This window comes from Rosa chinensis, chromosome 7 (genome assembly GCF_002994745.2).
Source record: "Rosa chinensis cultivar Old Blush chromosome 7, RchiOBHm-V2, whole genome shotgun sequence".
NCBI lineage: Eukaryota > Viridiplantae > Streptophyta > Magnoliopsida > Rosales > Rosaceae > Rosa > Rosa chinensis.
In genome coordinates this window covers 27627010-27699098 of record NC_037094.1, presented here as the reverse complement: position 1 = coordinate 27699098, position 72089 = coordinate 27627010, and the positions used below count along the sequence as shown (strand labels likewise).

Below are 72089 nucleotides of genomic sequence, written 5' to 3'. Positions count from 1 at the left end.
ATATATATATACAACTTACCATGAACAGTAATTTTCACATTTTCGCTTATAACTTTTGCATACGAGCTCCGATTTTTACGTACCACATATGCACGCGCTTGGTTTAACGTCCTCTACAACTTCCATGAAGAACATTTTCTCAAATTTTGACCCGAACAAAAAGTCAACTTTTAGGGCCACTAAAAGTATCGAAACAGAATAAAAAGTGAAAGTAATTGTCGTTTACCGTCCAAATGACTAGTAAACAGGTGAATTTAGGTTCGGGACGTTACACACCAATCGTCGAGACAGTCTCTGCTAAGCGCAACTCCGCTAGCGGAACTTTTCCCTTTTTCATCTTGCAAGTGAGTCTCCGCTAAGAGCAACTCCGCTAGCGGAACTTCTCCCTTTTCATCTTGCAAGTGATAATCCCCGCTACGCACAACTCCTCTAGTGGAACTTCTCCCTTTTCATCTTACAAGTGAGAATCTCCGCCACGCGCAACTCTGCTAGCGGAACTTCTCCCTTTTTCATCTTGCAAGTGAGAGTCTCCGTTAAGAGCAACTCTGCTAGCGGAACTTCTCCCTTTTTCATCTTGCAAGTGAGAGTCTCCGTTAAGAGCAACTCTGCTAGCGGAACTTCTCTCTTTTTCATCTTGCAAGCGAGTCCCCGCTACGCGCAACTCCGCTAGAGGAACTTCTCCGCCGAATACAATATCACGCACGGATCTTAAAACCAAGTCCCCGTGACACTTCTAAACCGCTCCCCATCAACGGCGGGATTTCCGCCAACGGCGCTTCCAGAGGCAACGCTTCACTCTGACGACGACCGCCACGCAGCAATGCAGTCAAGCAATGTTTCCCCTGGAACAAGTAAGGGGACATGTCGGCAGTCTTCGACGGCCCTGATCAGGCCCGTTGACCCCCGACACTAGGGTATCAAAGATTGGGCTTGCTACCCAACACCCTCTGCTTAGCGTAGCTTCCCCTCAACAAATAATATACCGACCAAACAGAGGTCTATCTTCGCCGGGGAGTGGGAGACTCCCTTGGGGTCTAGCAGGGGCCCACCCGAAAGGATATAAAGCGTTTGCTCAATAAGTCCATGGTTGACAACGCACTGACACTAATTATGCTCTCTCAAGTCTAGCGGAAGTAACGCTTCAAACCGCCAGGCAACTCCCCAACCAAGATTGCCCTCCTTGACTGGGGACTTGGGGGACTTGTACTTACATGAGCATTTGCAAGCATAATTAGCTATGAATGAGCCACGCTCATGTTAACACCAGTGGTACCAACTACCGCCAACGATATGACCTCCAAAATCACCACCAAGTAGGCTACCGCCTAAGCCCCGGCTCGCCCCCAGATCACTGTGACGCGCCGCGTCAAAGCAGCATCAGAAGCTCCACAAACTGGGAACTGATGCATATCAGTCCCACATCGAAAACAAGAAAAAGGTCAACCTCTTCCTCACCTATAAAATGTTCTCTCCTCTCTCGTCATTAATTTCGCATTCACTACTTAACTACTATTATTCTGTCAACATAAATACATTGACTAAATTAGGCATCGGAGAAGAGAAGACCGCCCAGTGCGGTCTCCCTCTGACGCAGCTTTGTATTTCACTTGACAGGTAGCGGAAGTTCTGAGAACACTGCAAGTAGCAGTTCGCATATAGGACCCGCGTTAACAAAGACTTGGGTTACCACTCAAATCTTAAACATTAACAGGACTTTAGCAACATTTACCCCCATTTATTACTCAGCCATACAATTAGAATGTGGCGCCAAAGTTGAAGAAAAAGGAGGTTGACCAAACTATATATCAGTTTAGTACCTAAGGTTTTTGGCCCGACAGAACATAAGTACATGTAATGGCTAATATTCAACCTGCCACAAATGACAAACTAAAATGCATATAACCTGAAACAGAGCTTGCGTTTCCATAGAGTTAAAGGCAAATACAACATACAAAATACATCTGTTTGATGCATTAAACCCAACAAAACCATTGTTTAGCAAACATTGTCTAGCAAGCTATACCAAAAACTATATTTTGATCTAAAACCCTATTCAGATTCATTGTCTGTTGATGGAGGGGAATTTGTTGGTCTAGGTTTTCTGTGAGCAAGCTCTTTGAACCTTCTGTGTGTGAAACCAGGTATGGAGGAGCTTCCTGAAGCTGTAGTAGTCTGTGATTGCTAGCTTGGCACATAAGCTTGCTGGGAGTCTTGCACATTCTGAGAAACTTGTGGCTCCAAATGCTAAGTTTCGTTGTGCTACTACTGGACATGTTCAACTTCCTGAGGATTCTACTACTGTACTCCCTCATTTTCCTGCTACTGCACATTCTCACCTTACTGCAATTCCAAAAACACATAAGGGACCCAACACATAATTTAACTTTCCCAATCATATCACCTGTGAACCTACAAAATGATATGCAGAACCATACCTGATTCCTCATGTTACAGGTCCTCCTATTGTGGCCCTTCTTCTTACATATTCCACAAGTGACCTATGAGTAATAGACTTTAGGTAGCTTCTCTGTTCCAGGTGGTGGGGCTACTTCTCCTTTTAAACCAGTTGCAGTAAGTATAACAAAGGCAGATATATAGCCTCATTTCACAACAAAAATAAGGATTAAAGTCGCAACAAAATAGAATTAAAATTAGCTAAGAGGAAGGATGACTCACCAGGCTCTTTAGTCCTTGACATTTTGGGCATCCCAGGTTACCTCCTATAAAGAGGAGGTGCAATTGGCCTTTATGTATCTTGTCCCACTCAGCCACTCAAGCTATTGGGAACATAATGGGATAATATGCCTTCATGTAGGTGTCCTTGGTGAAGTATTCATGCACAAAATCATCAGGCCTAAACCCTTTATAGTGAATTGCAACTACTGCATGCTCACATGGTACCCCAAAAATGTCCCATCTCTTACATGTGTAGGTCCTTGCTTCCAATAACACTATATGTGTAGCCACCACACCACTTGCACATGCTACACCTCTGCCTTGAATCTTAAAGATGTTATTACTTGAACTGATAGCTTTGTAATCATGGCTAATCATTGCATTCTTCTTGAGCCGTTTTCAATTCTTGGCCAACATTACACCTCCAATTAGGGGGCAGATTGTCTTCTATTAGCTAACCTCACCATTGTGGCAGCTCTGAAGTCTTCCAAACAACTAAGTATGGGCTTCTTCCTAGCTGGTAGGATACTTTTGTTAAAACTCTCAGAATGGTTGTTTAATAGAATATCACAATTGAATTTAGGATCAAAGTGTGACTTTGACCAATGCTGTGCAGGTCTGTCCATGCACCATTGCCAACTAGATAGTGATCTTTTCTTCATGTCCTCCAAAGCATCCTAATTTGATGCTTAAATACAACTTACGCGCAATAAGGGCACAGTCATCAAAGAAATATGAAATATTTAAACCCAAAATCATCATACCACGGGAATTGAAAAGCTAACTCCAATCCTTGGTTATCCTGATTACTAGGTCACTAAAAATTTAACAAATAAAACCTAAAAAATAGCACCAAGCCATTTACATGTTGGTCTTGGAACAACCAAGCCAAAAATGGGTCAAGAGAACCATAAATGAATGCAGAAACTCACAACCAAGTGGTATTGACAATGAAAGTGGTTTTTGAAATTTGATTTTGATTGCAAAAATAAAATTGACAATTGAAAATTAAAATTGCAACTAAAAATAAAGATAATAGAAACTAATTAAGAAATGGAAATTAGGTCACTAGAGTATCCGGCCTTCTAGCCAAATTCAATGCACAAATATGTTCCGACAATGGTCATTCAATTCATGATGGCATTAAGAACTGTACCCAAGGCTTTTCAAGGCTCATGGGTCATTAGATTCCTTAAAGAGTATTCCTACTCCTGATCAAGGGTCGTAGAAATTCAATTGAGACAATCTAGATGAGCCTTGTTAGGGCCTCTAGTTGCACCAAAAGGTGAAGAGTTCTAGAATCAAGGCTTCCAAGCTAGCTAATACGACAATCAAAATTGGTATTGTAACTAATCATGTTCTAAACAAGTGTCATAGCCATAAATTAGAGAAGTGATTAGGTCCCCTAATTTGTTCTAGACATGCTCATCTACATATTCAAGAGTTAATCAAGCTCCTAATCATGCATCTAAGCCAAATATTATATAATAGAACATATGTCAAACACGAAATGGAAAACCATTAAATCAAAACATATTTATTACATTAAATTCATGCTAGGGCTTAAACCCTAGTTTCTTAAATAGACTACTCACAACCCATCGACAAATCAACAAAAATATACATCAATTAAAGAGGTAAAGGTCAAGAGGAGTAAGAAGTAACAAGAACAAGTCACAAATTGCTATGGAGTGATTATGACAAGCCTTGATTTATGGCTTCCAACTTTACCCAATCTCAAAACTTGAAGCCCTTTGATGCTCTTTGAAATCCCTTGAAAGATTGATGAAAATTTGATAGTGGAAATGTGAGGAAAAGAAAAATGGTAAATAGAAAATAGGAGGGGTGGCTGGTCTTCATGAGAAGAAGAATGGGGGTGTGCAGCTACTGTTCATGTTAAGGGAGAAGGATCAAATGAATATATATGTGGTCTCGGTGTCTGGCTGGTTGTCAAGGGAGAAGTGGATGATGAATAGATGGCTGTGATTAAAGGGAAAAATATGATGGCGTATGGCTAGGATTGAATGGAGAGAAGAGCACGTGATGGCTGCTAGCTTTCAATTAATAGCAAACTACATATACCCTCTTGATAGGATTTCAAAACACAAAAAACTCCACAACATTTGGTTTTGAACATTTAAGGACAAAAGTTTACACTTAAGGACAATATGCTCTCCACTTGCCACATGTCATGAGTTAATTTACTTTTTTATCCTTAACTATTTATTTTGACTTGTAATCCCTTTATAAGGATTAAATTTTACAAATAAGGACAATCTGCTCTCCACTTGTCACATGTCATGAGTTAATTTACTTTTTTATTCTTAACTACTCATTTTGACTTCTAATCCCTTTATATTACTTTTTTTTTTTTCCGATAATAATCCTTTTATGTTACTTTTTTTTTCCCTGAGAATAATCCGTTTATATTACTTTTCCCCCCCTTAACTACTCCTTTTGACTTCTAATCTCTTTATTACTTTTTTTCCTTTTTTTTTCCGAGAATAATCCATTTATGTTACTTTTTTTTTCCGAGAATAATCTTTTTATATTACTTTTTTTTTTTCAGAGAATAATTCATTTATGTTACTTCTCAAAAGAAAAAAAAATAAAAATAAAAAATATATTTCTTCTACACGTTGCTAAGAGAAAGAATCTCAGACCTCACTCTCCTACTACTCTCATCTTATCTCCTAATCCTACTATTGCACTCGTCCAATCCTGCTATTGCACTCATACTCGTCAAGTTCTGCTACTGCACTTGTACTCGTGTCCAGTTCTGCTACTGCACTCATCATCGTCCAATCCTGCTATTGTACTCGCTGCACTCATACTCGTCCAGTTCTACTACTGCACTCGTCATCGCCTAATCCTGCTACTGCACCCGTCCAATCTGCTACTGCACTAGTTGCACTCATAATCGTCCAATTCTGCTACTGCACTTGTACTCGTGTTCTGCTACTGCCCTTGTCATCACCTAATCCTGCTACTGCACTCGTCCAATCCCGCTACTGCACTCGCTGCACTCATACTCGTCCAGTTCTGCTACTGCACTTGTACTCTTGTCCTGCTACTGCACTCGTCATCGCTTAATCTTGCTACTACACTCGTCCAATCCTGCTACTGTACTCGCTGCAATCATACTCGTCCAGTTATGCTATTGCACTTGTACTCTTATCCTGCTACTACACTCGTCATCTCTTGATCATGCTACTACACTCGTCCAATCTTGCTACTGCACTCGCTGCACTCATATTCGTCCAGTTCTGCTACTGCACTTTTTCCTACGTGCCGGAGCTTTTCTTCTTATTGGTTTTGTTCGATTATTTCTTGTGTCATCACCCTTTTGCACCTCCACACAGTAGCCAATTTGAACCATAAACAATAAATATCATATCATTAACATAAACCCTAAACTATAAAGTAGCAGCTTCATTTGCAATAGCAGTAGCAGTAGCAGTAGCAAGAGCAGTAGCAGGATTCTTTTTCTTCTTTATTGCTGACGTGTCCTTGGTTCAGTAGTAGCTTCATTTGCAATAACATGAGCAGTAGGAGCAGTAGCAGTAGCAATATCAGTAGCAAGAGTAGGAGCATGCAGTAGCAATTAGATATATCAATCCATGAATGAAATTAAAAATATAGAAAATCACATTATTCCCACAGCAAGATTACCAAACCAGTAGCAAGATCACCATTTTGCACCTATACACAATAGCAGAAAGTTTATCAGAGCATCTTGTCCATAGAAAATTGCATTAGGCACTGCATGTGGTATCCAAGAGCTGAATAATAGTTTTTAGTTTGCCAAATGAAGTAGCAATGGGGTATTGGGTGCAAACATGCACAATGTTGCATAAAAACATATAAAACTCGGTTCACCAAATAATAGCTAGTTACCTTAGTTGCAGAACCGAATCAACAAGAGAAAGGCTACCACAAAACCAGATATCTCAGAGCAATATGAATCTAAGCATTGACTAGAGCACTAGCCACAATATTTTTAGAAAAACGAAGTTGATAAATACCAAAACACACACACACACATATGCGAAATTGAAAACACGGAGATGTATGAAATGTGGAAAGAAGATAATATGAGTACCCATGTCATTCTCTTCACTGATCATGGATTGCTTGAATATAGACTGATAGTTATTAGGCAATTTCAACATAACACTCTCTTCAAGATGCTTCTCCAAATCAACAAGACACTTGTTACCACAGAGACACCAAACCATAATGAATGTTAAGCATGAGCTTTTGCCAAAAGAATACAAACTAATAAAGTAGCTACAGTCCTCACGTTTTTGCAAATGCCTTCTCCTGTTTGGAGAGACGGTTGTAGAGTTCAGCAGTAGCTAAGATGTGAAAGATGTATTTCTCAATCTGCAAAAGAAAGTTACTTGAAAATAAATAACAAGAAACATCTAAACCTGTAGAAGATGTTTTCCGTGGCATTTATGCAATTACTAGTTTACTACTGCTTATACAATTACATCACACTATCACAGCTAGGATTCTCTAGGCCACTTCATTTTTATCAAATGATATCAAGCATGGGGTGAGTGCTATTATTTCTCTAATACCAAGAAATACGCACAAAAGTGAAGAATTGCTTTCAAATGCAATAAGAAACACATGAAAACACAAGAAGAGAGCAGGTAGCCCACCTTCTGCAGCTGAATTTGAATATAAGATCTCAATAAGAACTGAGACTTGTCCAAATCCATCTAATAGAGTGATACAATAAGTGGATCAATACCAGATTAAGCATCTTGCTCCACATTTTCTTCCTGTAAATTATATACACCCAATTGGGGTCAAACAATTACACAACCACAAAGAGTACCCAAAATTCATGTACTTTGTAAGAATTGAAATCACCCAAAATCCAATTCAACCTAATTCAGATCCATAACAAAAAAGAACTGAAATTCACACCAATTTATCATTAAACTACCAAAAATGTGTCACAGCAATTCACCCAGAACCAAATCAAGAAATATAAAACCACTCAAATTGTAGAGCTCTCCAATTGCGAAACTTAGAAGAAGAAGAACAAGGGATGAGTGTGTGATATGGGCGATTTCCGCTTCTTGGCCATCAACTCAGAGTGCGATTCCGACAGGCAGCGAGAGGAAGACGGTGTGGATGAAGAATAGGGAGGTCCTCAGGGCCTTAAGGAGCGGGATGATGCGGTTGCTCACTCCCAAGGTCAGTTGCTCCATCTCCGACATTGACATGGCCGCGGAAATCGACGGTGGAGAGAGGAAGCGAGGCACGGCGGTGAAATGCAAAATGGAGTTCGAAGAATCTAAGCGAAACGACAGCAGAAGATAGGAGTTAGTGGCAATGCCTGTAAATTGTGATGAAACTCGAGCATTTTGGTCATTTTTCATTAAATTTGGGAGTCAAGCTTGCATCATTTGACTTTTGGGTTTGGACTCATGTTCTTATTTGTATAAATCTTTTTGAAAGTGGATTTTCTGTGTTTACATCTTTGGTCATGTGCTACTATGTAATTTTCTATTCAATTAATGGTTTAATTAAGAAAATAGCTGCCATGTGTGAAGGCTGGATTGGCACCAATCAATTAAACACAATTGCATGTGCACGTTTGCATTAACTAACCAAAGGTTAGGTTAATTAAGCCATGCAGTTCTAACACCATTTCTATTATCATCATTTCTTTTCTTTTTTGGCATTGACCATAATTGACCACGTCGAGAATTTGTTATTTTGTCGAAACTCCAATTTTCTCCACTTTTGCACCATTTTACCTTGTTTCTGCAATTCCACTTATTTACTATAAAATAAATAAAAATGAATTAATTAAATAATATATAATTGATTTGGAGATTAGCTTAATTCTAGTGTTTAGTATGTAATTACGCGCATAAAAATGCAAGTAATCACATCCCTGAATTGATTCCTTGTACGTACAGCTTCTAGCAATAGCCCACAGTTTCTGTTTCTGTTCCAATCCTACAAAAAGGAATACAAACAAACTGTTACAAACAATTAGGATCAATCACAAACAGGTCAGCAAAGTAATGAGAGAGAGATTGCAAACCTTGATGTCCATCTGATTTGAAGTTATTGTGAACATGTCTCATACAATGCATGTGTGTAGCATCTAGAAATAACTCCTTTATAACTTGCTCAAGCCCCTTTTGCTTGTCACTCATGAATGTGTAATGAGTGCTGCGATGTATATCCAAATCAACTTTCACGAATTCCAAAAACCATGTCCAGTTCTCCCTTGATTCTGCTTCCACAATTACCCATGCAATTGGATAAATCCCATTATTCCCATTAATCCCCACAACTGAAAGCAACTGCTTTTATGAATTGATTTCAAATGACACCCATCTAACCCTATATAGAGTCTGCACCCCTTCTTCCAACCCTTCTTCAATGCAACCATACATATGTAGAATCTGTCCATCCAGTTCAGTGTGAATCCACACTAGAGTTTCCTGGATTCCTCTTCTTCAGCTCATGAGCATAGCTCTCTAACAAATTGTACTGATCTGCGTGGCTCCCTTGTGCAAGCTTAAGTGCTTTCACCCTTGCTCTGTAACATATATGATAATCTACCTCCATTTCAAAATCCCTATTGTTTGCATTCTGCATCCCTTCTCTTGACTAATTAGGATCACTCATAAAAAAATCTTGGTACTCTTCGGCAATAAAAGGTGCATGCATATGATATACTTTTTTTTTTCAAAAACAGCACACTTGTGCTCTTGCCTTAGAGTCCTAATGAAAATGGTGGGATTATCCAAGTCAATAGTAGAGGCATAGATCCTCCAAGGGCAACCAAGAGATGTCTTGCACCTTGCCAGCACCTGTGTCAAAGTAGAATGGAAACAATACAATCATATTAAGTGGAATTAATGTAACTTCAACACAATCAAAATTTTAAGGTATAACAAGAAAATTACCTTATGTCTTGTGTTTGTTAGAAGCCTAATCTCCTTTCTTGTTTGAACCGCATGCTTCCTAATTGCACTCTTAAACACCTTGAAGTTTAAAAACTCCATTCCCAACTCAAAATTAGGTCTCTTCATGTTCTCCTTAGGCCTGAACTCCATTCATTCACTATATCTTCTCCTGCACTTAACAGGGAACTTCCTTCTGTCTTCATCCTCCTCACTTGAGGATCCATTAAGACTATATAACTCATCAAAATAAGTCTTAGCTTCTTCAAATATATCCCCCTCGAACCCCCATCTCATCATACTCATTTACTCTACTACTATCACCATTTATTTTCTGCTGAAATTGCACATCATCATCTTCACTGCGCAGGTCATAATCTGAATCGAGAATGCCATCAAAGTTTGGGTCATTAGAATCTATTATGCTATCAGAGGATACCTCCCAATCAGGAACAGATTACTGCCTTGAACTCTCACCTCCAGACCTTGAACCACATCTCCTTGGCACTTCTTTCCTTTTTGTGCCCTTATTCTTCCTTGTACCTAGAATGTCCCCTTCTTGAACCTTTTGCTTGCCCTTGTCCTTTGCTGTTTTTTAAACTCTTTAGGTCTCAGCTTCTGTCATGGATGGTTCCCGCATATTAACATTAGGTCCTTCTCCAGACCCTTCTTCCCTCTGTCCGACATCCTCTTCCTCAAGCCTATGTGCTTCCTCTTATGGAGGCCAAGTCTGTTGTCAAACCTCCTCTTCCTGAGCCATATGTCCATCATCAGAGTCATCTAAATCCAAAAAAACAGGCCCTTAACCATCACTCATGTCCTCAGTCCCCAAAGACCCTTCATCCTCCTCATCATCTCCTGCATTGGGCCCTTCATCTACATCTTCAATCTACCAGCTTATGAACATAAGATGGTTCAGATTTTCTTCAAACACTTCAAGCTCCCTCACAGAAAGAATCCTTCTTGGACTTGTACAAACTACGTACAAGTCCAGATACTTGACCTAGGAGATACATGATGACACATCTCCACTGCCTCTTGATCAGTAGCTATAGGCAGATACCCTGTCCCCTCTTCACTTCTAGGAATTTTAAACCAGAACATTATTAGGGGCTGTTGGTACCCCAAATCATAAGCCCAATAATGTATCCCTGTCAAGGACACCCTGTCCGGTATATTCCATCAACAAAGCACAACTCCCTCCCCCTTCCCCCCTTTGTAAACCCAATTCAATCCTCTCTCACTATGAAATCTACCTCCATGATGAATCCTCATAGTGAAAAGGCTAGGATTTGCAATTGTAAAATCGATCAATATGTTATTTTTGGTAATTTTTAGGGTGCATCCAAAGTACTACATATAATTAATGTCATCTTGTTCATAGAGTTACACAATGCACGCACATAACCCATGCACCAGCAACAACAATCATTTCATAGTTAAAAAGGTCACCAAACAAACCCTAAACCCAGCCCTCTTCATTTATGTCTAGAACCCCTAAACCCTAAAATTAAGGACCCTCACCAACCAGCCCCAAATCGGTCACCATTTTTCAGCTAATTCATTTAACCTCCCCAACCACCCTAAACCCAACATCAGTGAGACAACCTTAATTAAAAATTGCAGACGGAGACAAAAATTCCAAAAGAAAATAAAACACATCAAACATCCAAAACACCTAAACCCTAGACAAACCAATATAAAGACATAAATAAGGGCATAAACAATGCAAAATAGGGAATCCCAGCACATTCGACAAAAATGGAATCACTTTTTCGAGAGGGGGACCATTGATTTTACTTGCGTATCGTGGTGGCTCCCCATGGATTTGAAAATATCTCCACAATCTTACTACCATATATGGCTTTATTTGTTTGGATACAGAGAATCGAATCTCTGTACAAAAGTTAGGGGAAAAAATAGTAGAGATTCCTTACGGAGAGAGAGGGAGAGAGAGAGAGAGAGAGAGAGAGAGAGAGAGAGAGAGAGAGTTTTCACTTTCCGTTTCGAGATATAAGAAAGAGAGCAGTTCAGAATGAGGGAAAAAATGGGGAAACGAGATTAGGTTAAACTCCCACAGTGGAATAGAAGATAGTACCCTTCCTAGTTTGAATTTTGAATAGCTTCGTAATGGAGGTAACGCCATATATACCAATCCTCGGTCGGGCCAAGAACCTTAGGTACCATATTGATATTTTTCAAACATGAGGTATCAAAAGTTATAAGGAGACAAACGTCAGGCACTGTACGAACCATTTTCCCTTAATAACGGGGCAAGGGTTACCCTTCATCTCTCAAGATATGCAACAGCTTAAACCAGTGTCCCACCATAACTAGCCCAAAATCATCATCCATAGCCAATGAGGAGAAGACCTATTGGCACGTCTATCCAACAGACCTTCATAGGCTTCAACAAGCTCATAGAGGCATCACATCCAACACACATCAGGCATTGTCTAACACCACCAATTGAATCAGCATGCATAAAGAAGACAAATACCCTTAGGCCATGTTTATTTCACAATACTTTTATGCCTCACCTTAATTTCTATAAAACTCCAAGACTACTATAACCTGGCTTATGCTATAATAATACATGATCCATGTTTGGTATTCAGCGTAGGACTAAAGTGCAGAATAATCATAATAGTGATATCTCATATTTGATGGTGTACTACTAATAGCATCTCAACCCATGAGTTCATGATTTTTTTCACCAAAATTCTAGTACTAACCATCAAATGGGATCCTCAATTACAAGAAATATATGGTTAAGTGCCTCAATTACAAGAATCCTCTGTCTACAAGAAATTGTAGCACAACAGACTTCCTAAGCAACAATACAACCAAAGAATTATTCAAAGAGGACTCTATATTATCAAAACCCGAACATTTGCACCCCTATCTCTCTCTCTGTTCATCTATGATCTTATGGCTATGGCACTTAGACCCACCGATAGTGCTCTCCAAACCACAACGGAAAGGCCCAAAAAGCCAGCCAAAGTTGACTTGAGAATAAGAATGTATTTGAGAGAATGATGAGATAATTTTATTCTTCTCACAAGGAGGTATTTATATACTAGGGTTACATATACTAACTAGGTAAGTGCTAATTACAATTAAAGGGATAATTACATTCCTAATTGCATACAATAAGTACATTCCTAATAGAATAAGAATATTCTAAATAGGATACATTGACTCACGCTAACACTCCCCCTCAAGTTGGAGCATACAGGTCACGGATGCCCAACTTGTCAAGTGAGTCATGGAACACGTTGGTGGAAACTCCTTTAGTCAACACATCTGCTAATTGCTCTTCAGTTGGAACAAATGGAAAGTCAATCAACTTCACGTCTAGCTTCTCCTTAATAAAGTGCCTATCAACTTCCACATGCTTGGTACGATCATGTTGTACCGGATTCTGTGATATATCGATTGCTGCCTTATTGTCACAGTATAACTTCATGGCTTGCTTAGGTTTGAACCCTAAGTCACGCAATAAATTACGCAGCCATAGTAGCTCACAAACTCCATGAGCCATCCCTCTATACTCTGCTTCAGCACTAGACCTTGCTACCACCTTTTGCTTCTTACTTCTCCAAGTAACCAAGTTTCCTCCTACAAATGTAAAGTACCCTGAAGTAGATCTCCGGTCAGTAACACAACCAGCCCAATCTGCATCAGTAAAGCCACTCACCTCCAGGTGATTATGTTTAGAAAACATCAGACCTTTCCCTGGTGCAGTCTTTAAGTATCTTAAAATTCTCACAACGGCATCCATATGAGCTTCACTTGGATTGTGCATGAACTGACTCACTACACTGACTGCATATGCTACATCTGGTCTGGTATGAGACAAGTAAATTAATCTTCCAACCAATCTTTGATATCTAGCCCTATCTGTAGAAATTTGATCAGGATACTCTGCCAACTTGTGATTTTGCTCAATAGGTGTGTCAATCGGTCTGCAATCTAACAAACCTGTTTCAGTCAGAAGGTCCAGAACATACTTCCGTTGGCATAAGAAGATTCCACTTCTCCCCCTTGCTACCTCAATGCCCAGAAAATACTTTAGGTCTCCAAGATCTTTCATCTCAAACTCAGAAGCCAATTGGTGTTGCAGTCTTCCAATCTCATCACCATCATCACCTGTAATCACCATATCATCCACATAGATTATCAACACAGTTATCTTACCCTTCTGACGCTTGAGAAAAAGAGTGTGATCTGAGTTGCTTTGTTTATAACCAAAGCGGCGCATTGATTGAGTAAACCTCCCAAACCATGAACGAGGTGATTGCTTCAAACCATACAAGGACTTTTTCAATCTGCAAACCACATCAATATTTGCAGTAGTTTCATATCCAGGAGGAAGGCTCATGTAAACTTCTTAAGCTAAATCCCCATGAAGGAATGCATTCTTCACATCAAACTGCCGAAGTGGCCAATCTAGGTTTGCAGCCAAAGATAATAGCACCCTGATGGTATTGATCTTTGCTACAGGGGCAAACGTCTCATCATAGTCCACACCATAAGTCTGTGTGAACCCCTTGGCCACCAATCTTTCCTTGTATCTATTAATTGAACCATCTGCATTGTGTTTCACTGTATAAATCCATCTACACCCCACTGTCTTCTTTCCACTTGGAAGTGGTACTAACTCCCATGTATTATTCTTCTGCAATGCTTCCATCTCTTCTTCCATTGCCTTAGACCACTTGGGATCTCTCAAAGCATCCTGCACTTTGTTAGGAACAGATACAGAAGATATCTGGTGCACAAAAGATTCATATGACTTAGATAACCTATGAGTTGACACATAGTTGGCAACAGGATACTTTGACTTGGCACTAATGGTAGGTTCATATCTTTTTGAAGGTTTACCACGATTGACTCGATTAGGCAAAGTGTATTTGGTTGGTTCAGACTCTTCATCTTGATTAACAACATTAAAAGGATTAGACACATGTTCAGGGTTTACCTCAGAATGATCTTCAAAACCTTGGGAACCTTGGTCGGAGTGGGGTAATGGAGGAAGGGGAGTTGCTGTAGAAACCTCTTCATTCGATTGATCAAAAGGAACGTTAACTCGTTCTTCAGGAACGACAGGAATGCTTGACCGTTCTTCAGGAGGTACAGGAACGACTTCAGGAACGAAAGGAACGCTCGACCGTTCTTCAGGAATGATAGGAACGATCGACCGTTCTTCAGGAATGATAGGAACGATCGAACGTTCTTCAGGAATGCTCGACCGAACGGTCGAACGTTCTTCAGGAATGAGAGGAACGCTTAACTGTTCTTCAGGAACGACCGACCGTTCTTCATAAACATTTGGAACGACCGATCGTTCTTCAACTTTTGCATCCCGTTCTTCATCTTTTTCATCATCTTGGCTTCCACTGACCATCTCTTCAAAATAGCTAAACTTCTCCCCCTGAAGAGAAGTGTCGGTGGGAGAAAAATAGCAGGCATCCTCGAAGAAAGTAACATCCATAGTAACATAAAACTTTTTTGTGGGAGGATGAAAACACTTATACCCTTTTTGATGAGTCCCATACCCGACAAAGACACATTTTAAGGCACGAGCCTCCAACTTAGATCGTTGGTTCTTAGGAACATGAACAAAGGCTACACACCCAAAGACTCTAGCAGGTAGATTATGAAAAGAAGGAAGGGAGACATGTGTGGAGAGTATCTCAAATGGGATTTGGCCCTGAAGGACACTAGAAGGCATACGATTGATAAGATGAGAAGCAGTTAGAACAGCTTCTCGCCACAAGTACTTGGGCATATGGGCACTAAAGAGGATGGAGCGGGCAACATCCAGGAGATGACGGTTTTTACGCTCAGACACTCCATTTTGCTCAGGTGTTTGTGGGCAAGTTGTTTGGTGGACAATGCCTTGTGCCTGGAGATAATCTTGAAACTCATGACTCATGTACTCCCCCCCATTATCTGAACGAAAGACCTTAATTTGACCATTATATTGAGTTTGAATCATGGCTTGAAAGGCTTGGAAAGCTGAGAAGACAGCAGATTTAGACTTAAGTAAAACCACCCAGGAAACTCGAGTACAATCATCAATAAATAAAACAAACCAACACATGCCAGTAGGAGTAAGATCACGGGAAGGTCCCCAAACATCTGAATGAATCAACTCAAAAGGGGTAGTACTTTTATTGGAAATACTTAAAGGATAACTGACACGATGGCTCTTGGCCAAGACACAAGTTTCACATCTAAGAGAAGAATCATTAATGCCCAAAAACAAAGAAGGCATAGACTTTTTCATGTTACTAAATGAAGGATGTCCTAAGCGACGATGCCATAACCACAGCTCACTCAACTGCTCAGAACTCGAAATCAAAGCGACTGGGGCCATCTTCCTTGGTTTCTCCCCTGCATACATCTGGTCCAGATGGAACAACCTCCCCCTCAGATCTCCCCGACCAATAGTCTCCCTGGTAAGAAGATCCTGAAACACAACATACATAGGAAAAAAGGTCACAGAGCACTTAGCTTCAGCATTTAATTGTGGTACAGATATCAAGTGGTGAGATAAAGCAGGAACATATAAGACATTATGGAGCTCTAATGTAGTTGTAAGTCTAATTGAACCAGTTCCTAACACAGGAAAGGCTTCACCATTTGCATTGGTAACTTTAGACACAGGTGGTGGTGACAAGTGGGTAAAATAGGATTTATCATAAGTCATATGGTCCGATGCCCCAGAATCAATTATCCAGGTATCTTCCCCAACAAAATCAGAAATATGTAAAGCAACACCAATCTTACCACGTCCAACCATGGATACAGAAGGATTACTAGCAGCAGTTGTGTGATCTCGCCCCTCCACACCATAGTAATCAGGATTTTGGACTAAATGAGCACGTCCTTGATGATTAGGTGCTGGTTTTCCCCAAGATGCAGGATATCCCTTTAGCTTGTGACATTTAGCTTTAATGTGCCCTAACTGTTTGCAGTAGTTGCAGAAAGGACTATTGCCAGTAGGTGATGTAAAGCTAGATTGAGGACGCAACTGTTGAGTATGTGGTGGCACATATTTAGGTGGTGTAGGATTAGACTGAACTGTGAGACTAGACAATTCAGAATGAATTGCCTTAGCACTCTCTAGTTGAGCCTCATCCTTGCGAATATAAGCAAAGGCTCCATCAAGGGAAGGAGGAGTAGCAAGCCTTAACAACTCACCTTTGGCACTAGCATGCTTGGAATCAAGTCCATTCAGAAATATATGCACCCGCAACAAATCTTTCTCCTCATTGTGCAGCTTGATATCATCAGCATTCTTCATCTTATTGGGGCGCCTCTGATCAATCTCCAACCAGATGTTCTTCAAAGCAGCAAAATAAAGGGATACACGTTGTCCATTCTGAGTCATCTTGAATGCCTTGGTGTGGAGTTCATGAATCTGATCAAAGTCAGAATCATTGAGATACAACTCTTTCAAAGTCTTCCATATCTCAGCAGCTGTCTCACATCCAATGATCAATTGAACTACCTCATCGGTCATTGATTTGTAGAGGATGGACATCACAGACCCATTTGAGTTCTCCCACTTTCCGAACCCTAGGTCCTTCTCATCTGGTACTTCAATTGTGCCATTCACATATCCCATCTTGTCAAGCCCACACAGATGGGCAGTCATCATCTTCCTCCAAGTACGGTAATTGGTGCCATTCAACTTAGCACCACCAAAACCCCCAGAGGAGTCTTGATTCAGAGATACCTCCACCTTTTGAACAGCGACATCATCATCCTTGCCTGACCCTTGTCCTCCCATTGCAGTAACAGAGCACAGCGGAATAAAAAGATAAAATTGGGTAGGCCGAAAAAACGAACAGTAGAGGCTTGAAGGAAAAAAAAAAACCTAAAACCCAAATTCTAGGTTTAAAGGTTTGAATACTCTCAATCACAAGAACACAGACAAATAAATCCCGATTACTGGATAGAAGAAAATTTAAGAGAAATTAAATTGAGAGAATTGAGAGCAATGAGAGAACAAAGAGACAAAGTCCAATACGGATCTTTGCTCTGATACCAACTTGAGAATAAGAATGTATTTGAGAGAATGATGAGATAATTTTATTCTTCTCACAAGGAGGTATTTATATACTAGGGTTACATATACTAACTAGGTAAGTGCTAATTACAATTAAAGGGATAATTACATTCCTAATTGCATACAATAAGTACATTCCTAATAGAATAAGAATATTCTAAATAGGATACATTGACTCACGCTAACAAGTTGATCTTCCAATTCAAAAGCCAACCGATTTGTTGCTAAACGATCAAAACAAGGCTCCACTTCCAACAACCGCTGAAGCCACCATTGACTACATCTCTTCTGAGAATCTCAAACCAATTTCAGATGCGAATTCCAAGATTTAAAGCTTGATTGAAAGAGTGGACTCAAAGGATTGGAAAAGGTCGGTGAGTCATGAAATTGAAGGGGAGAGTGAACAATAATCAATGCGAGAGAGTGAGAGATTGAACATAAAAAAGAGCAGTGTCATTCACTGAAGCAAAAGAAATGATTGAGAGAGAATGATGAGACTGAAGTAAAGAACGACTAAGTATGAGATTTCAGGGTTGCATAAGACTTACTTCCATAGTCTGTTGATTTTTGGCATCGCTATGTTAGAAGGTGTGGGGTAGTTTTAGGGACTGCATAGTCTCGTTTAATAGAATCCTTACTGATGCCAAACATGAGATAACTCATCTAATATTAGATAAGGATGTCCAGTCTCATCCTATCCTACGTAAACAAACACACTCTTAGAGCATCTCCAATGATATATGTAAATCCTATGTGATCTAATTGACAGAAGCTCTTTTTTAATAGAAGGTAAAGCTGACATGTAAAAGGCGTATGAGTCTTCATCTGCCAAATTTGGTAGAGGCTCAAAACTGTCAAAATCTTTTATTTACATCAAGTTGGGACTATATAATTTAAACAATTCATTACATTCAAAAAGCTAACAACAAATAAGATTAAAAATATATTATAGTTTACATTTGTCAAAAAGGTACACCTGAGATATCTCTTTCTCTATTCTTTCTGTGAGAACCCTACTGGTGGCTTCGACCTTCTCTACCTTTCTCTGTTCTCGTCTGGTGGCTCCCATACCTCGCTAGGCCTTTGGCCTCATCGGAGTGCAATGAGTGCAGCCGGATGAGGAGTTTTTCAAGGGAGCTCAGTGGCTCCTGCCAGAAGGCTTTTGGGCATGGATAGAAGGGGTGGCCAAACCGAGGGCGTCTGGCCATGCAGGTGGTGGTAAGTGGCACGGTGGTGCAATTCGCTCAAGGCGACCCCATAGAGAGGTGCAGTTGGCCAGTCAAGTGATCCGGTTTCTTCTTCCTCTGGTTTCGAGTATTTGAGGGTGTTGCCTAGGCTGCTGGTTGAGCTGCGTTTTGTGGAGTGGATACGAGGTGGATTCGACGGTGGTGGGGACTTCACAGCCTTGCTGGGCTTCGGGTTGATGCCACAGTGGGTGTGTGGTGTGGATGCTTCGACGATGGGGTTTGTCATGAACCTGTGTTGGGTCTGGGCTTGAGCTAGGCTTGCTCTTTTGTGTTGGGCCTTAGGCTGGATATATTTTTGGGCTTTAGGGTTTTTTATTTTATTTTTATTTTTTTAAGGAATTAGTTCTTTCCAATAACTCTCTAATTTTGTTTAGGGAAGGTAGTAGGCTCAAGCCCAATATATGTGTGTTTTAGTTTACCAGCTATGGGTTCTGTTTACACCAAGTTAATGAGTTTTCTAAAGTGCCACAATTTACTGCATTGACAAAGGAAGATTCAATGTAGTTTTCTTCGTATACGTTGAATTGTCATAGTTGTGTAAGCTTTGGAATAACTGAGCAACAATGTACTAGTGGATGGTACCCGTTTTCCTTTACCTGCTTGACCACTAATGTAGGGTACAAACATATGAAGATTATTTGTAAGTGTCGTTCTGGTTTTATGATTAAATGAAATCTCTATTACTCTGTCAAAAAAAAAAATTTAAAAGATAAGAAATATTAATATAATAATATAGTTTTCGATACATCGGTTGTAACAAAAATTTTGACAAAATTTCAAATTGCTACCACATCAACAATATATCAATATAACAATATTTGAGTTTAACATATCCACTAGAGATGCTATTAGATCCCTGTATATGAAATTCCCTCACCCGAGCAACCCACCAACCTGCATCAATCTCGAAAAGAGGGAGTAGTCTTATTCTTCAGCAACAACTCCTTTGTGTCCCTCACTGTTACATTCGTCACCACTACCTCTGCCTAGACATTCACCAATTAGTTGATATAGACCCACCACCATGTCCAAGTACCACCAAACAACAAGAAGCCTACCACCCAAAGAATCAGACACCACAAAACAAAAATGGACTAGATAGAGTACCACCACAAAAACTTGAACCTCGAGGTCTCCACCATTGGCGAAGCATCCGTGACTTCCACCGCGTCGTTATCACAACTTAATGGTCTTCTCAAATCATGACATCAGGTCTGAAAAATTGAAGGCCCAAATGCAACCTCAATGCGTGCAATCAACTATCAACCTGTAGCTGTAGATGTCCTTCATGAGACCGCTGCTTAGACCATCTTGTCGTTGGATCGATGATCCAAACAAACATGAAACAAGAAAGGCTCCGCCGTTAGAGACAGAGAACCCATCTAGAGCCTAAACAACCTAATAAAGCAAGGTTTTGTCAGATGTGCGTTGTAAACAAGTTTGATGAGAACGTACAACCCTAATAACATCGCAAATTTGAGGACAAACTATGGAAGACCCACAAGGTACTGGATATAGACCTCAATCGAAGTCAAATTGCCTATTGCATGTTTGGAGGAAGAAATATTTAGCTACAAGTTTAGTGAAGGCGTCAATTTTATGAAACCTAATAAGAACACAATTAAATTAAATAAAACAAAAATAATACAAGATGCAATGAGAAAAAAAAAATCTAATAAGAACACGTACAATTGAATGAAAGAACAGATCTAGTGCATCGCAACCGGTGTAGAAGGAGGCAAGATGATGCTATGGCGACTATTCCTTTTCAAGCAAAGATATGGAAGTGGCGGCAGTAGGTTTCTAAAGATGGAGACGTTTTTCTCTTGGTGGCTGCTAGCAATTTTTCTAGGGTTTTTTTAATTTCAATTGTGGGCTCCCAACTTATTCACTTAGAGACTTTTGTTATCTGAGCTTACGTGTCTTATTTGCTGAGCCTATGTGCCTCTATTTTCTAGGGTCTTTTGTACCTCTTGTATTATGGTGAATCTCTTAGGTCATCTAATACAAACTTTACTTTTCGACCAGAAAAGAAAAATGCATCCAATGAAGCAAAGGACGTGTAATCCGTGCTATGTAAGCACATCACCAGCTCAGAGCCTCAGATAATATGTAGTTTCATTACTATTTTTGTTTGAAAAAATAAGGCATTTCCAATTTTTCTTTTCCACTTTCAAATAAAAATTGACCCTAACAAAATTACCGAAATTATCCTCTCTATTTTGCGCCTCCTTTTCTCATCCCCACCTCACTGGCTCGTCTCATTCAATTTTCTAGGCAGCAGTAGCAGCGCGGGTTAGAAACTTGAAACAAAAAACTTACTGATTCCCTAACAGGTATTCTTTATGATTCTGTTCTGATTTTTCTTTATTCTTGTGGTTTGTTTTCAGTTCATGCATTGCTTCATGCTTCATTGGCTTAGTTTTCTGCTGTCAATCAAAGTGAAATTGAAGCTCATAGATTATCAAAATGCATTTGAACTGTATTCAAGTCTCCATATTGAAGTGTTTTTCTGACTATTAAGATTAACGAGATGATAAAGAAAGAACCTTTACGATGAATATGGCTATTCTTGTTTACTGATTATAGCGATAAAGATGGAACCTTTTCGAAGCTCAAGCATTGCATTTTATTTGGACTTAATTGGGTTTCAGTTTATATGAGAACTGAACCAATAGGCATGCCAAATAATAGAAAAGTAAGGTCCTTTAGGAACCACAAAACATGCAGAGTTTCTGTATTCAAATAAGCTTAAAAACATGTGAAAGGGGAAAATTTGAACTGTATGCTTGATAGTATTGTAGCTTGATATATACCAACTAGTTTTTGGACTCATCCTGCTCGAATATTCATACCCAATAATACTTAAACCTCTTTGCTCTTTGCCTCAGCGACCAGAAGAAATAAGAAGATGAGCAATCCAGCTCATGCTCTTCATGAAGAAGAAGATGACCAAGGCGAGGTTTTTCTCGATGAAGCAGACATTGTCGGTGAAATTGCAGTCGACGAAGAAGGTCCTCTCTCTCTCTCTCTCTCTCTCTCTCTCTCTCTCTCTCTCTCTCTCTCTCTCTCTCTCTCTCTCTCTTCTGTGTGTATATAACTATATATTAATAATTATTATTCATAGAATGTAAGATATGTATTCCAACTTATTGGTCAACTATTGTTGGTTGCAGATCTTCCTGATGCAGACGATGAAGTTGGTATTTTGCTAAACTAGATCCCACAATCTAATAATTTGTTACTTAAGATATTTATTCTTTGTTTCCCTTGTGAATGACTTTGACTGATTGTTGTGATTATTGATGTTTTATGGTGGTTTCAGATGAGCTTGATGATTCCATACACATATTTACTGGTCATAGCGGTAAGAGTTCATTTCATATATTTTTGATGAATTTCATCTGTTTGCTGCATTACATTGTGTGCACTCACACATTGAAGTTCTAATACTCAATAGCGACTTCACTAAAACTAAATCAAATGTGAATTATATTCGAGAGAATGTGATTTCCCAAGGTGAAATTCTGATGGTGATTATTTTATACCTAATTCATGTGAATGTTATACTGATGTGTTCCATTGCTCTTTAAGTGTTGCAAGTATAGATAATGAAGGGAACAAACCACTCTACTGGAAATGCCTTAACGACCTCTAAACAAGCTTCTATAGACATCCTACAATCTCTGATTGTATCCTAAGGGTCTGTTTGGAAGTGCTGATGCGTAGAAGTATAGTGTTTCCCCTTTAGCATAGACTGCCTGACTTAAGAATTATCCAAATCAAATTAGTGTCCACAAACGATGGAAAGAAACTAACATTAGGCTCAGTCCTTGAGCTATTTCCAACTTAATATTTTTACCCTCCATGGCGTTGTCTTGTCAATTTTAATAACAGCTATGGTCCTTTGGAATAAAGATTTCCCTTACATTTGTTTGATTTTATTTTGTGCTTGTGGCATAACTGTAGTTACTGGAGGGGTACAGCATTAGCATAAATATTCACTGATTTTGTAGTATTCCATATGTATAAAATTAGAGGAATTTCGATAATTTCATTAAGTTAATGGTTAGAGGCATCATTGATTCCACATACAAGAGCAACACTTCTGTTGTTCTGTAGTGCCGCTGATTTTGAAATGATATCTCAATGCAGCTTCATTTCCCCCTTTGACAGTTAATTTCTTTTTTTAGGTTAGAGTGTAACAAGTATTTTATCTGTCCTATGCACATGATTGGTTTACTGAGTTACATTTTGGAAATGGAAACAGAGTGATATGTCTTGGATTACTTAAAATTTAGGTTTTAAAGTGTCTTCCTTTTTCTGGACAGACGAACTATATGCCGTTATATGCAGCCCGACAGATACTACTTTGGTTGCAACAGGGGGTAAAGATGACAGAGGGTTTCTTTGGAAGATTGGACACGGAGATTGGGCTTTTGAGCTTCAAGGTAGGTCAATGAGAGAACAGATACAAAGTTTACGTACTTAATTCTCCATGGTTTATTGGCTTTGCTTCTGTGCTTTGAACACAATACTTTTGTGCTTTAGTTTCAGTAGTAAACTCTGCACTGTTAGATCTTATCTTCATTTTTCTTCAGTTTAACTGGTTCTAAGCTGGTCTGCAGGTCATAAGGATTCTGTTTCTAGCTTAGCATTTAGTACTGATGGACAGTTGCTAGCATCTGGAAGCTTGGATGGAATCATCCAAATTTGGGATATAGCATCAGGAAATCTAAAATCTACTTTAGAAGGTCCTGGTGGGGGAATTGAGGTAAAACCTTTCATAAAGTTTTTATGTCTTACTGCTATTATACTGCAATTTATGAAAAGTTTAATACTGAGTATATGTTGTAGTGGATCAAGTGGCATCCTAGAGGTCATGTGGTTTTGGCTGGTTCAGAAGACTCTGCAGTTTGGATGTGGAATGCTGACAATGGTTCCTATCTTAATTTATTTTCTGGTCATGGTGGTAGGGTGAGTTGTGGTGACTTTACCCCTGATGGTAAGCAACTACTTTTCAACTTGATGCTTTCCCTCTTCTTTTTACAAACTGTTATTGTGCATCCATTTTTTACAAACTTATTTGAAAAACTATTACTCTTTCTTTCTCACAATCATTTAAATATAAATATTTTTTTGTTTCTGTTGCTGATGTTAAGGAAAAACAATCTGCACTGGTTCTGCTGATACAACTTTGAGAATATGGAATCCAAAAAGTGGCGAGAGCATTCATGTGGTACAAGGTACGTGCTCAATATTTCATATAATTTTCTATATTGTTCATCCTTAAAGTTACCAAGTTATGCAGATAATCCAAATCATGAATTACTATAATTTTCTATATTGTTCATCCTTAAGTAGTCAATTTTGGAGCCAAAAGTTATGCAGATACTCCAAATCATGAATTACTTTTCTCTGATATGTGTGGCAATTTTCTTTAGTTTGGAAAGCTTTTGTAAACAAGTGATGGTGTACTTGTTTGTCTTTCGTTTGGCTATATTTAACACGTCTTGTCCTCTAGGTCACCCATACCATACTACAGGATTGACATGTTTGACAATAAGTTCTGATTCAACTTTAGCTGTTACTGGTTCTGAAGATGGTTCTGTCTATATTGTAAACATAACAACTGGAAAGGTATGATTTATTTTCCATTCAGTATATCTGGAACCCTTAATTAGTTGTTATTTCCCCCTTTTTTTTTTAGAATTAGCAGGCCTTTAATATAATCTTTGTTTTTGTTTTTGTTTTTAGGTTGTTAGTTCCCTGGTTTCACATTTAGATTCAGTTGAATGTATCTGGCTTACACCAAGGTACAGTCATCTGTTGCTCCCTCTCTCTCTCTCTCTCTCTCTCTCTCTCTCTCTCTCTCTCACTGAGAGAGAGAGAGAGAGAGAGACTGAACTATCAAAACTACGTGGACATTTTACTTTATCTACAATTGTTTGTTGGCTTTGTCAACCACAACTAGGAGGGCATGATTTCAACAACCAATGCATGACCCTCCGGTTTCAATTACACCGGATAGCAAGTTTGAAAGATAATAATGATAATGTTTGACCTAAGTTCTCTCTGATTCTATCTGCAACTTTTTCACTCTATTAACAAATTATTGGTCATCTGTCAAACAAATGCACTTAATCCCTTTTGATGGTTTGACCATGACTATTCGATCTCAAGATGTAACTGGAATTGGTGATTCATGCTATGGTTGTGTTTGTGCACAGACGGAAGTGTATTCATGGGTTAATTATATAATATCTGAAGAGCATGATTAAGTTTGATGAAATATATAAATAAAATTATGAGATAATGCAAGAGGGATTTTGGCAAAGATATTAAGAGCAACAATTTGGAATTATAGTTTCCCATCTTCCTCCTATATGAGAAATCCTGTTTGAGGTAATTACATGTGGTTTCTAAATCTAGGCAATGTGATTCTTAATTCTTGCAATGTGACTCTTAATTTGTGTAGTATTCTGCTAGAATGCTATTATTATCATGCCTTAAATTGTGTGTGGCAGCTCTCCTTGGGCTGCAACTGGAGGTATGGATAAGAAGCTTATAATTTGGGACTTGCAGCATTCATTGCCCCGTTGTACCTGCGAACATGAGGTCTGTTTGAGTTTTATCCTGCAGAAGATAGATATATTCCTCGTTTTACGAATTTTAGTAGATGATTCATTGGGTCACCATACTAATGGATATAAATCTCTGTAATGGTCTGATGAAGAATTCTTACCTATGGACAGGATGGAGTGACATGTTTGACATGGCTGGGCACATCCAGGTATCTAGCAACAGGCTGTATGGATGGGAAGGTTCGGTTATGGGATAGTCTCTCTGGTGATTGCGTAAGAACCTTGAATGGGCACAATGAGCCCATTCAGTCTCTCTCTGTATCTGCCAACCAAGAGTTCCTTGTTTCAGTATCTACTGATGGAACTGCCCGAGTTTTTGAGTTACATGAGTAAGCATAAATAGCATTCATACATTTGTAACAAGAATGGTCTTAGGGCTATATACTCGTACTAATTGCATGTGAGCAATTTGGGATCGAACAGAATACATATGTTTTAACAAACAGCATTTGCAATATGAAATTGTTGTTTTCTTTGTCGAGATTATTTTTCTTGTGGAGCAGAGTAAGTTAGCCAGTTGTACAATCTTTGTCCTATTTTTTTGTTGATAAATTTGTTTAGGCACATGATTGAAAGAAACACTATCATCATGAAGAGTGCAGGCGATCTGTAGAAACTATCAGATAGAGGGAACTAGGCAACTGGCTATTCTGTAAATCTCAAACCAAGACTGCAGGCATCACAGTTATTTTTACTATGGCAGACAAAAAAAAAAATCAATAATACATGTGCGCTTACCCTAGGTTTCAAATTCCAGATTTATGGATTTATAGACAATGTTTGTATCCGGATTTATCCCAAGATGTCCTTGTGTCTATTGCCAATCTGATGGTTTTATTGGATGACTTCATTGCTTTTGGCCTAGTTTGTAAAGCATGGAGATTGGCCGCGGCCAAGGAAAACTTTACTGGTGGCTGGATTGACACATCAAGTTCCATTGTTGCTTTTATATCCCAGAGACAACAATATTGCAGCCAATAGCATCGGTGAGTTTTACAACCTGAGGAAACGTAAGATTCGCTCGCTTAGTCTAGCAGAAGCTAAAAGAAGCGACGTGCATTCTTCTTCTCTAGGATGGCTAATTACTGTATCTGAAGATTTTTGAAGTTAGTCTGTTGCATCCTTTACATCATCATCCCATAGTTAAGCTGCCAAATTTCATGATGTATAAACATTATGGAGACAAGGACTATCTCATTATAGAAAACCGTGTCACTTTGAACAAGTTTGCCTTATCATCGAGCCCTTCTTCGACATCGGATTATGTAGTCAAGGCTGTTTACAATTGGGACAGATTGACATTTTGTAGACCGGTAGATGAATGGACCATGGTAGAAGAAACAAATGAGAATTATACGTTCTACTGTGATATAGCTTATTATAAGGGAGTAAGGGACATGCAATTCTACATTGTGGATAACTGCGGACGTGTCTTGGTTTGTCACATTGAAGACACTGAACAAGCAAGGATAAGGGTGATTATTGGTCAATCGGTTCCTTTGAAACTTGGACGTCATGTTGGGATTACTTTCTGGTGGAATCGAGAGGGGGTCTTATTGGCAGTTCAACATGTTTACACATTCAAGGACAGCTTCCAGGCTATTGAGTTTAGGGTTTTTGAGGTTCCATTTAGTAATGGAAATTGGTCGGACTCGGAGGTAACAAACTTGGGGAGCAGAATATTGTTCTTAGGTCCAAGTTCTTCATTCTCTATTGAAGCCTCCACCGACTCTAGTTGCGAGAAGAATTGCATAATACTACACAAACAATACTATTCAATCTTTCCGCAGAAAAATTGTTAGGGACTTTGGTATTTTTACTATGGCAGACAAAATAATCAGTACATACATGGGCGAATACTCAATTTATCAAAGTCCACATTTATGAATTCAACCTAGTTTTTAAATGTGAAAGTTGGATCCATCTCCTTTCTTCTTTTTCTACTCTATGGAGAATGTTTGTATCTCAATCTGCAATTCCAATTATTGATGATAGGAGACATTAGTACACAAGGATTGTTTTTTAAATTGCTTACTCGCTTGTTTCTTAAAGAGAATATATGTTAGTGTTGTTCTAATCTTGTTTCAATCTTGTATAGACTTGTTGTGTGCAAGAACTTTTCAATTTCAAAAGAAAAAAGAAATACAACTTACAAGAAGGATCGTAATCACTCAAATCAATGTAATAGCTATCTCAGACCAAATTCTTTGATCTCTTTTTCTTCTTCATGATTCCACTTCAATTTTCTTCTAGAGTGGAATTACTATATGCCTGGCTCTTGCAGGCCTAGTTAGAAACAATCTCCCACCTGAAAATGATCTCTTCATTGCAACATGCCTCAGAGTCTCTTTTCTGCGGCCATGAGTTCCAACTCCTCCAGCTACTGATTGTTTTGAAGGACCAGCAATCTCATCTGACTCTAACTGTGAGCACCCTTGCACATGTTCTTCATCTTCTTCATCATTCATGCGGAGAATATCGGCAACTAAAATGAGATTATTCTGACATAAATAGTCCATGGAGACTGACCTTCTGACTGTTTGATCAAATGTATCATCACTTTCAATCTCTATTATGGTATCCCTCTCTTCTGAATTACCCAAATCACTAAAAGCGCGTACTGGTGTCTTTGGAATGACATCTCCATGCAATATCTCCACATTTCGAGGATGACCTGTCTCTGAAACTTGTGCCCCCATGATTACATTTTCATCTTCATTGCTACTACTTGGAGGAGTTTCAGTCACAACAGGAGGCAATTGATGTGTTGGAGCATTCGTCGAAACCACGCTAGCACGACATAGAGGGCAATTCGAGTGAGACTTGAGCCATGTATCAATACATGGAAGATGAAAAGCATGGTTGCACTTGGGCAACAGCCTCAGGCTCTCATCTTCTTCAAACTCACTCAGACAGACAGCGCAATCCGTCCCTTCAACAAAGTGATCTCCATTCTTGTACTTATAAACTCCCAATGACTTTATCACACCTTCATCCAAACCGACAGTCACAACATACCACGGTTCATGGATAGAAGGATTTTGGGTACCATCCAGCTCCTCATTCTGGCCATAGTCTTCTCTGCTTGTTGATCTTCTTCGGTCCTCGTTACTGCAGTACTTGGACATTATGGAGTAGTAGCTCACAAGAAGAAAGGCACTCACCAAAATGCCAATGATTGCAATAACAAGAGGAGAGAAATTTGGAGATGAAGATGAATTGTCCTGAGGAAACTCAAAGGAAGGAGGGGGTGGTATTACGATGTAGCACCATTGTGGACAGTACAAACTACAAAAGCCTTGAGAACAGTCTCTGCTGTTCATATATGGTATCCAAGTTTTTGAACTACTACTACTGCCTATAGACCCCATCACTAATCTGAAATCATATACACAGCTTTTCTTACCTTGCTCACATTCGTAATATCATCCTTTATTTCTTCCCTCTAATCCACTTTCCAAATAGCAAAATGCAACTGCGGACACTAGAGGAATCTAATAAGCAAACTCAGAGGCCCCCAGAAATAAGGTAATGAGTTTGATATTAGAAAACAAACAATAGTTTACCTGAATACACTCTAAGACTCTGAGTATTGTAGATTCTCTGGGGTTGTAAAAGCATGAACAGCAAGTAGAAGCAGAACAATTGCCGCAATATAAATTCTTTCAAAAAGACAAAATGGGTTGAGAGGCCAAAGAAGCTTAGATGGAAAGCAAAACAAAGGTTTCAAGATGTGTGTTTCTTTTTCTTTCTTTACTTGCTCATTTTTTTTTTTTTCCTTCTTTAAGTCTATCTTTTTCTGGAGATAATGTTTTGTTGACTAACTTGGTGATGTTGGTTGGGAATTCATTAAAGTTATGGATGCTTTTAATATTGTACAATACACTTGCAGTTGCAAGTGAGCAAATTGCATGGTGCTAGACCCGTTTACATTAAATTGGTTAAAGATACCTTGAACAAATCTAAAAGGAGGAGCTGTCAAGATAGGTGTACCAAACTCACAAGTCCATTTTTACAAGGGATCTGAAGAATTATTCTTCTAAATCAGTCTGCATCAACAAGCTAATATTTCCCAAGTCTTGCGCGGAAGCTTGTAATAAGGGCAAGGTTAAAAGGGCAACCCTACTCGCCATAGTTATGTAGCAAATCACATGATATAAAGCGATCACGGCCTCCATGTTAGGCCAGAACATGTGTAATAGTCATCTTGGGGTCAATGTATATGCTTTATACCACAAAGCAAACCTCAGGAAACATGGCATTCCCCTTTTTTATTTTACTTATATATAAAGAAAAGAAAGGGAGAGAATATATGTTAGGACTTGGGAACAAACAATATGGCATTATTAAAAGGAAAATGCAATGCACCGTTTTGTCACCCAAATGCACAAAAGTGAGAATGTGGGTCTCAAAACCCAGGATTTGGATTCCTTTTGAGATGAGCATATATTCTCCAAGAGTGTAGGGCCAGTAATCTCTTCCCAACAACATAAAAGCTGAAGCACTACATCTTGAAAAAGGATTGTAATTTAACAATATCTCATTCTCTTGATAAGGAATCCCAGTCCCATTATGAGAACAAAGAATGATTTTCCAATTCCTGGAAAACCCACCAGAATGTTTCTGCAACCAATACCTTTAGACTATTGGTCAAGTAAAGGTGAAGTTACAGACTAAAGGATATGCCATTGAAGTAAAAGGTCGCTTCAGAAAACTAAGAACCAAGAGTTATATCAAACACACTTCTCCCCAACTCTGGACCACCTTTTGTTTTCCTCTTAAAGATCATTAGTCTTAAAGTGAAGGAGTCAAAAACCAAAATCACTAAAGAAAGTACTTCAGACAATCAAGAAGCTCTCTTCTCTCACAACTACAATGAAGTAAGAGCTAAGAAAATGTGTGTCTACCATACAACTCCCTTTAAACTTTGGACCATCGTTTCATTCCTTTTGATTTTTCCAGCTCAAAGTCACAAGCCACTTCCAGATCCTTCTTAGCCTGCAAAATGATTCTAACGTGATACTTGGTTTTTACTTTACATTACAATATTCAACTTTTGTCATTTGATCTCTGTCATTTCCTCATGCAATTTTCCCACCATTTCCTAGCAATGAAGATACACATACAATATTACAATACATTTAGACTATTGGTCAAGTAAAGGTGTAGTCCAAAATTAAAAGGTGGCTTCAGATATTTAAGAAGCTTTCTTCTGGAGACAAGTCTTAAGAACTAAGAGTTCTCCGTATCAAGCAATTCCTTAAACTTTGGACCACTTTTTGTTTTTGTTTTTTTTTTTTTTAAAAAAAACTGAAAATTGTCCAAGTGAAGATGGAGTGGAAAACTAGCATATATGGAGAAGAGAACACCAACTTAATGTCATTGTGCATCTGTTTATGTAGCAGATACATGTGTTGCAAGTGCATGTGTATATAGCTTGCTATAACTGGGGAGTCATAATTCATTAGGAAAGAAAGAGAGATAGATAGAAAACAAAAAAACCGCAGTCATCTGATATCTCACCTCCAAGAAAATGCAAATGGCACAAGCATTGTATATATAAAAACAAAAACAAAAAACATGGTGTTTTTCCCTTCTTTCAGTTTAGACCCCTGAATCCCTGGCTTTTTTAAGAGAGAATCACGTCACAGTTTACAAGCCATCAGTTCCTTTCACCTTTTCCCAAGTATGAAACAGGAAACATTGGTTCTTGATCCTAACACCACTTGATAATTTCATGAACAAAAGAAGAAACACCTAAGTTACTCACACCAAGAGACAGAACAGGAATATAGCAGTTGCAACCATACAGTTACTGACAGTGGCTTGCTGATACATGCAAGTCACTGTGGTTCAGCAAAACCTGCTATATACTAGTGTACTACAAGCCTACAAGTTCCTCCATTATCATCTTCTAAGTGAATAAATTAACATAATTAACTTATTCAGGATACAATATTTGAAGAAATGAGTTATTATGCAATAACAAGTAAATACAATCCAATGGGGAGAGAAGATGAAGAAACAAAATGAGGATAAGACTGGCAGAATGTTCTTTAACATTAATCTATCAGTAATTGAGCTTTCCAGGCTTTAAAAGTTTTTGCCTTAGAGGAAGTTCCCCAAATCAATTGGTTTACTGTACTCACCTTTTTGTAACATGGACATTTTTACTCAGATATATAAAATTTCTCCATCTTCTAGTAGACACTGCAAAACAAATTAACATCCAGGATCAATTGCAAAAGAGGTGTGAACAACTACCTTTAAGCAGATGATCAAGTTTCTTATGTATACAATAAGCAATCATAAATACATGGTTGGAAGTTTCCTTAGCCAAGTACTTTATGATTACCAGCAGGAAGCGTGAAAAATATTAGCAGGAGAACTAATATGCTTAATACAGAACTGCTTTCATTTTCGTAGTTCCTACTATAAAATTCAGGGGAAGAGGGAAGCAGAGGATAAAGAATGCAGAACATATTTTGATCAAAAGCATAATACTTACCCGTAATGCTATAAAAGAAGTTCCCATGACTAAGAAAATCCATAAATCTGTATATCTTACACAACCCAGTAGCATCTATGTCAAGATTTTTAGCAAGACAGGAAACAACTATTGTAGCAGAATAGCAAAAAAAACTAAACAAGATGCTAAATGCAAGATGTACAAACAATAGAACACATTCCGTCTCTACATGGGTGGCTGAGGTCAAAATTTCTGCTTCGCCCAAAGATTCCACTGATACTCGTAAAGATATGGATCAAGATGATCAAAGAATGTGTACGTGGACTTATGATTCTTCAGGCTGACTCTCCAATTTCTCTTCCTCCTCCTTTCCATTTTGGTTGGAGTCAACGTTTTCCTCTTGGCTTGTAGATTCACCTACATTTTTCTCACTAAATTTCAGATTCACTGGCCGCCCCATCAATTCCTGCCAAAACAGAAGTGTTATGTGTGACTTGGAAAATGAAATTTAGAGTTAAGAATTCCATGGTTAACTAGAATGTTAACAAATCATAAGCTTTGAACTTTCAACGAAAGTATATGAAGAAAGAGATGTCTTTCTCCATCATACTTGATATATAAAAGTATTTTATTCATTGCACTGGGTTATTATAAACTTAGATTGTTACTTGTTTCAAATACATATGATCTACATCTTGTACTTATGTCAAAATCAGTCCCTTCACTGAAACCCTCACACTGTTAACGCATTTCTTCTCGATTCAAAATGATATGCTAGTAACGAAATGCAGTATCATATGTAGTATCAATACAACTTTGGAGTTCATATTCATCATGTACGACAATGATGTAGTTCTTCAATAGTTTTGGGTTAAGGTGTGAGTATGTGTTCATACTCTCTCTCTCACTCTCTCACTCTTCCTCTAAAATAAACTCATCCTGTCTTTTTCTGGTTCTTCCAACAAATGCAGACTTGTGGCAAAATCTAAATCCCTTTTCTTATACACCATTTAGGTGTGGACAAATGCTGCAACCTAATTCAATATCCACCTAGGACTTTGCAGTTTCATTCATGCATGGAACACTGCTGGATGCATATATAGAATGAAAAAGTTGGGAACCTGATGCCAATGATGAAATCCCCTTCAACTGTATCTAGAAAATATCAAAATCCCCACTCCTTGAACAGTGTAAAATTGCTTAAAAAGTGATAAAAATCTCTCCTAGGATAACTGCATAATCCAGAGGCAGTATGTGTACAGTAAAAATGTCTAGGATACAGCTGATCATAGAAAACTAGTTTATATCACTTTAGATATCAAGAGAACAAAAATCCATTTGACCTGATGATTTCAATAAGTAATCAAGCATTTTCCAAACTTGAGCAGAGTAATAGAACAAAATAAAGAGAAAGACTCATGAAGTTGAGTTTTCTTACGTGCCCATTCAAAGCAGAAATTGCCTCCTCTGCCTCCTCCTTTGTAGCAAAAGAAACAAATCCATATCCACCAGACTTCCCTGAAGGCCCATCAAAGACGACACGGGCTGAAACTGGAGTTTTAAAATTTAAAGAGACAAAGTCTCTGAGATGGCTTGATCTTGCTTTCCATGCCAAATTGGAAACATAAAGTTTATAGCGAGTCTCTTGAACTTGAGGGGTCGAAGGACGTGGAGATGGTTTCTTAAATTGCTTTGCAAACTCTACCTTGATAGTTCTACCTGATAGCTCCTGAATCAAATAACTTTGAAGTGAAAATGTGTATCCTAAACACAACAAAAGCTATAATAGGAAACAAACCAATGAATGCAAATAGCTATAGCCAACACACAACAAAAGCGATAATATCGTGGTAAGAACCTATTTCAAATCTGCAAGAAAGCAAGAAAAAATAAAAGTTGGTGGAAATTCCCAACACAACCAGCCTCCCTACGACAGTAGAATAGGAATTAACTTATTTCAATCTTAATGATCATTTCCCTCTCTACACGACCAGATATCTGCAAATATCTTCTGAAGATACTTCAATACAAGCTTATTCATTAGAAAACTGACGTTCATAACAAACAATAAACTTCTTTGATTTGACCAGGGAATATAAACTTGCAGTTATTGCAAACCACTTCAACCTCATGAATAGATAATTACCATTCTACTTTTTGCACCTTAATAAAGAACATGATATCTCTTTTTTTTTTTTTTTTTATATATATCACCAATCTCATATACTCACATCCTATGTATCTTTCATACTGCTACTGAAGACAACACATAAAACGTTCGAAAACCGCAAAGTGAACAAACTTCTCAAACCCCATTTGAATAGAGAAGTCCCAATACCAAAATAGCCTTACCTGAGAGTCAAATTTATCAATGACAGCCTGAGCTTCTTCCCCAGAAGCCATTGTGACAAATGCAAAGCCTCTGTTCCTCCCATCTTGTTGCTTTATAATCTAAACAATCCAACACACAAACTCAATATCCAAACTCAGACGAACACCCAAAAAAGAAAATGACAAACCCAAAAGAGAACACTAACCTCAACGTCTTTAACATCCCCACATTCTCCAAACAGGTTCTTGATATCGACCACAGTGAGGGACCAAGGCAAGTTCACCACGTACAGCTTTCTCTTGAGGTTTTGCTGGTTTTCGGTTTTCTCTTCCACTGAGTCTTGTCCCAACTGTTCTTCCCCGGCTGTAATCTCCTGCACCGCGGAGCACAGAAGCTCGAAAGAGAGGTTTCTTGTGGGGATAAGTGGGGGAGGAGAGAACAGGAAGTTGTGAGAAATGGGAGGGACGATATTGGGAATACGAAGGTTTAAGGGTTTAGGAAAGGAGAGGGGTTTAGAGGAACAAGGAGAGTAGAGTGAGGGGAGAGACAGCGCAGCTTCAAATGCCGCCATTGTTTTCCGATGTTCAGTCTGAGTGGATAAGAGGGGTGGTCCGGGTGGATAATTTATATATTTGGTTTTTTTTTTTTTTTTCACTTCAAATTTTTTATTTGAAATTTTTTTAAAGCCACTGATAATTAAGGTAATCAACGTTTCGAAACTATCACATCAGTACATAAATTTTTAAACCCGACCCAGTTTTCATACATGCCGTTAACTTCTCCATTACAAGTATGCCACGTGGCATATTAATAAGGGAAATCCGTCTCTTCAAGTTTGATGATAAAAAATAATAATAAACTGGTATTTTACACTAGCAATTGCTATGGACACCCAAGACTTCTCTCTACACGCAGTTCTCTCTCTCTCTCTCTCTAACCCTTAAAGCACTCAAGCAGACCTCTAGTTTTGCCAACACCGGAGCTCGCATACCAGATCTTTTGGATGACAACGACCGTGACTGTCCAATAGGCACAGGTTCACTATATAAATAGACGGCAAGGCCTCTTCATTCTCACCACAAACAAACAAACTCAATTATCTGAATTCCCTCTATCTCTCTCGATCTCGCGTTTCTAGGATTTAGAAGAAGATCCATCGATGGCCCGTACGAAGCAGATTGCTCGGAAGTCCACCGACTGCAAGGCTCCAAGGAAACAACTGGTGACGAAGGCTGCCCGGAAGTCGGCTCCAACCACCGGAGGAGTGAAGAAGCCACACAGGTACCGCCCTGGGACGGTGGCTCTCTGTGAAATCCGAAAGTACTAGAAGAGCACAGAGCTACTGACAAGGAAGCTCTCTCTCGACAGCAGTTAGCTCTGGCGGTCCAAGTGAGCTCCAGAGAAAGGTATATGGTTACAGGTAGGGGTTGGTTACGGAGGGAGGGAGGGAGAGAGAGGGAGATACGAAAATCCTAAATTACCTTATGTATTTTTAGACAATCAAATTAATATAACATTCAAATAAATTCTTTTTTTATTTATTTAGAATTTCCTTATATACCTTTATAATTATATAATTTACCTAAACATAATTAATTTCTATACATGTCCATCATTTAATACAAAAGTAAATTCAAAACAATCTGATTTGGAATTTCCTTAAACTAAATTTATTGAATATTTTGGTATAGTTATTACTAATTAAGATCCAAGATCAACTCCTTTTAATTAGATTTAATCGATATGTATGTATATATATATATATATTATTTATTTGAGAATCAAAGTCTTTTCTAGAACTATCTATATAGCAAAACAAATAAAAATAAAATAAAAACTATGATCTAACAGAAAATCTTTATAATTGTCTACTTGGTCGGTCCCTCTAAGAATCATTTTCTGGTTTTGTTAATGAAAGTCAATGAAAGTACACGTAGGCAGCTCCCTTATAAAATTATTCGTGGTTGAATTGATAGAGATAAAAAAATTAACAAATTGTTGAAAATACAAAAATATAATTGTTCAAGGATGCTTTGGTACAATTAAGGAGATGTACTTAGCTTCTTAAGTAGGGGAAATGCTCATTTACCCAATTTTAGCTTAAAATTTGCCCACTTGCTCCACTAACTGTTTTTTAACCCCATTTACCCAAAACACTCTAAGGGATTATTTCCCCTTTACCCAATTAATTCTTTTTTTATTCTTTTTATTTATTTCTGAGACTTTTTTGCCCTCTCCTTCTTTCTCACTTAGAGGGGGAAGTCATCCTCCACCTTGCCGGACTTCGGTGACTAGTGGGCGGCTGCAGACTCCGGTGACCGGAATCCGGTGATTGGTGACCGGATTCCGGCGTCTGAATTTATTGCCCCCTAATAATACCCAGTAACCATATTATTGCCCCCCAGTAATTATATTATTGCCTCCCAAATTCATATTATTTCCGTCCAGTGAATTGTATAAACTCCTAAAACCAAAATAAATACACTATAGGTCACAATTGATCATATTATTGCCCCCCAGTAATATCTAGTAACCATATTATTGCCCCCCAGTAATCATATTATTGCCTCCCAAATTCATATTATTTCCGTCCAGTGAATTGTATAAACTCCCAAAACCAAAATGAATACATTATAGGTCACAATTGATCATATTATTGCCCCCCAGTAATCATATTATTGCCTCCCAATACTCATATTATTGCCCCAATAATCATATTATTACCCTCCAATAATCATATTATTGCCCTCAAGTGAACCAAAATGAATACACTACAGACACAATTGATCAATTTATATGTTCAATTGTAAACGTTCACTTTTTTTTTCTTTTTTTTCCTTCCCCATTCTCGGAGCTCTTCCCATCGAGATCAGGAAAAAAAAAAAAAAAAAAAAACCAGCGAAATCAGAAAAAAAAAAAAAAAAAAAACCAACAAAATCAGAAAAAAAAAAAAAAAACAAAAGAATTTTTCTCCGGCCACCCAAAGTTCCCCTGTGGACACCCATGCTTCTCTAGCCCGATTCCGACCGGACCGCCTTCATCTTCTCTAGGTCCTCTTCTCTAGTCGCTCACCTGCAGGCCATCTCCGCCTTCGTCTTCCCCATGTCCTCTTCTCCAGTCGCTCACCTGCAGCCCATCTCCGACCGGTCTCAGTTTGGTGAGGTTCCGGCACCGCAGCGGGATGGGAGCTTTAGATCGGTGATCCATGATTGAGGATGGTCGGCACCAAATCAGTGATCGGCACCAGAACGGTGTTCGGTGATTGGCAGAGGTCGACGAAGGCTTGGGATGTGCTAGTCGGCGCCGGGATCGAGGTCGACGAAGAAGGTGTTGAAGGCGTGGTCGCCACTGCCGGCTGCGGAGAGAGAGAGAGAGAGAGAGAGAGAGAGAGGATTGAGATCTGTGAGTTTTAGTTTGATTAATAGGGGTAAAATTGTCAGTAGATGTTGAATTGGGTAAATGAGGTTAGAAAACTCTTAGTGGAGTAAGTGGGCAATTTTTAAGTTGAAATTGGGTAAGTGGTCACAGCCCCTTTTAAGTATTCAAAAAAGTGAATTGAAGGTTTAATGAGTAGGAGAGGTTCATATATCAAATTTTTGAAGGTCCAACTAGAACCATCCACCTTTGTATTATATCAAAAATCAAATGATACCTGGCCACAAAAATTCATGTTCACTAGTGAGGCAGTGACTAAATGAACATCTTTGATGGAAAAGACACAAAAATACATTTTCTGATTGTTTTCCTAGCGCCCCCAAACATTAATTTTCTAAACTATTGAAATTTTTTATTTTCCTATACTCATAAAAACAATAAAGGAGCTTATTTCTTGGAAACCAGACCCAAGTGTAATAAATTCTACTCTTGGAAATTGGAATCCCAAAATAATGGAATGCTAGACTACTTCTTAAGAAGTATGTTTGCATTCATACGTTTTTAGAGTTATTTTAGGGTCGAACATTCCTTTCTATCCCAATTGAGGAGAGCTAATGTTTTTCAATGCAAGTTTAGAAAGGTTTTAATCCGTTTTATGTATAAAGAATGAACTGTTTCTTAAAATTGGTTTGTGGACTTTTCTTAAATGAAGTTTTTATTTTTTATTTCATGCTGATTAAATTATACATGTTATAAAGCTCATGCATACATGAAACCCCAGCAAATTTTTGTGAGTCATATTTGTATAAACGTACATTGTTTATTAATCATACTTGTTATACAAGTTTTCAATGAAAATATCTTTCATACTGTATCCCTTGATTGCTAGAGAGTATTGGGCATAAAAAACTATCTTGATAATCCCTTATGAGTTGTTCCTTGTTTAGATATTAAAAAATTTTGATTTTTTTTTTTGAAAGAAAGGAAATTTAATTACTGAATACGAGTAAGATCGTACATAAGGGCATCCAGGATCAAATCTGGAGCGTTGACAAACCATTCAAGTTGTACATCAGACTCAAAACTAAGACCAGCCAATCTATGAGCTATGACATTAGCCTGCCTAGAAGCAAAAATAATACACATCAGTATTACCATCGAGTAAGCCTTTAATATCAGCCACCAAGGCTCGTAGAGAAGATAAGTCACAACTCAATGAGTTAACAGCTTGTACAGCCATCAAACAATCACTTTCTACCACAACATTGGTAACATCCATGGCCTGCAGTAGTTCTATTCTAGTCTTCAAAGCCAATAGTTCCACATGTAGAGGAGAACTAACAAGTTCATCCGACGAGAGAAGGCAGCAAGAAACTGACCTTGAGCATTGCGAAGAACACCACCTGTACCTCCAAATGGAACATTGGGTAAAAACGCACCATCCACGTTTAGCTTCAAGGTCTCCTCCGTAGGAGTTTGCCAACGCTTGCTGACTTTCTTATTACCAGATGTGGAAGTGTTGATCGGTGTATTGGCCTGTAGGTACTCCTCATACCAAGCCATAGATGATGCCACCAACCCCTGACTGGTTCGAGATCAGTTTCTCCAAAACTTCTCATTCCGGTTTGTCCAAAGGGACCATAACAAAATCAACAGTTTATCAAAAGAGCTAGTCGAGAGAGTGAGAGCTATGTCCATAAGCCATTCTTTCCAAGACAACAAAGAAGGTAGAAAAGAGAACGGGGGAGCACCCAAGATATCTTTGGCAATACTACAATCTCGAAGTAAATGTTCTAGAGTTTCCACATATTCAGAACAAACACAACAGTTCAACTTACCAGAATAACCCTTTGAAGTCAAGGTGGCTCGAGTAGGTAGCAAGTTATGAGCAGCTCTCCAACCAAATATGTCCACTTTATTAGGGACATTGGCTTTCCATAAAGCTTTCCAAAGCGGTGCGAATGGATCACCAGTAGAAGTGGAAGCAAAGACATTACTAGTAGAGATGTCTCGAGCAATGGTATAGGTTGATTTCACCGAGAAAAAACCACGATTATCAAGCTTCCAAGCAGTTCTATCACCTCCCACACGTCTACTTAGAGGAATAGATAAAACCTGAGAAACCACCTCAGGAGCAAAGCAAGCATGTACAGTAGGGATGTCCCAGGTACCATCCTGTTCTTTAATCAAATCAGAGACCAGCTCAAAAACTGTGTCAACCGGTTTTGCGATAGAATGAGATGGTACATTTGGGATCCAATCATCCTCCCAAATCCTCACATACCTACCATTACCAATTCTCCAAAATAAACCAACTTGTAACACCGATCTAGCTTCCATAATGCTTCTCCAAGAATAGGATGGTCTGTCACCCATGTTAGTAGTAAGAAAAGAACCCCACGGCTGATACACAGCTTTGAAAACCTAGCAACCAATGAATCCGGGTTTGAAAGTAGCCTCCAACCTTGTTTGGCTAGCATGGCCAAATTATGAGCATGAAGATGCTTAAAATCCATGCCACTAGCCTCTTTAGGGACACACATCCTTTCCCAGGAACGCCAATGTATCATTTTCTTCTCATTTATACTTCCCCAAAAAAATTGAGAACACAATTGTTGAAGGTCATCATAGAGAGACTTGGGTAGTAAGTAACAGTTCATAACTTAATTAGGTAAAGTTTGGGCCACAACTTTTATCAATAGCTCCTTACCGCCTGCACTGAGAATCTTAGATCGCCAGCTGATTAATTTCTTGGTAAGTTGTTCTTTTAGGTAATTGAAAATAGCTTTCTTGTTATGGCCTACATGAATGGGAAGTCCCAAATACAAACCGTGCTCCTTAACGCAAGTCACACCAAGGATGGAACAGAGGTGATTTCTAGTCTTTAAGTTGAAATTACCACTAAAAACAACGCTGGACTTTTGCAAATTGATCCTTTGTCCAGAGGCCCGAGCATAGAAGGATAGCATATTCTTGAAAGCCTGACAGTCTCTTACAGATGCTTCCCCGAAAAGAAAGCTGTCTTCTACAAAAAGTAAGTGGTGTATGGCCGAATCAGTTGGTGACATCAATAAGCCTCTAATAGTACCATTCTGTATGGATGCAGAAATCAGTGAGGAAAGGCCTTCAGCACAAAGGATAAAAAGGTAAGGTGACAAGGGGTCACCTTGCCTAATGTCTCGTGTTGGCAAAATAAATCCAATTGGGGTGCCATTCATAAGAATAGAATAGCTAGTAGATTTTATAGTAGCCATGACAATATTCGCCCAGCTTCTACAAAAACCAAGTTTGAGGAGAACTGCTTCCACATACTGCCATTCAAGTCTATCATAGGCTTTAGAGATATCCAACTTCAAAGAGAAGAAGCCATCCTAGTGTCTTCTAAGCTTCTTCATAAAGTGTGCTACCTCTGTAGCCACTAAGGTATTATTTGAGATTAGTCTCCCAGGAACAAAAGCGCTTTTTAGTGGAGAGACAATCTGAGGGAGAATACTTTTTAACCTATTAGCCAAGACCTTGGAGGCAATCTTATAAACAACATTGCATAACACAATAGGTCTTAAATCAGAAGGTGACTTTGGCTCTTTAACTTTCGGGATAAGAGCCAAGTGAGTAAAGTTAGACTCCTGTGAAACCTGACCTGTAAGAAGCACATTCCTAACAGCCATACAAACATCATGTCCAACAACATCCCAGAACTTCTAAAAAAACAAGGAGACATACCATCAGGTTCGAGAGATTTTAAAGGATGCATTTGAAACAAGGCCTTCTTGATTTCAGAATCTGTATAAGGAGCTAAGAGATCATTATTCATTGCTTCGGTAACTTTGGGTTGCAATGAGTCTAAGATGAGACCCAAGGAACCATTATCAACATGCTCCGATCGAAAGATGTTCTCATAGTAGTTGACGAGAATGTCAGCCACCTCATTAGGTTGAGAGGTCCACTGCCCAATATCATTAACCAAGCCCTTCACTATGTTCCTGCATCGCCTATTGGACGCTCTTCTATGGAAGAAAGAGGTAGTACAATCTCCTTCTCGTAGCCATTGAATGCAGGATTGTTGACGCCAATAGGTCTCATTGAGGGATAGTAATTCATTCAAGCGAAGCTGTAGGGCCTTTTGTTCATCAATGTGAGTGTCCTTATATTCCTTCCTCATGAGATCCACCAATTTTCCTTGAATGAGCTTCATCTCAGTTTGGCGCTGTTGAAACACACCAATATGCCATCGTTGTAAGAGATCACCAGTATGTTTGATCTTTCTACCAACCTGCCCCATAAGATCACCGGTTACTGGAATCATCCATCCTTGTTCGATCACATTAATGCAATCAATATGCTGCAACCACATCTCTTCGAATTGGAACCGCCTTGGAGCCCTAGAAAAGGGTACTTGTTCTGGGTTCACTTCAATGAGGAGAGGGTAGCGATCTGATCTACTCAGAGGCAGCGTGACAACTCTGGAAAATGGATATAACTCCCACCAATTAACATTCTGACAAGCCCGATCAAGTCTCTCTTTAGTGAATCGATTAGACCAGGTATATTTAGAACCGACAAACCCCATGTTGATCAAATCACAATCCACCAAAGCTTGACGAAAGTGGTTCATCTGAGCAACATTCCTGGACCACCAGACTTGTCTGCAAGGCAGAAGATTTCATTAAAGTCCCTGGCTACTATCCATGGCATGTTAACCTGGGTCGCTAGGGTCACTACAGGAAAACTAGGCTTTTACTGCGCAAAATTTATGAAATTTACGGCGCACAAAAAAGCATGCCATAATTGATATACATTTACAGCGCGCAATTGATGCATGCCATGAATGTATATACATTTACGGTGCATTTGATGCGTGCCGTAAAAGTCATGCCTGATTGGTTTTTTACAACCCACATCTCTTACACGCCATAATTGTATCGTATATATTTACGGCACATAATACATGTGCCGTAAAAGTCATGCGTGTTTGGTCTTTTACGGCGTACATATATTGCATGCCATAAAAGTCATTTGTAGGTCTTTTACGGCGCACCTCTCTAGCACGCCCTGAATGTCACGACCCCCCTTTTTTTTGGCTAAAAGTTGAATTTCCCCCTAATATTATTAGTCTCACTCTCCTTTTCAGCCTCATTTGGTTAGTGTCCTCCGACTCCCCAGTTCATGAAAACTGCTCGAAAACCCCAAGCACAGCGCAACCGACCCAAACACCATCACATCATCACCCGAACCCACATCCTCCCCCAATTTCTTAGCCTCCAAGAGCCTCCTCCCCATTCCCAGTAATACATCAAACATGCTACTCTTAATCTTCCCCACCTGTCTCTTAGAAGCCGACCCTTTCTTCTCTTATCTCTCCCTCACCTGCAAACCATAAAGGAAGAAGCTCAAAGTTTTGGTTCTAAGCAACATCACCACGAATGTAATTCCCTTTTCTCCTTCTCTAGATTTAGTCTCTTCGCCCCATTCTACCATGTTTGGATTTCCAGATTTTAATTTTAGGTTTTTTTGTTTTGTTTTTTAGATCGGGAAGCCGAGATACTCTTCATCCTCTCTTTACTACAGAAGAATTTTGGTGAGGAACAGCTAGTTTCTCTTTCTTGATTTTCGATCTCCCAAATCAATTTTTCTTTCAGCTTGGTTCAATAAAATTTCAAAAACTTAGGTGGGTTCTAGTATTCATTTCGATTTCAAGATTATGTGTGTGATTTACAAACTTGGGTTTCATATCTGGGCAATAGAACTTACGATTTGAGTTTTGTTTTGAGATCTAGAAGATGTAGAGTTGTAAGGCATAGAGTGTTTCTATATTTCCTTCTTGCTATGCATTTATTATGTTGAGTTTGATAATGCATTGGACTCATTTATGTTTCTTCTCATTTGGGTTTGCAGGAGATTCATTGTTACCGTGGAAGCTCTTGCATGGAAATTTCTTAACAGATTGCAGCATACAAGTTTGACTCTAATGACACTTCTTTTGTGTTGCTCTATTTGTCCATATAGAACTGAATATGTTGCAAGATGCTCTGTTGTGCTTGAGATTATGGCTGTCATGTAACCATAAGCAGTCATTCGTGCAGGGAAAAGCATTCTCATAGCCAAAAAAATTCAGAGATGAATTTCAAAAGAGCTGTTATGTTGTCTGTAAGTTACAAGTTACTTCTCAATCTTAATTCATCCAAGTTACAAGGCTGCCATCCTCAATTTCAGATCCTTGTCACTTGTCATATGAGGCATCAATTAGATTATATTTGTTTTCTTTTCTCCTTCTTTCTCTTGCATTGATTAGTTCATTGACACACAGAGAACAAGGCGTGTCCCTGTGGAATAGAGAATTATTACATTATAAGCACTAAACAATCCCTTAACTTCATGAAGTTCTGCACCAAGGCAAGGTATGCTTTTCTAATTAGTTGTTGATTTTGTACTCTCTTTAATAGCTTTATAGGATTTATTCATATGTGAAAGAAAAAAGAAGTGTTGTTGGTTCTCATTGCTTTCTTGTTCAATTGTTCCAACATGTATCCATTTTTATTTGCACATGTATCCATTTTATTTAACACATATGTTCAAACAGGTATCCATTAAGATTTGGAGTTCCATGTGTTGGCTCAGGGTCAGTAGATTTCATGAAAAGAGGTTCTGAACCGTGTTGTGATTCCTCATGTCTATAGCATTCTGCATCCATTTGTAGATCATCATCTTGTGCCTGGCAGGATTTGCTCTTATTATAATGGCAAGATAGATTTTTTTTTCCATGCATGTAGGGTCCTCGTTAGTATCATTGTACAACTTATAATTCCTTGCACACCTCTATATACAATGCACTTCAATGTTTGGGAATAAAGGAACGTAATCTTTTGAGAATTTGAGATACTTGGCTTTCTCATTGCTCTTTATATTGTTATAGAGGTTTCTTTCAATGGTTAGTGTTAGTTTGGGAGGGAGGACTTAGTCCCAGGTGCGCGAGTCTATACTGCAAGTTTTGACTAATTTTACTGACCCTGAATTACAGCTTCTGTTTTTACATAAATTCTCTTGCTTCATGTTGGTCACTGGTTTTGGTGGAAGTGATTCCTCCACTTAGGGTTAGTGAATTTCATTAAAAAAGAGTCCATTGCTTGGTCCTCATTAATTGCTTTTATGGTAGATCACATTTGTTACTGTTTTGTGTCTGCTGATAGGATACATGAGGCTGTGACTCTTTTCTTACTTACGTACTTGATGGTTAATTAGATCTCCTATTTCTTTTCTTTTCTTATTTTTTTTTCTTCTTTCTTTGTTTTTTCCTTGCTGTGCTGGTTAAATTCCATGATTTAATTAGTGTTATATGTGTCTTTCAATTTATATGGTTTGAGTAATCTTAGACATGGTAGATTATTTTGATTTATGTTTCTGTATTCATATTTTAAGAGGCCAGTGCCAGTTCAGGGCTCTTTTGTCACTTCAAGAATTCTTTTTGGTGTTTTGTTAATTAATGAGTACAAATTTATCCTGGACACGAAAACCGGACCTTTACATATTGGTTATATACTTCAAATTACTTTTTGCTCTGCATTCTGTTAGATCAAGCATATCTCTTTTATCTGGGTTGCATATTGAGTTACAGACTAGTCCACTATGTATTAAATTTAACTTCTGTAATGCATTGAAGACTTGATTCTTAATTGGTTGGAGGATCAACTTCTTGTGATTGTGAAATATGTTTAGGGTATCAAAATCAGGGTTTACTGCGATGAATATCAGTTGAGCTATTTATTATATACAACCATGAATATCTAACCCAGCAGAAGAATTGAAGTTTAGGTAGGTCCAGCAGAAGAATTGAACTTGCCTGATGGTCATTTTTATTTTTAGCATGCTGGTTGCTTTAACTTTTGTCTATGTGGGATCAGACTTACATTGAAGTCCAAATTTTAGATCTTGGGATCAGACTTTTTATTTTTAGATGTTTTGCTTATTACAAACTCTGAGTTTGAAATTCTTCAGGTTGTTGACAATAGGAGATGCCTATTATCAGGAGCACTTGGAACAATGATTGACTATATGCTTCAATAGGTCCACATGATTGAAGAAGGGTAAATCTAAACTTGCACTACATTTCGGTTACTCATTTCCAAGCTTGACAATGGATTTCTGTTGTATGGCCTTGGTTTTTTCCTTGGTACCAGTATCTTGATCATTTTTGTTATGGAAAACAATAGGGAACCTGATTTACTTGTTCACCATGTTTTCTTTATAGGATGCATTTCTTACCAGATTCACTTCATCTCTCTACTTGAATGTCTTCAATGGTGTGGTTATGAACTACCCTTTCATCTGTTAAATGTCTTCAATGGTGTGGTTAAGAACTACCTTAAATTCCTTTGTTGTATTTAGGTAACTTCTAATATGTTTAGGGTTAGGGATATGGGTTTAATTGATTGATGTAATGAGTTCTACTAATACATTTTCAATTGTTACTTTGTAAATGAAATTAATTATAATGAGGGTAAATGAGTATGACATTTGAGCAAAAAGAAATATATTTTTTTTGTTTGAACATACCTCATTTACGGCATACAATGTGCGCCTTAACTAAGAGTTTAGCCACTGACGGCATGAGGTGTACGCCTTTAATAGGAGGTCTTTTACGGAATGTAATGTGGGCTGTAAATAACCTAAATGACATTTGTGGAACCACTTTTACGGCGTGTTAGTTGTTTTTTTATGACGCATTTTTGCACGCCGTAAAAGACATGTGGTCTTTTACGGCGCGAGCTTTTACAGTATGCTTTTGTGCGCTGTAAATAGGCTTTTACCGCTCACATGATGAGCCATAAAAGACCAATTTTGGTGTAGTGGGTTCTCAGTAGATTCCAAGTAACCATACGATTAGCAGTGGCCGCTACTCCATAAACCCCTGTGAAGCGAAAGGCTCCTACTGACCCGGTAGCACCAACTTCAACATCAATATGATTAGAAGAGTAATTCCGGAGACACACTGGAATTTCATTTCGCCGGAAGAGTCCAAGACCATGACAGTCCACTACTAGCAAAACAACAATTACCAGGGATTTTAATCTGTGGGTAATAAGACTTTCACACACGGATTTCAGTGTGTGATAGCCTTTACGCACAGTACACGTACAGATTGGTGTTACCGTGCGGTTTGGAGGGGGGGGGGTAATGCTCATCTCACACAGATTATGTTGTCCGTGTGAAATACTTACGTGGGCCCTACTATTTTTCCATAAATATAAATTACCGTAATGAAACACAGTCCGTGTGAACAACTCTATTTCACACGGATTTCTGTAGCAAATGTTTACCTATCTCACACGGATTTCCGTGTCAAATATATACTCATCTCACACGGATTATTTTGTCCGTGTGAATATTAGATGTGGGCCCCACTATCTTTCCATGAATATAAATTACCGTAATGAATTGCAATCCGTGTGAATAACTTCCTATCTCACACGGATTTCTGTGTCAAATTCTTTTACCCTAACTCTCACTGATTTCTGTGTGTAAAAGTGATAGCATTTATAAAAAAAAAAAAAAAAAAAAATCTGCTAATTAATTAGGAACCAATGAAGATTCTGCATTACTTGAAGAAAACAAATATCATTCTAAAGATGTCAATAACAGTTGATAATACAACTAAAGAAATGATCAGCGTTTCTGCATATGCCCCTAAATTCGAAAGATTGGTCGAGCTTCTGTTCTGGTGAACTAAAAATCTCCTTTAATTCTCTCTTCACTCCATCATAAGCAAATATAAACTTGCACGAATTTCTCATTAGCTGAAATATTTCCCTCCTTCCAAGACCTAAGAATTCAAGAAACGAGCATCAGTTGTGAGCTTTTGGTCTATTTTATATTAAATGCACTAGTGACATCGGACATACCAAATGGATTCAAAAAACATAGGAATCCTAATTATATGGAATCATTGAACAATCACTGCTATCAACTTGTTTTAATAAAATTTACATCACTCGTTTTATAATCTCCTTACCGAATTGTTGGGGATAGAGAACTACAACTTGCTGTGATAGAAGCTGTGATATATAGTAGCTGAAGAAAGTGTACAGTGAATGAATTCAAGCGACGTTAAACTTTCACTGTTCTGGTTGAGAAGCTTGCATAATCCAGTAATCTGTAAAAATGTATATGGCATCAGGCATTTGGTTAAACCAGCACATAGCAAAAACATATCAGTCTGATCTCTGTAATATTTATTGAACATGAGTTGGCTACTAGCTTAAAGAATCAGATATGGATATATACATGAGAATCATATGGAATGAACAGTTCTAGTTTACTTTGTGATTTGGTATAGCATGTAAAAGTAAAACATATATTTCCCAGCATGAGAGAGGTATCTCTCTATGCATTGTCTATTTTACTTTTTCAAATACAAGGTTCTACCGTAGTCATCATATCACCTACTCACTAAAGCAAACAACTTAAGGCTACAAAAATTTTCAGAAAAATTGCATTATTTCTTGGTGAAGTGTTCTGTCCTTGACAAAGAAGCTTGCAATCGTAGCCTATTTATTGAACATTCAAAGAGAAAGAAATGAGCTTACATGCTCCTTGGATCTTATCCACCTTAGTTCCAAGCTCTGCTATTCGCTGTTCCTCAATAGGTGCTGCAACAGATTATATTACAGTCGTGAATAAACCAATTCCAGCCATTAATTTCAACAAGTATATAAGCAAGCATATATGAAGCTTTAGGGGAAGGCCACTTCTGGCCAATGCATATCTTCGCCCTTGTTTATCATGGTATTCCTCACAACTTTAATGACGTCTTTCTTTTTAATTTTTTAACCAGCAGATGCATAGGGAGGCTATAGGGACACAAAATTAGAATTCAAGCATGCAAAAATGACATTTAGCACAAATATGGTTTGACCGGACAGATTCATAGCATGCCTCACAAAACTTCCACAATAGATGCTTAAGACTTTTAAACTTGGGAAATAGTAACACAATTTTTTTTCAGATGTAGATAAGGTGTTGTCAAACTAAGGTTTAATATAATTAGGAAATCTCTGTTGGCATCTATACATGAATAGAGTAACTTACACAAATTTCTTCATCACAGAAAACATTTTGAAGTCTCAGGCGTCTGCATAAAGAAAAGAACACAATCTAATAACATAAATTTTGCATAAAGACAAGAACATTGAAGTCTGCATATGCAAATGGATAACGAAGTAAAATTTCAATATGTGACCCAGTCCTCCATTCTTGGAAGGACATGGGACTACGGTCTCATCAAATTGCAAACTTACTGCACAAAGTAACCAAAGTGTAGACAATGGTGATATAGTTTGGAATATTCACAAGTTGAAGTAGCCATGTCACCCTCACAACCTATCAATTCCAATAAAGAGTCTGCATAGAAGAAACACAAATGATTAGATAAACCACATAGCAGATAAGCAAGTATGCTGAATGGAAAAAACAAAACTCTTTCAACTTCACTGTAAAGGTAGACACCTTTTCTAGGCGTATAATAATATGAGAGACATATTTTCATTCAGTTCAAAACAAGTAGGTGAAGATGCTAATCAAGCTCCTACAGAAGCTTGAACTGATAGCATTCATCCTGCTTTCAACAGAACTTCACGTAGTAAGGAAAATACTAAAGCAACCACGCTAATAGCTAGTACCTGAAATCTTGATTTCACCAAGGCACCCATCAAATGAGGGCAGCGAAGCTAGCTCTGCAACCTGATTAAGCTAGCTCCGGCCACCACGTTTTAAACAAATTTCTCCATGCCTTGTCGAAATTCCCTGACCTGCAACATGATTAAGCAGTTTCACGGCTGTACTAAACTCAACCAAATTACAAACCAAACCTATTTTATGCTATATTATGCTTATTAAAAAAAAAAATTGTGAAGGAGTTCAAGCTTGTTATTGGCATATAGTGGCATCAACTACAGCTCACCTACACTTACTCCTCGAGGCAGCGTTAAACTCGTCGGAGGTCGGTGAGGTCTGTGATGGTGGAGGTGAGTCACGGTGGTGACCGGAAGTGGGTGTCGGAGGAGAGAGAAAACAGATCTAGTTCCTCTGTCCTCCATTAAACCAAAACAATTTGGAGATGAGAGAGAGGGAGGCAGAGAAGTGGAGCTGGGATATGAGAGAGAGGGGAGGCAGAGAGAGGCAGCAATGGGCGGAGACACCGCTTCGAAATTGGGGGAGATATCAAATTGTTGTTGCCTACAACCGCTTCCAGACCTCAGATAAGGCTGAATCGATTTGGGGGAGAAGGACATCGATACGCTTTAGGGGTGGGGGAGAAGGACATGGATCGATATGCTTCAGATTTGGATCAATTTGCTGGTTATAAGCGGAATTTTCACGGAAATCCGTGTGAAATACATTTACCTTTGCTACTGATATCCGTGTGTATGTAGCTCAGTAATCCACGGAAATCAGTGTGTAATACTACTAGAGGAGGGAAATTGAATTTGTTCCAAAAAAGTGAGCGGGGAAAAATTTACCACGGAAATCCGTGTGAGATACATATATATTTACCACTGATATTCGTGTGTATTTATCTCGGTAATATATAACTGTCATGTTAATTATTGTTTACACGGAATTCTGTCTCTATTCTATTTTTTCACACGGAATTTAGTAGCTAATTTTCTTTTGACACAGATATCCGTGTCTACATTTCACACAGATATTCGTGTGTTGCTCATTTCACAGAGTATTCTGTATTAAAAACTTATTGTAACAGAATTCTGTAGCTAATAGAGTTTTCACACGGAATTCTGTAGCTCGTGATTCTTTTCACACGGATTTCCGTGTTAACATTTCACACAGATATCCGTGTGTGTTACTCATTTCACACAGATGTCTGTACCAAAAACCGGTCAACCCTTTAAACGCTTCTACTTCCCTAAGGGAAGCCGACCCTTGAGGAGATAAAATTTCAGAAATTTTTACATTAGTTGATATAGCTTCGACACATGAGAGCATGAGAGTTTACCGATCAAAAAAATAAGTTATGAGTGAGCGATTATGAGCATATTAGTTTTATGTACTATTTAAGGTTTAGGATTGACCTAGTAGATCGAAACTCAAACGACGACGAAAATAGCTGAAATTTTGAACACAACCATTTATTCTTATCATGATAACATCCTACGGTCGATTTTGATAAACTCTATTTTCTACGCATTGTTGCTTATGGAATGTATACTTTTCATTATAACTAATAAACCAGTTAAACAACATTGGTAGGCACATAAGGATTTCGTTCGATCTAAATACTCGAAACTGGAAATCAATAAATTTGGCATTACCTATCTATTTATAGCGTATTAATAGGTATTGTGTGAAAAAATTAACCCGATCCGCCATTATTTTGACATGAAATAAACCGGTCAACCCTTTAAACACATCTACTTCCCTAAGGGGAGCCGACCCTTGAGGAGATAAAATTCCAGAAATTTTTACATTAGTTGATATAGCTTTGACACATGAGAGTATGAGAGTTTACAGATCAAAAAAATAAGTTACAAGTGAGCGGTTATGAGCATATTAGTTTTATGTAGTATTTAAGGTTTAGGGTTGACCTACTAGATCGAAACCCAAACGATGACGAAAATAGCTGAAATTTTGAAAATAACCATTTATTCTTATCATGATAACATCCAACGGTCGATTTTGATAAAATCTATTTCCTACGCATTGTTGCTTATGGAATGTATACTTTTCATTATAACTAATAAACTAGTTATACCACATTAGTAGACATATAAGAATTTTGTGCAATCCAAAAAATAAAAATTGAAAATTTATAAATTTGACATTACCCATCTATTTATAGCGTATTAATAGGTATGGTGTAAAAAAATTAACTCAAATTAAAGCCATTATTTCAATATCAAATAAAGTGGTTAACCTTATATACACTGATACTTCCCTAAGGGGAGTTAAACCACGAGGAGATAAATTTTACAAAATTTTTACATTATTTTGTATACCTCATATTCATGAGAGTATGAGAGCTGACAGATCGAAAAACTAAGTTGCGAATGAGCGGTTATGAGCATATTAGTTTTATGTGGTATTTAGGATTCATGGATGATCTAGTAGATCGCGACCTAAACGATAACAAAAATTGCTGAAATTTTGTTCATAACTATTTATTCTAATCATGACAACATCCAACGGTCGATTTTGATAAATTCAATTTCCTCAACATTGTTGCTCATGGAAGGTATACTTTTCATTACAACTAATAAACTAGTTATACCACATTAGTAGACATATAAGAATTGTTGTGCAAACCAATAAATCAAAATTGAAATTCAATAAATTTGACATTACCCATCTATTTATAGTGTATTAATAGGTATTGTGTAAAAAAAAATAACTCAATCCGCCGTTATTTCTATATGAAATAAATGGTCAACCTTATATACACCTATATTTTTTCACACGGAATTTTGTAGCTAATTGTTATTTTCACACGGAAGTTTGTAGCTAATTATTATTTTCACACGGAATTTTGTAGCTAATTGTATACAAAATTCAGTTACTGTTGTTACACAGACATAAGTTACTGTTGTTTATTCACACGGATTTCTGTGTGTAGTCTCCTTTTTGACACGGATTACTGTGTCAACTTTTTCACACGGAAATCCGTGTGTATTACTCATTTCACACAGAAATCTGTATCAAATACTTATTGTAACGGAAATCCGTCCCTCCATAATTCACATAACATAAAAAATTAATGATTTCGAAATAAACTAATTTATAATACGTACAGAAATCCGTGTGAATTGTTTTTCACACAGATATCCGTGTGAAAATGTTTTAGTTTTTACACAGATATCTGTGACTGTTGTTTATGCACACGGATTTCCGTTGATATTGTTATTGTATAAATTATTGTGTCACTATCCGTTATGCTCATTTCACACGGATTTCTGTCAGTATTTCTATTTCACACGGATATCTGTGGCTTTTAACTACAGTAAATCCGTGTGTGTTGTTATTTTGCTAGTAATGATATACACCTATACTTTTTCACACGGAATTTTGTAGCTAATTGTTATTTTCACACAGATATCCGTGTGAAAAGGTTTTAGTTTTTACACAGACATCAGTTACTGTTGTTTATTCACACGGATTTCTGTGTGTAGTCTCCTTTTTGGCTTTTCACACGAATTACTGTGTCAACATTTGCACACGGAAATCCGTGTGTATTACTCATTTCACACAGAAATCTGTATCAAATACTTATTGTAACGGAAATTCGTCCCTCCATAATTCACATAACATAAAAAATTAATGATTTCGAAATAAACTAATTTATAATACGTACAGAAATCCGTGTGAATTGTTTTTCACACAGATATCCGTGTGAAAATGTTTTAGTTTTTACACAGATATCTGTGACTGTTGTTTATTCACACAGATTTCCGTTGATATTGTTATTGTATAAATTATTGTGGGCCCCATTATGCTCATTTCACACGGATTTCTATCAGTATTTCTATTTCACACGGATATCTGTGGCTTTTAACTACAGTAAATCCGTGTGTGTTGTTATTTTGCTAGTAGTGGTCGTCAGTGTAGGGAGAGCAGATAATGCCATAAAATCCCAACATCCTCCTGACATCAGAAAGAAGATCCGGCGAAGTTAGGGTTTCTGAAAGGAAAATAATCCCAAGATTTCGCTGTTGAACGAGATTGACAAGGGCATCCTGTGTTTCGGTGTTGTTAAGGCCCCTGCAGTTCCATACAAGGATCTTGAAAGGCAACATTGAGGAAAGACGACAGAGAATGTCGTCAGATGGAGGATCAGAAGAGACTTGAGCCTAGGGTTTGCTAGGGTCGAGAGGGAGACTCTCCTGATGAGAAATTGGTGTAGCATGTGCATAATTTATTATCCACTCACTATTATTAAAAAATTTCGATGTTATCAAGAGCACAAGGGATACTTGAATTATATAAGAGTTTGATGCTAATTCTGCTAACTGTGCATAATTTATTATCCACTCACTATTATTAAAGAATTTCGATGTTATCAAGAGCACAAGGGATACTTGAATTATATAAGAGTCTGATGCTAATTCCGCTAACCATGAGAATACCTCCCCATTCTCTTGGAGCCCCTCCCGTCAATTATAACTACATATTTTAGTTCTCGGCCGGCAATTTCAACTAATGGATGAAGTGGGAAAGGAGCTCCAGTCTATTTACACCAGGCATCTTAACTCCTAGCTGTTTCTTTCTTCAGGTTTTTGTCATTGTATTTACTTACAAGCCCAAAACAATAGCTATTTGAACGTAGTTGAATTCATTTCACACTATCTAATTGTGTTATTTGAATATACACACTCAGACAATATTCAAAGATTGAAACAAAACATTTCTCTGTTTCCACATGATATATACAAGTCTTCCAAAGTCTTGCCTTACTCTTCTTAGTCAATTTCTGAGCTAATGAAGTTTCCCTACTTCTGAAAAGTACTTTAGCTAAAGATTGAAGCCACAAGAAACTAACAGTACAGTAGTACAGAACTCCTTAGCAAAAGAAGTACAGAAGTTGAGGCTGTTTCACACCTCCAAACCATGCATGAACTATCAAATTGACATATTCTCAATTTCTAAAAAAAAAAAAAAATTGACAGATTCTATGGGCCGTGACTCGGTCTCTGACTCAGAGGTCACCAAACGCATTGATTATTCAGACATGATCTGTACCTAATTTCTCAGCTCAACACTCTTAAGTCTTAACACTTATTAAAGGAGAAAATAGGACTCGAGCAATGCACTAATGACAGAAAATTAAGTAAACTAATCAACTGAACATGAATGCGACACACCTTTAATACAATTGATGCAATTGAAGCTGTGGAAATTATTCTATGCACCGACGGTATAAGTGACCCAATCCTTATAAAATAATCTCAACCCTTGATATTTATTATCAACTTTATTTTTAATAAACAAAAAGTGTATTTAATGCAATCTAACCATTCATTTATGTTGGTGCAAGTGCACGGCGGTGCTCTGAATAATCTCTCTTGAAGCTGATATAATATGTTGCCTAATCTACAATGACTCATGACTCAAAAGTCTTCAAGTCTTAGTCTCTAGTCTTTGAGGGGAGTGTATTTCATGCACCGTCAGTGCATGAGTACTTACAATATGAATGGATGTAATTTTTTTGATATTAAAATATATAAATAAGTGAATTAGATGATTGACTGTTATTTTTTTAGAGATTAAAATAATATACAGTGCACTTGCACTGTCGGTGTATATAATCCTCTTTAAGCTCAATCAGTCTCATTTCATAATTTCTCACTTTATACATGAGGATATTTCCAAGCTTTTAACCTCTACTTAAGAGTCCCAGCTCCACGTCAGTCCTCAAAATGCATAATCACAAAACCCATCAACATCACAATTAATAAACATTACTGATGTATACCAACTTGAATGCATAAGATTCATTCTCTTCCCACACAAATTTCCACAACAGTCTAATCTCATCAATCAAGTCTACCTATAAACTAGGCACATACCATAGCCAAAGCATAACAACACAATATTCTATACCATGTCATCACCTATCTCTCACCTCCTTGCAGCTCTTCTTTCACTCTTGTTATTCAACTTCCATGGAAGCAAAGCCGACTTTATACCCACAAAAAATTGCCCCATATACAATTGTGGTAATGGCCCTGATTTTCACTACCCTTTTTGGAAAATTGAAGACTCCACCGCCGATCAATATTGTGGTTACCCTGGTTTTGGTCTCAATTGCTCAGAGTCCGGAGAGCCAATACTAAGTCTCCCAAATAATGACTCCTACTATGTGAAAGCCATAAACTTTATTGATTCCACCATGACCCTTGTTGACCTCGACATCTTCGATCAACAATGCCCTAGGGCAAGACACAGTGTTAGTGTAGGCACGCTCCCATTGGATTATTCCCCACTGGATGTGAACCTGAGCTTCTACTTCAACTGCACTTCATTTCCTGATCCTTTTAAGCCTCCCATAATCTGCTTGGGAATATGGGGTACCAAAAAGTCTTATGTTATCATGAAGGGAGAGCAATCAGATGGGTTTGATTGGTCTGAAAGTTGTGAGGAGAATGTGGTGGTGACTGTGATGAAGAGTAAGGAGCTTTATATTGATGAGTTGACTGGTGCTTTTGGAGGGCTTATGAACCAGGGGTTTGTGCTTAACTGGACCACGGCGAAGGAGTGCGCTTCGTGTGAGAGTGGTGGTGGTTTGTGTGGGTACAACCCCACTAAAGCTGATGAGATTCTCTGCTTCTGCAAATATGGCAATGGCCTATGCAGGAAGAAAGGTATGCTCCTTGTTCCTTAATCCTTTCGTAACTTTAAAATCTGCTTGGGCCCAGTTTTGGTATGGCTTCTGTTTGGTTTCTGCTCTAGTTTGGGTCATATTGATGGGCTTGGGTATGTTCATTGGGCTTGGGTATGTCTAGGTCATTTTCATGTTTCATAATAATCTCACATGTACAAAACTATACTATTTTAATTTACATCTACAAAATACATGGGATGACTAAAAAGATAGAGACAGATCGAAAGAATATTATTAACAAAAAAATAAATAAATAGCAAGATGTTGATTGTTATAATAGAAACCTCTATTAAAATAGTATTAGTTGGTTAGTTCAGGCAAGATTTGTAACGATCCTGATTTACTTGTGATATGTCATGCCTCTTGCCTGCTAGCTGCCTCAGTTGCCTAGCACATTAATTTGTTGAACATATTTTTTTTGCAATGGTTGTTGAACACTGGAACATGATAGCTTTTAGACCTTTTATTTTATTTATTTTTAAACAAATTGCAAATGGACGTCAACAATGGACCCTTGACGTACCAGTCATATACAGCCCTACTCCTCCATACATAAACATACAGAATAAGGGACTCCCATGCCTGTCAATGAGGTCAGTAAAGTGTGTTGCACACAAAATATATATAGCATGCATGCCTCAATTAGATATAGCTCGATGGGAAATTTCCGAGACAAAATGCATGTGTAGAAGTCAAAATTATACCTTTCCTTTCCACCTACTTATCTTGGACGTCAAACCAGATTATTAGTCTGCCTGCACGTTTGAATCTCGAATTACGACTATATATTGCATCACAATTGCTTTCAGTTTGTCATTTTGAACCTAAATTATAGGGAATTCACCCAAATTAAATATCAAAAGAAGCTCATCTCTATCTTAGCTGCTAGCTCATGGTCTCACCCTTCTCTTTTCTCCATAATCTTCCACAAATGACTATGCCTAACTATCATCTCTTCCTATGATCACCACCCATCATCTTGTTCATCCTCTTCTTCTTCTTATTCTCAGCTCACTGTGAAGACCCTCCCCAATACAAACAGTGCAAGCAATCTTTCATCTGTGGTAACCTCACAAACATATCCCACCCTTTCTGGGGGCGACCCAATCGCCCGAAAGAGAGCGGTCGCTTAGGCTTCGAACTCACCAACTGCGAAGACGAAACTCAACTCCCTCACATAATAATTGAAGAGCTAGATTTCCATGTATCCAACCTCAACAGCCAAGAGCTTTTTCACACCATAACAATCACTCACTCCGACCTCTGGGATAGTCCTTGTACTGAGCACCTCGATCGTCAACACCACTCTCGGCTACAACCGTTTCTCTTATGTCCAAACTGTTCGTAACCTCACCTTGTACTAAGGCTGCCTCCCTCAACTCGACCAATCCGTACCCAACAATTTTACCTGCAAAATAGACGGCACATCCAAGGATATTGCATACTACGTGGATGATTCTCTCTCAAGGGTTGATGTTCCGGGCCGACCCACATGTTCTCTCAAAATCCGAGTCCCCATTTTTTGGGAGGGCTTTGATGTTATGCCAGACAATGCAACGGAAGAAGTGGAAAAAGTTTTGAAGCAATCAGAGTTGTGATGTGTGAGTGGATGAGAGTGGACATCTAGTAGTACTTTTTCTGTAGCATGGATGAGAGTGGATATCTTCAAGGCCTATATTCATACTTTTATTTAAGGTTTGTATACTTATATTCTTAGAATGCTGCTTCTTTGATTGATTTGCAGGCCCTAAGTTCAACTGGATATTGAAGGATGTCGTAGGTAATATCCGCAATCCCTTTATTCTTCAGCTGTTTAATGTTCTCCAAGCTCATATGATCTTAATTGCAAGTTTGCTACTTCTTAGAGTGAGCTCGCCATTTTCTCTTCAGGTCTTTGCTCGCTTATTGGAACTATAGCTGTAATGTGCTTCATTTTCTTTATACGGCGACGCCGCAACAGAAATCGAGATGGTCCATCATCCAATGCATCTCGAAGCATCTATTCTAAAATCTATTCTAGAAGTGATACTAAGAAGGGAAGTGCATACCCTGGAGTTCATGTCTTCACTTACAAGGAACTTGAACAAGCAACAAACTATTTCGATTCATCTAAAAAACTTGGTGATGGAGGCTTTGGCACTGTTTACTATGGTAAACTAATATTTAACATCTTTTCTATCTTCAAGATCACAAAGTTGTGTTTTAACCATTATAATATATGAACCTCGTTCATTATGGTTTTCTTAAACAGGAAGAATCCGTGATGGGCGAGCAGTTGCTGTCAAGCGACTATATGAAACCAATTGCAAGAGAGTTGAGCAGTTCCTGAATGAAATTGAGATTTTAGCTCGCCTACGCCACCAAAACCTTGTCTTACTCTATGGATGCACCTCTCGTCACAGCCGTGAACTCCTCCTTGTCTACGAATATGTTCCCAATGGAACTCTTGCTAATCATCTTCACGGTGGAAAAGCAAAACCCGGTGCACTGCCATGGCATACTCGAATCAACATTGCCGTAGAAACTGCAAGTGCATTGTTCTATCTTCATGCGTCTGAGATCATCCACCGCGATGTGAAAACCACTAACATTCTCCTCGACAACAATTTCTGTGTCAAAGTAGCAGATTTTGGACTATCTCGTCTCTTTCCCATGGATGTCACCCATGTATCAACTGCTCCACAAGGAACTCCAGGTTATGTCGATCCTGATTATAACCAATGCTACCAGCTTACTACAAAGAGTGATGTCTATAGCTTCGGTGTGGTCCTGGTTGAACTCATATCATCCTTGCCTGCTGTTGATGTCACAAGGCATCGACAGGAGATCAATTTGTCGAACATGGCTATCAACAAGATTCAGAAAAATGCATTGCATGAGCTAGTTGATCCATCCCTGGGGTATGAATCAGACTTTAAGGTAAGAAAAATGATCAATGCAGTGGCGGAATTAGCGTTTCGGTGCCTGCAAAGTGAGACGGACATGAGACCTTCTATGGTTGATGTGGAAAATGAACTAAAGAGGATACAGAGTGATGATTTTAGCAAAGAAATCACTACAACAATGATAGTCATTTCCAAGGGTGGAGTTTGGTCGGAAAAGGCACTTTCCCTGTCAGAAAAAGCTATTTCCGACAGCTAGGTGCTGTCGGTGGTCCTTGGAAAAAACATCATCGGAAATAGTCTTTTTCCGACCAACCCTCAGAAAAAGATATATTTCCGACAGCCAGACGTGGTCGTAAATAATTTTTCGATGGTCGGAAATTCTCACTCATCAACGACGACAAATAGTATTTCTGACAAAAGATGTTTGTTGGAAATAGTTCATTGCTTGTAGGAAAAAATTGGTTGCTAGCCAATCCATTTTTTTCCAAAGACTTATTTCCGACGAATAGTAGTGGTCGGAAAAAACTATTTCAGATAAGAATATCTAATTCCGACAACTATTTAGCATCGAAAATGAATAAATTTCGAGGGTCATCTTTTCCTCGGAAATTGATATTTTCTGTCAGAAAAATATAATCTAATATTTTCAAGAATAATATTGTGGTCAAAAATGTTTTTTCACAAGGTTTATTCCTTGAAATTTGTCAGCAAATTTCTTTTCCTCCCATTCAATTTAATTGTCAACCTGATTGTAAGAGTTAGATGAATGAAGATGATTTTTTTATTAAACATACAAAGGAGACAATTAAATGTTCATAAAAAATTGCATTAGAAGAAACATAGTTAATCATTTATATATATTCAGATAAAGATAAATATTCAAAATCTGGTCTTCATAACCTAATCACTCTTAAGCAAGGAAGCTAACAATATGTACTAATAAAAGTCCTCATTAAAGTTTGCATCATCTTCATCAGCAACATCTTCATCAGTACCACCTTCGTCATAGTGTGCACTTTAATCTGTTGCAATACTGTCTTATTGTAAATGAAAAACAAAGAAGTTAGAATGCAAAATAAGTAAGAGCTAAAACATGCAGTAAATAACATGAACAATAGCAACATATAAAAATATTTAAAAAATAGAAATAGTACCACAAAATGTGAGTTTCTCGCTTTAGAATTGTCTGAGCTATTAGGCAGCAAACATTGGACAGTCAACTTGTTCCATTTGATTCATTAAGTTGTCTACTTAAATTGCTTAGAAGGAACTATTTCAAGTTATTAATGGATTGATATAGTTTTAAGGAAACGGGTACCTAGGTTAAAAAATAAGAAAATTGACTAACAAATTAAGTTCAGAAATTCATAACTGAATGTAGAAATATTATTTTTGAGTGATTCCAGTTCAGTATGATTTATTAAGTTGTCAACAACCATAGAAGACACACCCATATCAATGTACCAAGAAAAAATAGTAAACTAGAGACAAAACGGAGAGAGTTATACATGTACCTAATTTTGAACATCAGAACTAATAGAAATCTATCACATTGTGTGTAATGAAAAATCTATCACATTGAAATTGTCTCCTTACCTGGGTTTGTTACTCTTACGGTCTTGAACTTCACTTCATTTTGATTTTTGATGTACACTCTGCAAGAATCAATGCTTACAACCACAGCCTGTACACATAGTACAAAAAATTAGGAAGAATTCAATCTAGTTTCCTGCAAAAAACAGAGACATTTTGCCAGATTGAACATTTACAGCCATCCAAGCATAAAAAGATCACAAGCAACAGGACCTCAATAATTGCTCGTGTAAAAAAAATGAAAACACAAAAGTTGGAAATTTTAAAGCCACAGCTAAGCAAATAAAGATCTATTTTATTCTAGTTTCCAAGTCATGTTACTAGAGCTAAAATGAATTCTTGAAATAATACAGCAACCATAAGCCAAGGTAATGATCAAGAAGGAAAACAATGAATATATATAAAATGCAAAAAATTGAACTATTATAATTAATTGGAACCACAATGTTATCAAAGAACTTTTATACCATGTCGTGAAACTGTGAAGATCATCTCAACAGAATATAAATGAATTGAAGCATTATGGGCATGCATCTAAAACTAGACAAAGATATTACCTGATTTCCGTGAACTCTCTAGATAACTGCTCTAAGCCACTTTTTCCACTTTTCACTTGAAAAAACAGTTGAGAACTATTAGAGAGGCATCCCACAGATTTGCTACTAATTCACTAATATCCACTCTCACAATATACCCATCATTCAGTCTTTCATCAAATTAGCTTTTCTGATCTGATTCAGCAACACTAAGTAATTCATTGTAAGACCCCGGAAATTCGTTATTAATTTCTAATGGTTTCCGGAAATTAATTAAGTGTTTGTTTGAGCTATTTCGTGGTTCAAAGGTGGAGCAGAAGTGTTTCGGACGATTAATTATTCAAAAAGTATGGTTTTAAGGGGGGGTGCGAAGGTTGACTTTTAATACGTTTAGATTATGTGAGAACTTCCTTCACGAAAGTTGTAGAGCGCATCGATACGAGTTCGTGGACATGTGGAGCGCGAAAATCAGAATTCGTATGAGGAAGTTATGGCCATTGGAAAACGTTTCCATTTTGGTTAAATAGGAAAAAAATCTGAAAATATCAGAATTTCTGTTTTTGGAAAGTTTTTCTCTCTCCTCTCTCCCGACCCCGGTTTCGCCCCTTCCCTTCGCCGGCATCGCATTTCTTCCTCCGACCACCAATCGGCGCGATTCCAAAGGGAATCTTGGTCGCCTCAGTCCCCTCTACACGTCTGTGGTGGTGATTCGTCGTGGGAAGCACCGTACACGGCGGTACAAGGCCGAGAAGTGGAGCTGCCGACGTTGAAATCACCCCCGTGGGTTCTCACTCCTCCGGCCACCATCGCTCTTGATCCTTGAGGGCTTTTCTAGCCCAGAAGACGTAGATTCTATACCCAAGACTGCTTGCAACAATTCAAAGTGTGGAGGTCGAATTTTGAAGATTGTGATTCTAGGGTTCATCGAGTTTCATAGATTGCGAGGTAAATTCCGGCTATATGGCTTTGATTCAGTCTTTGTGCTGGTTATGAATGTTGCAATTGGAGTTGAGATGAAGATCTTTTGTTTAGGAAGTTTGGCCAAATTCTGACTTTTGGCCGGTGGCGGTGCTGCCACTATGGTGGTATTTTCCGGCGGTTTTCGGCCACCCCAGGGACAGTTTCAGTTCCTGATTTCGATCTACTCGTCGATACGAGCATTTCGATATGTGGTTTGTAATTTTTGGAGATCGTTTGAGCATGTTAGGGTTTTAGCATTTTCGATTCGATCGGTTTTCGGTCTGTGAGGATTCGGCTGTTCGATCGACTTGTAGTTTTGTTTTATTGATCGTAGAAGTGTTCCGAGGTTGTTGGATGGTCTCGGATGAGGATCCAACTGTTGGATTGTTGTATAATTGAGTTTTGTGAATTATGTGCTTTTTATTGTATTGAATGTGGCTTTGATATGATTAGGTGATTGACGGAATTGTGTGAGCGGAGTTTGGACGATTTGGTGCTTGTCTTGGTTGTGTGAAAACGCAGCAGGATATGGAGGTGAGTAAATCTCACGTGGTTCATTTACGAACAGATTTATTTATTACTCGGAATTACTTGTTTAATTGTTAAATCATTTTCGAACAAAGAATTTGTTTTAAAATACATGAACTTGATCGACAACGGTTCATGGGTAAATTGAAACAATATTTTATTATAAAATGATTTTCGAGAAATATAATTTATGGAACTATAGTTGGTATTGTGGTCATTCCTGCGTGAATGACTACGTATATATATATATATATATATATATTTATTTACGTGGGATATATATATTGGATGATGTGACATTGGGGAAGTAATGATTGAGAGTTGATTGAATTGTTATTTCGAGCATTTCTCTTACGAGCATACAATTATCATGATGTGTTAATTATTGTGTAAAAGTGTGTGTTGCTTGAGGAAAGTATTTGAGTCAAGTGGACTTTCAAATGTTTGGTTGAGTATCGTTTATCACATTGGTGATCGAGGCAAGTATTATTGTAAGGCTGAACCTCGGCCAAGGTGACAGGTTATGATACAGTGGGGTGTAAGTCATCGGATGCTTGCACCTTGGTCAAGGGGGAAGGTTACGATACAGTTATCGGATGCTTGTACCTTGGTCAAGGGGGTAGGTTACGATACAGTGGGGTGTAAGTCATCGGATGCTTGCACCTTGGTCAAGGGGGCAGGTTACGATACAGTTATCGGATGCTTGTACCTTGGTCAAGGGGGCAAGCTACGATACAGTATGAGTTCTAGTATGTTGTAGTTCAGGGAAGGTATCTGAGATTCTTTCTTTAGTGTTTACATGAGATTTGGGATCTCCATGAATTCTATTATTGATTTTTAAGTAATCTCCTGAACTAAATTATATGCAGGGATTACTATGGTTTGAATTGTTTGTTTTAATGTAATTTCCTAAACTAAACTATATGTAGGAATTACTATGATTTGAATTGTGTGATTTTTGGTGCTCTCCTGAACTAATTCTCTATGCAGGGATTACTAATTTATACTGAGTGTGTTTATATGTTTGGTTGTGTTTTGTGGAGTTAAATGTTGTTGCTTTAAATTATCTCATGAGTTGAGGAACTATAAGCATGCGTGACGTGAGTCACTTTATTTGAGTTTACTCATACGGGCTTAAAAAGCTTACCCGATTTGTTGTTTGCAATCCTGGTGCACTATTCTATGGTGCAGGGTTTATTGTGCAGGTTAGAATATCGAGTGATCGTCGTCAAAGCTGAGGTGTACGTTCGGTAGCGTGGGTGTAGAAGGGTGCCTCTAATTGTAGTCTTCCGCTGTGTAGTGAGTTGGTGAGTGTGATTACTCATTGAAGTGTTGTTCAGTTTAATTTGTAAACTCTTGTAATGTAATATGCGACTCTAAAGAATGAGTCGGTATTGACGTTGTGAGCTAAGTTGTTTAGTTGCTTAATTTAAATGAAAAATTTTCTATGTGTTTGTTCTCGCGTTTCGGATTTGAATTTCTTTATTCAAAATTCGGGGCGTGACATTCATACTCGACAAGAGAAAGATTGTTGGCCTCCTTGACTTCAAAGCTAGCTGGTTCTATGACTTCAACACGACCCCATTTATCAACTGCAAGCCTCATAGTCCCCTTGATCGAACATGCCAATCTTTGCATTGCGTGGGATCACAGTGGTACCAGGCTTCATAATGTCAACTGCAAATATAATCCAAAGGTAAGCTCAATAATCACTTTACATTTATATCATACACACTCCATAATACTCCATATATAGTACATTTCAATCATACACACTCTCGAAAACTCCATATTCTGTAGGGTACAATTGCTCCACAATCCTATTGTTATATCAACCACACCCACAATTCCACAACCCAACACCCTACAACTGTGATATGACATATACAAATATAAGACACATTCAATATTCATATGCATAGCTAAGCAAGTCGGACAAAAAACAACAGCAATATCAGAGATCCATAAACACCTAAACTTTAATTCAACAAAATCCCTAGAAACATAGATTTGAAGATCCATCACAAAGATTTACACATATAGAAATGTTAAATGTTATAATCAGGTATGCAAAAAATGAAACCGAATGCAAAAATTCTCTTTCACAAACTAAATTTCTCATGAACCAATACAAACCCAGAAGAGCAATTCTCATTCTAAACTGTTGAAACCTAAAAGCCTTAAGCACGCAGCAAAGACTAAGAGTCCATATACTTACCTTGGCCATTGCGAGCAGTGAAGACAATAATTTCAGTCTCATCGCTAACGAGGCACTCAGTGATGCGAGGGGGTTGAAGAGGGCGAGAGGAGAGAGAGGATTGTGCCAGGCTGGATCTCCTCCACCTTTTGATTGCTCAATTAGTAGCAATAAAACTACTACCGCAGGTGCTGGGCTCACCTCTCGTGTTCATCGTGAGATCTCAAGAAACCCCAAAATAAAACCCAAAAAGAAACCCTAATTCGGTTTTACCCATTACCTAGAAATTGAAAAGGAAAGAATACCCATTCATTAGGGTTGAGCAAATTTTCTTTGCTCGGACTTTGGATTTGAGCTCCTTCGATATGCAGGACGAGAGGAACACAGAGAAAGACAGAGTGTGTGTGTGTGTGTTGTTTTGCCCTTCATTATGAAGTTTTTTTTTTTTTTTTTGACTTTGTCAAGGGGAACCCGAAGGCTTCCTAGGCCCAAGATAAACCCCTTCGGCGCATGTGAAATGCTCCAACTGTACATTGCAGCACAGTGCCTGACCACTTTGACAGCTTCGGGGTTCGAACCTAGGTTGGGGAGCACACCCAACTAGGCAAGAACCACTAGGCCACTTGCAGTGGTTCATTATTGTGAAGTTTTTGTTTGACTAAACAAGGGTGGGAAGTTTAAGTTTTGGCCAAAAAATTGGGCGGGCTGAAAACTCTTTAACGGCGTGCATTAGGCGGGAAGTTTTTTTTTTTTTTTTAATCAATTTTTATGGAACATATATATAAATGCATATGTTGGTATGTAGGACTATGTAGATCAAAATATTTATTATAATATAGGATCGACCGATGAAAAATAGTCCATAACATTCTTGTATGTACTTGCTAGTATTCTAATTTTTTTTTATCTAGTTGTTCTCATTTAACGATTGAGATTAAAACATTTTTTTTTTCTCATGATCTAAGAATGACATGTGTTCAATGAATCAAATGAGGTTGCTCGATCACAGATAGCCTATTTTGCTATTAGCATACAAATATGTGTTTGGGATCAATTGTGTTTACGATGTCCATTATATATAATTGAATATGATCGATCAATGTCTACTATATACAAATGCATATATGTGTGGAGGGACAATCGTACTATATATAGGAGTCTTTCACTAAGGGATCTTTTCTTTGGCCATTTTAAGAGATCTCTTGTAAGACCCACTTTTTGATTACATATATTGGCATCTCCACTATTCAATTTTTAGGTCTTTATGAGTAGATCACTTATCAAGCTTTTCAGCACAATTGATGATTGTTAAAGTTAGGGTTTAGGGTTAAGGGCAGAATCGATATCTCCCGGTTAGTATGATCTCTTATCTATATAGGGCGGAATCTCCCAGGTAGCATTCGAGTTAGCGCGGAATCTCTCAGTTAACATAATCGTAATTTACTATAGATGATCTCTTATTTGCTTCCACAACTAATAATATAGGGTCAGGGCGGAACCTCCCCGTTAGCATGATCGATCGATCAATTCATATATAAATCCAATACACACATATGTATTATGTATATATAACTATAAGACTTATAATATATATATATATATATATATATATATATATATCAAACTAGATTAAATCAATGGACGAACCAAATCTGTTAAACTTGAAACGTTCATACTTATAATCTTAAATCGTCATTTTGAATACCTTAACGATAATTAATTTGGCTGAAAATTTGCAGAAGTGATCTATACATTAGGAGCTAAAAACAAAACGGTTGAGATGCCAAAATATGATCAAAAATTTGATCTAATGCCCTATCCCTAGAAAAAACCAAAAAAGGGATCCCTCACTAGAGGCCCTATGTGTGTGTGTGTGTCTTATGAGATTTATCCGATCTCACCTTATAACCAATATATAATAAAATTGTTTTGTTTTTAACATATATATAAAGCATCAAATCTAATAAACTGATACTATAGTCATCAAGTAGCTTGTGGAAAAATGGTAAAATTAATTTTGAAAAGTTAGATATCCTATGCTCAATTCTCCTCTTTGACTTAATATTTTTATAAAAATAATACAATTTAGAGAAATATTTCCAAGGGTCACTAGCCGTCGGAAATAATTTGTTCATTACCGAGGGTACTTTGTTGCCCTCGAAATTAAGAAATCATTTCCGACAAAGTCAACTGCCTCTCGGAAATAGGTCTACCATTACCGACGAAACAAAATGTTGTCGAAAATAATACTGGTGCCAAAAGGTCCCTCCATTTTTTTTGTTTTTCCGACGAAATTGGAACTCTTTTCCTACAGCATATTGTCCCTCGGAAATAAAATATATTTTGACATTACATTTCCGACGACCATTTTTTGTGGTAAAAAAAAGAGTTTTTTTTGTGAGGGCAATTCTATGCTGTCGGAAATTTTCTTCGGAAATGAGGACTTTTGTTGTAGTGAATTAAAGGCAGAGGAAATAGATGTTTCAACCGATGATGTTGTGCTGCTAAAGAGTGGTCCTCTGCCACCTTTACCAGATTCTGTGACATTAAATTGGGTTAGCATGTCCCCAACACCAAATGATAGCACTGGTTAAACTTTTCCTTCTAGATTCACCTACGGTACCATTGGCATTCTCCTTTCATCTATTAAACATGTGATTTGTTGAATGAGATGTAACTATTTGTTTTGTTTGAACTTTTGACTGGTTAATCTGTGTGAGATCTGAAGAGAAAATGAGGTCAATTGTAAGCTTAACTTACAATAGGCCTAGCTTCGTCCCCCGTAGAGAGGTGGCGCGTGGTTCGCCGGAATGGTACTGGTGCATTTTGCTTTTGTGTTGCTTAGTGCAGTTTTGTCTAAGGAAAATGTTTACTTTTGGGCTCTTTATTCAGGGGTGTTGGCCCTGTTAAATTTTCTGGTCCAAGTCTGGAATGGAATGAGAATTTGAGATTGGGCTTTACAGTTCATGTTGGCCCTAACCTAATGAAATTCTATTGTTCAAGAAATACATTAGTAGAAGCCATAATATTAAAACTTCATAAAGAGTAGTTCGGTCCTTTATTTATTTATTTATTTTGGGCAATTAAAGAAATTTATTAAATAAAAAATATAGCACCTAAGGAAGGACATGAAGTCAAGACCTATTGAAAAAAGACAAAACCAAAAAACAACAATAATCTAAGTAAGATTAAGTAGAATTGATTGAATCAAGATCAAGACACACACATATAAGAGGCAGTTGAGATGAAAAGTTTTCTATAACACTAACACCATAAGAGGTTTCATATCACGCCCCAATCCCAGTATATGGTATCAAGAACTCTAGCAAGCAGAAGAAGAAGAAGAAGAAACAAACACAGAAGGAAAGAAACGAAAAGGAAGTGAAAGCACTTCATTTTGAAACTAAAACACTGCTCCATTTCAAAGTTCTAGTACCTTTCTACATTTACAAATATACAAAAGTTAGTTTTCAAAAGAACATAATTACAAGATCTTACAAGAAGAAGTCAGACCCAAAAGGTATACAAGATGACTCAAGATGACTACACAAAAACAAAAAGGAAAAAAGAATGGGAAAACAAGTCTCTATGAGCTCTGCACTCATGCCCTATCCTGCATCTTAAGGATCTGCAAAAGAAGATTTAGGACACACATGAGCAAATTGCAGCTCAATGAGTAGTTAAAAGAACCATCACAAATATAACGTTAGTAATATTGGGATGCCACTGCAATCCGTTAGCTAGATATTAATACTAGGAATGTCACTACAATTCTTGTTAACTAAAATGCCTACCACAGCCCAATGATCGTGCCTGATAATATGGCCATGTCATAAATAATGTGTACATTATTGCCAACACCACTCTCTTGTTGACCAGAGGATTCTAAAACATATATAGTTTTATGCTTCCACAACATAAATCAATAGTTCATTGCAGTTCACAACTTTGAACTCCGCTCTCACAATCACCAGTCACCATATCATGGTTATTAAACCAAGCCCATCTAACATGATAACAAGAAATCAATGTAAACAAAATAACCAAATATCCACTCACCTCTGTACAAGGAAGATTGTCTAAACAGTTTACAGAAAAACAAACGAGCTGATCAAGTAGCTCCCTCAATATCTAACAGAACATAAACACACCTTGAATTAGATTCCATAATTTAAGTTATGTTTTAGGAAGAAAGAAAAGAACATAGACATAATAACAAAAATTGTAATCTCCACTAGATAAGAAAATCAACTTGATCGACAATAAATCAAACACTTAGTATGCAATACCAATGAAAATAGACGTTGATGAAAAATATGAATAACAGAACAAATAGAGAGAGTGACTTTTGGGAAAAGGAGGATGTTAAAATACCAAGGTTATTCAAAACGTTTTGTACCTAAACCAATAAAGCTACTTGTGAAGAAATTTGAGAAAACAAAGGGAAAGGAGAACAAGGTTTGTTGTAGATCAATTCTAAAATTTTGAGAGCAAAACATGATAGAAAAATAATTATAAGAACTAATTTCTCAAACACCTCAAGATTAGGGAGCTCTTCTAATGAGGACTAGTTGAGGACTTTCTAATCAACGTTTTGGAAGACTCACTTTTCGATTACATTTCTGCATCTTGACCGTTAAATGTTTATGCATGCATGAGTAGATCACTTTTGGAAATTTTCTTTCAAATTGCTAATCGTTAAGGTACCAAACTAGATCAAATCAATGGATGAACCAAATCTGTCAAACATGAACCGTTCATGTTCATAACTGATAAATCACGATTATGAATGTTTTAACAATTTTCAACTTGGTTGAAAAATTGCGCATGCATCAATGATCTCAACATAAATATCTTCACATCTAACGGTTAATTTGCAGAAATGTGATCGAAAAGTGGGTCTAGCACAAAAGTCCTAAACTAGCCTTCATTTTAGTAGTCCTCATTAGATTGGCTCCCCTCAAGATTATGTCTAAAAGTACTGAAGGATAGAAACTCAGAAGCCAAAATAATTGCACTCAGAGTTAAAACTGGGATGTCAACTTAGTTTTCAATCCTCCCAAAAGAAGAAGAGAAAGTAACCAAAGAAAGGACTTGACCTTGGAAAAACCTAGAGAAAAGCCAATAATTTTCTTCCTCCCGTCGATACTAGTTTTCCAGACCCCACTTTGCAAATTGGAACCCAGCCAAAACCAAAAGGAATAGAAAGGTAGCCTAAATAAAATAAAAAGATCAAGAGGTGTTTAAGTAAGCAGTAGCCACGTAGGTCTTAACCATATATGCTTACTAATCACATAAATATATTTATTTTAAAACCAATAGATAAAACAAAACATAGACAAAATTAAACAACTAACAGTAAACAGTAAAAAAAATTTAAGTTAAGCTTACTGGATATCACATTTCATTTTTCTTAAAATGACAAAAAAAAGGCAGACAACCATAACAGAAACTGCAAAACAGACTACATTGTCATGTCATAGTTTTCAGAACTGATATTTTCAAACCAGACTGGAAGAAACTCTACAAAATGCAGATTGCAATGTTGTAGATTCTATAGGGTTTTGTACAGTAGCTAATTTCTGATACTGTGCAAGTAAATTACTTCACTTCTCACATGAAAAACAAAAAGTACTAGACAACATAATGGCTCTGACAATAATAAATGTATAAGGGTAAAGATTATTAGTTAAATACTCTTTACATAGCAGGTATTGAGTTATATATCAATCTAGAGAAGATATCAACTTAATGTTGATAAGGTGGAAGCTTCTGGTGGTGATCTTACAAGAGAAGATAGTACAGGCTTTGGTGGTATTTGCAAGGCTTCAGTGCTTCCTTCCAGCATTTCGATCACTATACTCATGGATGGTCTATCAAATGGCCTTGTCTATACAATCCCACTAAGATCATCTTCCATGCGATTTCCTTTTCCTTTTCGGTCACCGCATTGAGCAGCCCGAAATTGCTGCCCTGCTCAAGATTCTCATAAACCCTATCTGGAAAATAAATTTCACTGGTGTGTGGAGCTTCCTTCTTCCCACCATTTCCAGAATCATCATTCCATAACGACAGACATTGGACTTAGCAGACACTCTTAGCTTCCAAAGTTTCTGGAGAACACTTATGGAGCTATATACCCTATTGTCCCTCTAGCATCCAACGTTGATATAATGCTCTCCTTCCTTGTACAAGATTTAGAAAGACCAAAGTCAGAAAACTTTGGGAAAATTTTTTCATGCAATAGGATATGAAAAATTCTACGGTACATCAATGTACCAATATATCTAGTAGACTAGATTTGATATAAAAGTAGACTGATTCCATGAATAAGTAGACTAGCTTGAATTGGTCTACTTTTGTATTGAACTAGTCTACTTGATGTACAGATACATTAATGTACCGTAGACAATCCCTTAAAAGATTGTCTCAACTCTAAAGATTTTTTCTTAAAGTTTTTTCTTTAGTTTTGTGCTTTCATGCGTGTTGCATGGTTCCCATATAATTTGTACCTTGAGGTGATTAACAATCAAGTAAAGAGTTATGTGATCTCATAATTGACAAAGATGATCGAATCATCAAACTTAGTGACAATGACGACATTAAGCTGTCTTCCTGGTAGAAGACAAGTAACCATAAGTTTTTAGATTCTTTATCATAGTGAATTGTTCACAGACATAGTACCCGTAGTTGTGCACCTCTTTAAAGGGTTCTACTGCATCAACATATTTTGTGTGATGTATGAAGTTTGGTAAATGAGATCAGCCACCAACAATAGCCAAGCTATGTACTGACTGAATTGATTAGGATTTTAGTCATATTGCGATTGTAGATTAGGATCGAATTCATTATCAATCTTAAAATAGAACTCAACTCAAGCTGCAACCCTAAGTTTCATTTTGCAATAACTGTTAGCCTAGTGATGCCCAATAACCTAGGAATACAACCATTTTTGTTATCTCAGTTTGTTAGGCCTCACTCCTCAGGGAGCTGGGGTGCCTTGTCATCCTTGCCTATCACATAATGCTCGAGTTTTAGTCTATAGAAGTGAACAAGTTTGGCATAGTCATTTTTTTTCCAGCAATAGTTTGCCATAGTCATTTAGTTAATGAATTTAGGATTAAATACTAGTTACTCCCTATACTTATAGGGTTTCGTCGTTTCAGTCCCTGATGTTCGAATTTCACCTAAAAACTCCTGAAACTCTCAATTTCCTCACAATTAGTCCCTGCCATCAG

At 37.8% G+C, this 72089-nt stretch overlaps 3 protein-coding genes, 2 long non-coding RNA genes and 1 pseudogene across 20 annotated transcripts; 3 read left to right on the top strand and 3 right to left on the bottom strand.

The window, feature by feature from the left end:
• Positions 1–21130: 21130 nt before the first annotated feature.
• Positions 21131–26080, top strand: LOC112179144 (angio-associated migratory cell protein). The gene is made up of 12 exons (XM_024317479.2): positions 21131–21286; positions 21842–21964; positions 22127–22153; positions 22276–22317; positions 23282–23401; positions 23579–23724; positions 23808–23955; positions 24113–24196; positions 24475–24590; positions 24708–24766; positions 25478–25568; positions 25706–26080. Exons 2-12 carry the CDS (start codon positions 21862–21864, stop codon positions 25925–25927), a joined length of 1158 nt encoding a protein of 385 aa, XP_024173247.1. The 5' UTR covers positions 21131–21286; positions 21842–21861; the 3' UTR covers positions 25928–26080.
• A 1620-nt stretch (positions 26081–27700) lies between these two features.
• On the bottom strand, positions 27701–35005 carry LOC112180639 (RING-H2 finger protein ATL52). Of its 8 annotated transcripts, none has more exons than XR_005803174.1 (6): positions 34601–35005; positions 34416–34514; positions 33502–33792; positions 32383–32529; positions 31744–31804; positions 29359–30698 (listed from the first exon to the last, which is right to left on the bottom strand). XR_005803174.1 is itself a non-coding variant. In XM_040510582.1 (5 exons), exons 1-4 carry the CDS (start codon positions 34964–34966, stop codon positions 32389–32391), a joined length of 897 nt encoding a protein of 298 aa, XP_040366516.1. In that variant the 5' UTR covers positions 34967–35005; the 3' UTR covers positions 31491–31804; positions 32383–32388. The 8 variants fall into 8 exon arrangements, 5 of the variants coding, with proteins under 5 accessions (XP_040366517.1, XP_040366515.1, XP_040366514.1 ...); XR_005803173.1 differs by having other exon boundaries at positions 29359–30592; XR_002928385.2 differs by lacking the exon at positions 29359–30698 and having other exon boundaries at positions 31491–31804; positions 32103–32529.
• Positions 35006–42909: 7904 nt separating this feature from the next.
• LOC112180608 lies at positions 42910–46359 on the top strand. Of its 9 annotated transcripts, none has more exons than XR_005802942.1 (6): positions 42910–43195; positions 43298–43348; positions 43666–43727; positions 43854–43917; positions 44078–45851; positions 46016–46359. It is a non-coding gene; the product is annotated as an uncharacterized LOC112180608 (long non-coding RNA). The 9 variants fall into 9 exon arrangements; XR_005802941.1 differs by having other exon boundaries at positions 44078–45579; positions 45763–46358; XR_005802943.1 differs by having other exon boundaries at positions 44078–44168; positions 45484–46357.
• Positions 46360–48949: 2590 nt separating this feature from the next.
• Positions 48950–50068, bottom strand: LOC112180218. The gene is made up of 3 exons (XR_002928158.2): positions 49724–50068; positions 49443–49571; positions 48950–49164 (listed from the first exon to the last, which is right to left on the bottom strand). It is a non-coding gene; the product is annotated as an uncharacterized LOC112180218 (long non-coding RNA).
• A 5216-nt stretch (positions 50069–55284) lies between these two features.
• On the top strand, positions 55285–59687 carry LOC112175519 (LEAF RUST 10 DISEASE-RESISTANCE LOCUS RECEPTOR-LIKE PROTEIN KINASE-like 1.2). The gene is made up of 4 exons (XM_024313194.2): positions 55285–56132; positions 57897–57932; positions 58043–58303; positions 58404–59687. The coding sequence occupies exons 1-4, from the start codon at positions 55373–55375 to the stop codon at positions 59291–59293; spliced, it is 1947 nt and encodes a 648-aa protein (XP_024168962.1). The 5' UTR covers positions 55285–55372; the 3' UTR covers positions 59294–59687.
• Positions 59688–64136: 4449 nt separating this feature from the next.
• Positions 64137–65164, bottom strand: LOC112177721 (annotated as a pseudogene).
• Positions 65165–72089: the final 6925 nt, after the last annotated feature.

Coding starts and splice junctions, on each gene's coding strand:
- LOC112175519 (XM_024313194.2), top strand. CDS start 55,373: ATGTCATCACCTATCTCTCACCTCCTTGCAGCTCTTCTTTCACTCTTG. Junction 56,133..57,896: donor TGGCCTATGCAGGAAGAAAG/GTATGCTCCTTG, acceptor ATTGATTTGCAG/GCCCTAAGTTCAACTGGATA. Junction 58,304..58,403: donor CTTTGGCACTGTTTACTATG/GTAAACTAATAT, acceptor TTTCTTAAACAG/GAAGAATCCGTGATGGGCGA.
- LOC112179144 (XM_024317479.2), top strand. CDS start 21,862: ATGAGCAATCCAGCTCATGCTCTTCATGAAGAAGAAGATGACCAAGGC. Junction 24,197..24,474: donor GAGCATTCATGTGGTACAAG/GTACGTGCTCAA, acceptor CTTGTCCTCTAG/GTCACCCATACCATACTACA. Junction 25,569..25,705: donor GTTGTACCTGCGAACATGAG/GTCTGTTTGAGT, acceptor ACCTATGGACAG/GATGGAGTGACATGTTTGAC.
- LOC112180639 (XM_040510580.1), bottom strand. CDS start 28,965: ATGGGGTCTATAGGCAGTAGTAGTAGTTCAAAAACTTGGATACCATAT.